This window comes from Callorhinus ursinus, unplaced genomic scaffold (genome assembly GCF_003265705.2).
Source record: "Callorhinus ursinus isolate GAN/ISIS: 27379988/994484 unplaced genomic scaffold, GSC_fseal_2.0 scaffold39, whole genome shotgun sequence".
Classification (NCBI taxonomy): Eukaryota; Metazoa; Chordata; class Mammalia; order Carnivora; family Otariidae; genus Callorhinus; species Callorhinus ursinus.
Window position 1 is genome coordinate 4,845,586 of NW_027397101.1, and position 71,827 is coordinate 4,917,412.

General features: G+C 44.1%; 2 protein-coding genes across 4 annotated transcripts in view; both read right to left on the bottom strand.

Annotated features, from left to right (window-relative positions):
* Positions 1-22,535: 22,535 nt before the first annotated feature.
* Positions 22,536-51,376, bottom strand: FBP2 (fructose-bisphosphatase 2). 3 transcript variants are annotated; one of them, XM_073880700.1, is made up of 8 exons: positions 51,087-51,376; positions 46,804-46,966; positions 44,437-44,529; positions 35,776-35,916; positions 33,496-33,633; positions 27,139-27,258; positions 26,794-26,845; positions 22,536-24,052 (listed from the first exon to the last, which is right to left on the bottom strand). In XM_073880700.1, exons 1-8 carry the CDS (start codon positions 51,254-51,256, stop codon positions 23,907-23,909), a joined length of 1,023 nt encoding a protein of 340 aa, XP_073736801.1. In that variant the 5' UTR covers positions 51,257-51,376; the 3' UTR covers positions 22,536-23,906. The 3 variants fall into 3 exon arrangements, with proteins under 3 accessions (XP_073736801.1, XP_025707442.1, XP_073736802.1); XM_073880701.1 differs by lacking the exon at positions 22,536-24,052 and adding an exon at positions 25,135-25,262; XM_025851657.2 differs by lacking the exon at positions 26,794-26,845 and having other exon boundaries at positions 22,848-24,052.
* Positions 51,377-61,380: 10,004 nt separating this feature from the next.
* The window catches only part of FBP1 (fructose-bisphosphatase 1), a 25,199-nt gene continuing 14,752 nt past the window's right edge, over positions 61,381-71,827 (bottom strand). Inside the window, exons 4-7 of the mRNA XM_025851647.2 lie at positions 68,253-68,393; positions 64,780-64,917; positions 63,645-63,764; positions 61,381-61,806 (exon numbers count right to left, since the gene is read on the bottom strand). Of these exons, the coding sequence (XP_025707432.1) occupies positions 61,615-61,806; positions 63,645-63,764; positions 64,780-64,917; positions 68,253-68,393 (591 nt within the window). The 3' untranslated portion in view covers positions 61,381-61,614. The remainder of the gene's footprint in view (positions 61,807-63,644; positions 63,765-64,779; positions 64,918-68,252; positions 68,394-71,827) is intronic.

Consider the following 71,827-nt stretch of genomic DNA (forward strand, 5'->3'; position numbering starts at 1 on the left):
TTAAAATTTTGTAGATATTTCCTTTTAAAAAATTACTTGTGTTGAGAGAGAGTTAGCACGAGTGGGGGCGGGGGAAGAGGGGTGAGAGAGAGAGAAGCTCAAGCAGACTCCCCACCGAGCACAGGGCCCTACACAGGGCTCGATCCCACAACCCATGATATCACGACCCAAACCAAAATCAAGAGTCGAAAGTTTAACCAGACTGAGCCACCCAGGTGCCCCTGTAGATATTTTCAAATACCCTACAAAAAAGCTAAGTCAATTTATACCCACTCAGTGTATGAGAGTTTCCCCTTCCCATACACCCGTCTTAGCCCCACTGGATGTATTAGTTGAGAACTTACAGATTCAAACTGTTATGGGGAGTTCTCTATGGTAGAAGTCAATTTATTATGACAGTATTTGTTTTGTCTTTAATATTAAGAAATAGTTTAGTATTAGCTATAATCTGTAGTGAGTAATCATAAAAATGGAATCATGTGACATTTCAATTTTTCTATGGGTAACCATGTGCAAACCAGTTTAAGTAAATAGAAGGCAAGGCCTCCCCTTTTTCTCTCCTATCTCTATTTTATTATATATACAGCTTTAAAGAGGACCAATTCTTAAACACTCCCAAGAAAATATTAACTGGCATCGTTCCTCCCGATATCCCAACCACGTGATTTCTTTTTCTGAACACAAACATCTAATTGCTTATTTATTATTAAACCCCTAGTGATATATCCAGGAATCAGACTGTCAGCAAGAACTCCACATCTGTAGGCAGCAATGAGAGTCACGTGAAGACTGTGTCATCACCAGGTGTCTGTCACACAGGCTCCATCCCCTTCCCCGATACTGGAAATGGAGCCTGAAGTGAAGGAGGGTACCTGGGGGGCAGTCAGCTGGGTCATCAAGACATCAAGGAGCTGGAATGGTGGCAGCACAGTTTTGTCCTGCAGGTTTGTAACATCATAAGCATCTGTCTGTTCCTGTTGAGCAAAACATTTGTGAGGTCATGTGGCCCTGACCCTAAATGTGTGCCCTGGGGCAGGAAAGATTCCTGGAATATGAGGCAAGGGAGTAAAAATGGAAAGATGGTGAAGGCTGTACAGGTGAACAAGGTCAGAGCCAAATAACACTGGATCCTGAAGATTCAAGACCAGATTTGTCCTGTGTATCTTATGCCTTATAAATGAATCCTGAACACTGAAAGCCTCTAGGGCAGGGCTTCTTAATCTGATGTGCACTGACCGCTTGGGTTCATGGATAGACCTCAGGCAGCCTTTATTAGTCAGGGTTCTCCCGAGAAGCAGAACCAACAGGATACATATAGAGAATGAGATTTATGATAAGGAATTGGTTCACATGATCTGAAGGCTGAGAAGTCCCAAGATCTGCAGTCAACAAGTCAACAAGTCAACAAGGCGGAGACACAAAAGAACCCAAGGTGTAGGTCAGTCCAGCTGGGAAGACCTAAATACCAGGTGTTGGACCTGGAGAGCCAATGGTCCAAGTTTCAGGCAAGCTCCTGGCCCAAGATGAGTCCAAGTTTCAGTTCCAGTCGAAGGTCAGGAAAAGACCAATATCCCAACTAGAAGTCAGGCAGGCAGCAGGAGTTCCCATTACTCAAGAGAGAGTCAGTGGTTTTGTATTGCTTTGTATTCTTTTGTTTTGTTTTTATCTATTCAGGCCTTCAACTGGCTGGATGAGAGTTGCCCACATTAGGGAGGACAAGCTGCCTTACTTAGTATACCTGTTCAAATGTTAATCTCACTCCAAATCCCTCTCACAGATCCACTGAGAATGTCTGAATGTATGTTCGAGTATTTTCTGACCTGGTCAAATTGACAAATAAATTTAACCATCACAATTCAACTCCTTGTCCACTTGGCATATATACACATCCTCTCAAACCATAATTTCTAATTAAAGACAATAACAAGGTCAGAATTCTGCCTAACATGATCCAACTAAGCTGACACAACCAAAAATGCCCTAAGGCCTTTCCCCGAAGAGGAAATAAGGTTCTTGAGTGATATTTATTCTTCTCCTTGATACCCCATAACTAAAATATTGTAACATAAAAACAATAATAACTAAATATCATGACACAAAGTCAATACATCTTATGTTAGGCAGTAAAAGAATAAGAGAGGGGAAAAGACAAAGATATTTAATGCACACATACACATACGTCTTCATGAGAAAATAGGAAGGAAATGCTCATGAAAATGACAATCCTCATTTCTGGAACTGGTTATGTGGTCCTACATTTATAACTACTTTCTTCCACAAGCTCCGTCCCCTTCCCCGATACTAGAGATGGATCTTTCTATATTCCCTTGGCCCTCAGCAAACACCTCAGCTGGTCGTGATTCTTTACCTGGTGTGGTGACCCAAAACTTCATCTCTGAAGGGTCTTGGGCCATAACCAGCCTGCTGCTGGAGTGGGTTGCTATAATTTTCTGTTGGCTTTAATCATAGGGCAGCCTAAGGTATCTCTTGTATTCCAGACATACTCTCCCTCACTTTCATTGTGGAGTAGCTGTCCATTTCTCCTAGGTAGTGAGGATCATTCACCACAGCCAGCACCAGCACTGTAACTCCCTTCTTTGCCTGTTGACTCAAGGTGTGAAGAACCTAAGTGGCTGGGCAGGAGTCTTAACTTCCAGTTCAATGGAATCATTGTGTATATTCCGGTGGAAGCTTTTCTCCCTCTGGAACTAGGACATCTAGGGCAGAAGAAAATAAGGTGGTAAGAACAGGAAGCATAAATTTTATCAGTGGATTACTAGGGGCAGTAGTGAGCAGTGCCACTCCCATCCCTTAATTCTTGGACCTTTGAATTCTGGTTATTGGAGAAATACCACCATACTAGATGCTGATTCAGTTCACATACAGCCTCCTAGAGAAACTTGCCTCAGTCCTGCGAGATATTGCCACCAAACTGGTGTTGTACCTGAGTCTTCAAAAGTCCATTCCACCATTCTATCAAGCCAGCTGTTCTGCATGTTAGGGAACATGATAAGACCAGTGAATTCCATGAGCATGGGACAATGGTTGCACTTCATTGGCTGTGAAGTGAAAGTCCTTGAACATAGCAATGCTGTATAGGATAGCATAATGGTGGACAAAGCATTCTGTAGTAAACGGATGGTAGTTTTGGCAAAAGCATTGTATGCAGGGAAGGCTAATCTATACCCAGACTGTCTATTTCAGGAAGAACAAAAAGCTTCCCCTTCCAAGATGGAAGTGGTCCAATATAATCAACCTGCCACCACGTAGCTTGCTGATCACTCTGGAGAATGGTGTCAGAGACTCAGTGTCCATCTTTGCTGCTCTCAGATGGGGCTCTCGAGAGTGGCCATTGCCAGTTACCCTTGTAATAGAAGTCCGTGTTGCTGAGTCCATGCATAACCTCCATCTCTACCACCATGGCCACTTTGTCCATGAACCATCAGGAAATGGGAGGGGTGGCTGTGGAAAGAGGCTGACTGTTTATGCACAAAATGGGTCATCCTACCCACTTGATTACTAAAATCTTCCTCTTCTGAGCTCACCCCTTGTTGAGCATTCACACAATACACAAATATCTTCACACTTTCTACCCATTCCAAAAGGTTTTTTCCACATACTTTCCCACCAAATTTCCTTGGAGTCACTCATCCAGTGATGATCCTTCCAAGTCTCTAGTCATACTACTAAACCATGGGACACAACTCATAAATCAAAATATAATAACACGTTTGGCCATAACTCCATCCAAGCAAAGTGAACCACCAGGTGTATAACTAGAAGTTCTGCCCCTGGGGAGAATCTCCCTTTTCCACTGTCTTTTAGAGATGCCCCAGATAGGACTGTAGGGCTGCAGCTGTCCACTTTCAGGTGAACCCTGTCCACTGTGCAGAACCACCTGTAAACCAGGCCTGAGTCTTATCTTTCTCTGTCAATAGGACTGTAGAGAACTCCCAATGAGGCCATAGGAGCAGGCTGGGCGAGAGAAGGGAAGAGTGGGGGCCTTCGGCATTTGGGCTGCTCCCTAAGGTAAATTACTCATGCCTTCAGGGCCTGCATGGACCTAATTGTGCACATACCACTTCCATTTGTTGAAGGAGTGTTGCTGTGCATGTCCACAACTTTATGGCTTGCTGTATCAGATAACATCCACGCATGATGGGCAGCCCAGGTCACACTGTAACCTGATGACCTGGGGTTAAATGTTCAGTGTCTACTAAGGCTCAGGGCAGGCCAAGACCTCTTTCTCAAAAGCGTATAGAGCTTTCCTCCGACATCCTCAGGGTCTGTGCTGTGACTCATCTATGGGGGCCTGCCAAGGGCTCCAATCTGCCACGGCCACATCAAGCACCACTGAATGGGACCCAAGTGTCAGGGCAACCACACAGCTATTGCACCTGTTGCAGAGCTCCTCTTGTTTCTGAAACTCACTCAAAACCAGGCTTATTTTGGGTTACTCAGTAAACAGGCAGGACATGACATCCACAGGAGGAATAGGTTGTTTCCAAAATCCAAAGATGCCAAAACCCAAAGGAAACCTTGCACCCCTTTTTTGGTTTGTGCGGACACCAGACGCAATACCACATCCCTCTCCTTAGGAGAGATCTCTCCTCCAGCCCCACACCATTGGGTCCCTAGAAATTTCACAGAAATAGAAGGTCCTTGAATTTTTGTCGGACTTATTTCTCACCTTCTAGCACAAAAATGTCTTACCAACAAGTGTAGAGTTGTTGCTATTTCTTCCTCACTAGATCCAATCAGTAGAATACCCTCAGTGTAATAAACCACAGTGATATCTTCTGGAAGGGAGAACAATCATGATCCTTGTGAACTAAATTATGACATAGGGCTGGAGAGTTGATATATCCCTGACATAGACCAGGGAAGGTGTGCTGCTGGCCTTGCCCGCTGAAAGCAAGCTGCTTCTGGTTGGTCTTATGGCAGAGATGGAGAAAGAGACATTTGGAGACACCGAAGCTATACACCTGTACCAGGGGGTGTGTTAATTTGCTTAAGCAATGCAACCACATCTGCTTCAACACTGTGATTGAAGGGACCACCTGCTTAAGCTTATGATGATCCACTGTCATTCTCCAGGATCGATCTGTCTTCTGCACAGGCCAAATGGGAGAGGTGAATGGGGATGTGGTGACAATCACCACTCCTGTGTCTTTCAGGGCCTTGATGGTGGCACTGACCTCTGCAACCTCTCCAGGAATGTGGCATTGCTTCTGGATTACTACTTTCCTGGGTAGAGGCAGTGCTAGCAGCTTCTGCTTGGCTTTCCCATCATAATATCCCTCACTTCATGGGTCAGGGAACCAATATGAGGATTCTGCCAAACACAGGGCTCAGTTTATCTATTCCAATTACGCATTCCAGAACTGGGGAAATAACCACAGGATGGGTTTGGGGACCCACTAGGGAGATGGATTTGTGCTCAAACTCCATTGATCACTTGATTTCCATAAGCCTACACTCTGGTGGGCTACAGTGACATATTGGGTCCCTTGGAATTAGTGTTGATTAGGAATGATGTCCAGTAGTCCCTGAAATGTCTGATTATTTCCAATGTAGTTACCCTGGTCAAAGCCAAAGGTACCTTTAGGAAAGGCTGGAGAAAGATTAACAGGAAAAATCTTTGCTAGTGTATCAGGATCCTTCCTCAGAGGGAACTGGACTTCATTCAAGGGTCCTGGGTCTATAAACTAGCTCAGGTCTGGGAATTGATTAAGGGATGCAGTTCTCTTTTATGATTCAGGTTAGACTTTTGTTCAGTCTACCCGGAACTTTTATGCTTAGTTAAAATTTATTTCACATCTAGGAACACGGTGATCAGCTAGCCCACGCCACAGGTCTGCATGAGTCAGACTATTCTGACTGCTGCTTTGAATGCTGTCCATTACAGTGACCACGCCCACCTTGTTGAGTGCTGCCACTTGGCCCCTCACAAATTCATTTCTCACAGAGTGGTACAAAGTATGTCTTCTGCATCCTCCCAGTGTGGGTGAGAATGTCTTCAGTGACAAGTCCAATCTAACATTCCCATCAGCCTCACCTATAAATCCCTTCCTCTACATTAAACCAGGGCAGGGCTGGCATTTCCAGCTCACTCTTTATGGGCCACCTTTTGGTCCATGTTTTGCAACCAACCAAACACACTGTGAGACCCTTTCTGAGTCCCCAGGTTGCAGCATTAAATGCAGAACCTCTTCTTAGGGAGCCCATATCAACCAATTCATCCTAATCCAAGTTCATGTTCTTCTCCCCACTGTCTCACACCGTTGATATCCATCCTCATACATGTTTCCCAGAACTGTTTGTATAAGATAGAAAACTCAAGTAGTTCCTTTAGGAGTGTAGTGCACCTCCGCATGGGTCCCACTTTGAACCTCGCCTCTAGGGGCCTCTGCTGAGAGCTGAGTTTAGCTATAGTAAAGAGGGGAGGTAGAGTTATATCCTGTTTTTGTCTGCCTGGGCTGCCATAACAAAATACCATAGACTGGGTGGCTTAAGGAACAGAAATTTATTTCTCGCAGTTCTGGAGGTTGGAAGTTCAAAATCAACGTGATGGTTGATTAGGTTTCTGGTGAGAGATCCCTTCCTGTCTTGCACATGGCCACCTTCCTGTCGTGTCCTCAGAATGGACTTTCCTTGTGTGCGTACGGAGAGAGAGAGATCAGGTTCTCTGTATCTTCTTATAATGCCACCAATCTTATTAGAATAGATCCCCACCTGATGATCTCATTTAACACTAATTACCTCTTAAATGCTCTATATCCAAACACATTCACACTGAGGGTTAGACCTTGAACACTGAATTGGGGGTGGTACACCATTCATGGCAGAGGCTATGAATCTATAAAAGGGAAAAGAACATCTTTATTTTTTTCTAAACTTTAACCAAAACTTTGCATTCCCTTCAAGCATGTATGTCACTAACAGACCGGGATACTAGCAGTACTCATGACTTTGTCATCATGAGAAATGACATGTTTCGTATCATATTACAGTTGGTCCATATATCTTAGGAAATTGCTTATGCTTGTCATTATTTCAAAATTACAGCACTTAGAGGATCTTCCACTGCAGGTACACATATTATCATGTTACCAACGTATTTGTATTTTGGTAAATGTATTTCAATGTCTGATCACCTTGTAAATTCATTTACTTTATTACAAAGATTTAAAAGCATTATCATGAGACAGGATCTGTGGGCATCTTCAGATTGCCAGAGGAGCCAGGGCTGAACGTCTCCTATACAAGGAAACCTGTATATTTAGGTTTTTTGATGTGGGGTTGTGATCCACTGGTTCCTAGTTATTCAGGATCACCCAGGCTTGTCTCAGAAGTGAAGAGTGGAACACTGAGCTGACATTTAAACCAGGAGGTCCTTTTGACAAGAAAGGAGTTTAGCAACCAGGCTTCTAAATACAGACGTGTAGGGCACTGTGCATGGTGGCCAGTACAGCACAATCATGGCCAAGAACTCTGCAACTACGTTGAGGATTATTGAAGCCTTGAAAATAAGGGTAAGTTTGACCAATCTTTAGCTAGAATTATTAGCAACCACCTTTCCTAATAGAACTCTCCTTCGTGGCATTGTTTTATACTGATCTCACATTAATGGAAATTTGTCTAAAATAAACAAGTGGTTATTTTCTGGACTGTGAATCAAAGGTTACAAAGTTTCCTCTTCTGAACAGATACTTCTCAAAAGTGGCCACTAAACACATGAAAAGGTGCCCAACATCATTAGTCATTAAAGAAATACAGACTAAAACCACACTGAGATCCCTCATTCTACCTACTAAGATAGCTAACATTAAAATTACTGACAAGACCAGATGGTGAAGATACAGAGAAACTGGAAATCTTACATTGCTAGTGGGAGTTAAAAATGATACGTCCACTTTGGAAAACTGGCTGTGTCTTAGAAAATTAAACTACAGGTCTCCATCATAGTTGAGCGATTCACTCCTAGGTAATTCCCCAAGAGAAATGAAAGCAGGTGTGCACGGAACTGCTTGCACTAGATTGTTAACAGCAGCTTTATTTCTGATAGCCAAAAGGAGGAAAGAATCCCAACGGCCATCAACAGGAGAATGCCCGGATGAGTGCGGATATCCGCGCCTTGGAGTACTATCCAGCCATGGGAAGAGAGACCTACTGACGGGAGCAACACCGTGGATGAATCTCACTGACAGTATGTTGAGTGAAAGAGCAAGACACACACAAGAGTGCCTACAGTGTGACCCCACTGATATGAGTGAACAAACATGCACCAGTGACCTGTGGTGAGAGAAATCAGAACACTGCTCGCCTCAGAAGGTGCAGTGAGTGGACATTGCCCGCAAGACTAGCACAGTGGATGGTCCTGGTTGGATTGGATGTTCTACCTTCTGAGCTTGATTTTGTTCATGCAACTGAATATGTTTACCAAGACTCATCCACGTGTAACATAGAAGCACTTTACCTCAATTAAACATATACCACAATTAAAACAAAACAGGATCTGGATTCTCCCACATGGTAAACATAGGAGAACATTTCTCATGCCAAATTTTTTTCTCTCTGTAAAGTAGAATTAATACACATGCATAATAGAAGACGTGTGTATCTGGTCAGTGTGGCCAGAGTGTCAGCCTGGAAAATGTGCCTGATGGACATAAGCAGAAAAGACAAGAGTTGGGTGGAGGGAGGGAGGAATGCAGGTGGAAGGGGCATTCTCCAGGACACCTGCCCCAACTTAGGAGAAAGGATCAAAGAGGATACATTCTGATGTACGAGAGGTTGTTGAGATGTGTCAGAAAAGTCGCTTTATGTCGCTGAAAATGAGAACTGACATTAATTTTCTGTAGGGGAAATAGTGCTAGCCATATTTTTCAGACTTATATTTTGCCCAAGAAATTTCCCTTTGAGGCGAGAGTTATTTTTCCCTACAGAAATATGGTTTATTCATCTTTTCTTCTTAAGTCTTCCCAGCTTTAGAACAACTAAAGCTGATTGATTTCACATGTAAAATATTTTTAAAAGAATAATGGAATCCTATAAAAGGCTCCACATGAAGTGTTTCTGGAATGCAATGAGACATTCACACTTCTGCACCAGGAAACCACAGAGTTGGCTGGGGCCACAGGCAACTCTGATAGTTCAATAAACTACAAAACAAAACAATGACCTGCCATTCCACCATTAGGCCCCTGTTCCTTGGGTATGAATGGGAGATAGCATTCATTCATTCAACAAATACTTATCTAGGACCCATCATAAGCCAGGTGAGTGGTGGACACAATGATTGCCAGGCAAAAGCAGACAATAGTCAAATGAACAAATATGTAGTAATTCAGGCCACTGATTGTGGAATTAAATAATTCTGGGTTCAAATCTTCATCTGCTTCTTAACAGCCATATAACCTTAGGCAAGACCCTTTACCTCCCAGAGACTCCATTTTTTCCGCTGTCACAGGAGATTAAAAATGTCTACTTCTGGGAATGCAAGCCGATGTAGCCACTCTGGAAAACAGTATGGAGGTTCCTTAAAAAGTTGAAAATAGAGCTACCTCATGACCCAGCAATTCCACTACTGGTATTTACCCCAAAGATACAATGTAGTGATCTAAAGGGGCACCTGCCCCCAATGTTTATAGCAGCAATATCCACAATAACCAAACTATGGAAAGAGCCGAGATGTCCATTGATAGATGAATGGATAAGAAGATACAGTGTGTGTGTGTGTGTGTGTGTGTGTGTGTGTGTGTGTGTGTGTGTATGAATACTGTGCCATCATCAAAAAGATGAAATCTTGCATTTGCAACAACATGGATGGAACTAAAGGGTATTATGCTAAGCGAAATAACTCAATCAGAAAAAGACAATTATCAGATGATCTTACCGATATGTGGAATTTAAGAAACAAGGCAGAGGATCATAGGGGAAGAGAGGAAAAAGGGAAACAAGACAAAACCAGAGAGGGAGACAAACCATAAGAAACGCTTAATCAAAGGAAACAAACTGAGGGCTGCTGGGGGGGAGGGGGCTGGGCAGGTGGGATGACTGAGTGACGGACGTTGGGGAGGGTATGTATTGTAATGACACCGGGTAATATTTAAGACTGATGAAAAAAATGCCTACCTCTGAGGGTATCGTGAGGATTATAGAGGATACGTTACATAGTGGTTAGCGTACAGTCCCTAGCGTGTAGCTACTACTGTTATTCTTAGTGATGCTCTGGAATTTGGATCTGGAGGGCCTTTAAACCATCAAAACACCCTTGTTGGGGTCATACTTTTAGATATATCGCTGAAGATTATAGAATTATCAGACAACACAAAAATAACAGAACATGTGACAAGGCCCTGAGGTCTAGGGAGGGCTGAGCACCTGAGGTCATAGCAGAGATGGACAGAGGATTAGGAAAATGAGACCACAACTCTGAGCTGGAGCCGTTCCAACACGCTGCCTCAGGGGTGCTCTGTGCTCCAGGTTGGGTGGAGAGTCAAGGACCAAGGTGACCTTGGAGTCTCTCAGCCAAACCAGCTTCCATCATCATGGCATTCGCCCTGGCTTCCCCCTGCTTGTTGAGCTCCCGAATGCACACGGTACACTGAGATAGGGCATCTGTGGGCAGAATGTTGGCAAAATGCAATGCTGTGTGCAGGCCTGGCTTTGGTGAACTTTGCTAATCCATGATCCATCCGGGAAGCTGGAGTTCTTCCCCTCTCTTGCACGCTCTCAGAAAACCAAGCCAAAAACAACTTTGGAGACTTCCAGTGGGTTCACTCTCCAAATGCTCCTGGCAAATTGGAATTGTCAGAAGATATGACTAAATGATTACCTTAAAACTTCAGTCTCTATGTCCTGGACCTATCCGTAATCTAATGGAAATGCAGGGATTTGTTGTTAAAGTAAAAAGTGTGGATGTTTCACTACCAAGGGGAACAATTAACCAAACCAGTTACCTGGCACATGAACAACAGTGTCACACAGTCCCATGCCGTGCTCCCGGGCATGGGACAATAATGCATCATTGCCCTGGCTTGTCTCCCGTTAGAGCGTTAATGAACCACTTAGTAGTGGCTGTGTTCAAGGATTCTCAGAGGGATGCTGGGCATTATCCTTCCAGCAGCTTCTTCTGTTACTTTTTCTTATTTTTTTAGTTAAAAAACAAAACAAGTAATCATTGTGAAAACTCTAGGGAGTGTACTTTCTAAAAAATGAAATGAAATGAAATGAAAGCAAAATGGAAAAAACATGTAACCAAAATCCCAGTCAACCTCCTATGGGCTCTTGAAGCCCATGGACAACTGGGATACATTCACAGACACTCTGCTTGGATGATGGCCTTTGTGCACCATAACACCCCTTATCCCATGTTCCAGATGAAGGAACTGAAGCTTGGAGAAGTCTGGCAGCTTCCCTGGCTGGTAAGCAGGGAGCCAGCGTTTGATCTCAGGAGCTGTTTACTCCAGACAAGGCAGCACGCAGGGCTGGGCCAGACCAGACCCGAGATTGAAGGTTGGCCATCGGTAAAGATCATTAAAGAGAATTGCAGAGGACAACAGTTAATGCTTCATGCTACCGTCCTGGGCAATAACAACCAAAGGACCACACTCCTCCCTGGGCCCCACGTCATTACCCCAGGCACAGTCCCCAACCCTCTGCCATTGGGTCCACTGAAACATTTCTTGAAAGTGTCTCCTGTGCTCTGTGGTTGTGCACTGACTCCTGGGGAGATCCTCTCCTCTCCCTGCGGGAACCATCACCCTCTACCCCCAGCAGAAGATCCCCCACTCCTGAGTTATTTCCTCTAGAGCAGGTTGGGGTGCAGTTGGCAGGGCTGTGGGCAGACTGTATTTAGATTCTGAGGGGGCCCTGTAGCCACCTGCGGACCTGTGTGAGGCGAAGGGAGTGATACTTTCTGAATATGTCAGTGTTCTTTTCCTGTTTGTGCTCCATTTCCAGGGACATTTCCCCTCCTCCGCCAGGGACATCCTTGTTTCATGGACAATCAGGATTTCAACAGCAGGAATGCCAAGAGGAAAAAGAGAAACTGTTCGGGACTTGACATCCCAATTAGAATTCCTGAGTCCACAAGGACGCTGAAAGCCAAACTTTGAGGAAAAAAGGAGAAAAAAAAGATTTCCTAATCCCAGGGAGAGAGAATTCCTCCTATAAAGTTGCTGTCATCAACGATGAAGTGTCCATTGCCTCGTGGAGTGGGAGGAAGAGGGGAGAAGCATCTCCCCGACCCTGGGAGAGGGTCAGGGGTTTCTCAAAGGGTCAGGGACATAGCCTGCTCTCACTCATGCTGTGCGAGCCTGGTCTAGAGAGGGTGGGCTCCAAGCACAGCCATGGGCAAGGAGGGGCCAGATCACACATCCTGGGATGACTAAGGGCTGCAAAAACGCAAATTGTTATAAAACCCCAGGACCCTCGCTCAGCCACGGGGAGAAAGAGAGGCTCCAAGAATGAAAGGACTAGATTTTGCATTGAGGGGCTCTAAATCACATTTTTTTAAGAAGAACAAAGGAATATGATAGTTCTTGATAGTGTGGAGAGTAATTATGCCCAAAGTCTGGGTTACAGTCATGGCTGACTATGAAAAAGGCTGATTAACTTATAGAAAATAGAAAGAAGTGGCAGAGGGTTGATGCATCTGGGGAACTGAGGTTTATACGTTCTCCTTAGGCTTGTCCTGTGATTCCAATGGAATCACCTTAACCTCCACTTCTACTCAGATACTAACAAGGATTAAGGTTAACAAACATTAAAAGAAAATGCCAGAGTCTCTCTAATAGGTTAGGACATTTCGGTTGCATCGGCCAAGTGCGCTCAGATTGTAGTTTCTCAGTCCTGGCTGGGGAACTCCTTCCCCATGCCCCACTCTCCTCCACCTGAGGTGTGTGCATTCCCGCAGCAAAGGACAACTGTTCTAGGCTGAGGCCCCACGATTTGCTCAGTACAGAGCTCGCTGAACTCAAAACCCAAGTCCCCTGGGCACGAATCCTACCCAGGCCGTGCCAAACGGTGTTACTAGAATGGTCAGGCATGGTGCCAACAATCTCTTGTGCAGGAGGAGAGCCCGGCCCCAGGAGCACGGGGTTTGGGTTAAACGCAGGTGAGATGTGACCCCACGGCCCCCTCCTCCAGGCACCTGAGGGCAGTCTACACAGCACCTGAGCTGCTGCAGGTAAGGTACACAGCCCGCTCCTCCCCTGCTTGCTCGGAGCGCAGGAGGGAAGACGGGGGAGGCAGACAGAGGTCCTGGCTGGCTGGTCACACTCACACACTGAGGACATGGACAACGGGAATATCCAAGGGGAAGGAAGAAAGCGGGAACACTTACTCTTGAATATACTTGTTTCTCTGATTATAAAAGTGGGACACTTGGCAAACAAATGTAAGGAAGAAAACAAAGTGACTCAACTCTCAGTGCCAATGTAGTCCACTTTTCAATTTCTATGCAGACTGTTAGTCCAAGCTTGACAGGCTACGGGGTTTCAGAAAAATGAGTTTGTCCAGTCCCTGAGCCTGAACCCTGTGTCACAAGGGCCTTGGTCAGGAGACTTACCTAGTGCACGGCGGGCTCGTGCTTGCCGAGAGCAGACCAGATTGGTACGTGACAGGTACTCCTGTACCGCACCGAGTTCTCATTGTGAGACTAAGGATTAGAATAGACTTTGTGTACAGCATCATGAAAATAATAATTTCCCGGGGAGACCGTGAAATCATAGCAGGAAATCGTGGATTTTGCTGACTGCCGGCCCCTAGTGGTGACAAGCGGCAGGCCCGGTGGAGGGGCCACCCCTGCCCCTGAGCTCCTCTCTGGGGACAGCAGGCCGCCTCCCCTGCAGCGCTCCCCTGGACACCCGCTCCCCCTCTGCTCCGGGCATGTCCTTCCTGCTGCAGCCCCACAGTGCGCCAGCCACGACCCTCCACTGGCCACAGAGCGCAGATGTGTGTGGCCGCAGGACAAGCAGTGTAGGGGGGACCCCCTCCCCCGGGCCCGGAGCGGCTGCACAGGGAGGCAGCCAGCGTCCACACGGGTCCCCCACTCCTGCGTCCTGCCCGGTGACTCGGCCCTTCCCGTCCTGCATTTTCAGGAGAGGACAGCGCCATGGGCCTGGTGTCTAAGGCACACCCTTGGCCTGCTGTCGGAGAGATGGAAACGTGGCCCCCGGGGGCATCTGTCCCGGGAAAGGAGGCAGGCCCGGCCATTCTCGCGGGGCTCAGGGGGACCAGAGCTGTGGATTAAGAGATAGCACATGACCCCCCAGGCACAGCGGAGCCTCTGGGCGCTGACAGTGCAGCTGTGTTCATAACACCTCCTTCCCTGGAGCCTATAGTCAATCCAAGGAGCCTGTCCGTCCCCTCCTCCACCCCGGTCTCCCCCGGGGTGGCCCTCCTACCCTGCCCATCTCGCTCTCCCTTGGGGTCCCCAGATGTCTCCAGGGGGCAGGGGAGGGCTTCTAGTTTGCTCTGGGGAGAATCAGGGATCTTGTCAGACACCACACCCAACCAGGGATTCATGCCAAACTGCCTGGATCCTTACTGACATAGTAAGAAAAGGCCTCAGGTTAGCCGTTCCCAAACCTCCCCGCACACTGGAACCCCGGGGTCTCTAAGATCTCCCGCAGGCTGCACGCGCCCACTTCCTTCCGGATGCTCTGCTGAGTCTGGGCGTGGCCTGGACACTGCGGTTGTAAGCGCTCCCGGTGATTCCGGCGTGCAGCCAAGTTTGGGGACCACTGTCCTGGTTGGAAGAAATCTGAGCCTTGACTAAAGTGTCTGTCTTTTGGGGTCTTCTGGCCACAGCATTTCTCTCGGAGACCCGGGATCAGCACGCAGAGGACCCTCAGTGACAAAGGTTACTGTCCATCATAGAGCCTTTCAAATGACAGGAAAACCACCATCAACCAAATGTCCTACAGTTATGCAGTGCTTTACAGTTTGCAAAACACTTGACCCTAAGAGACACTACTCAGGCTCCCAAAAGAAAGGCCTGCCAGTGTCATGGAAAGTTTGACCTTTGGAATCAGAAGGACGAGGTTTATGTGCTGAATCTGCCCCTCACCAGCTGTGTGGTCAGACACTGGGCCTCCTGGAACCTGGGCTTCATCTGTAAAGGTGGAAACCGGGACCCTCATCACACAGGAACTTGAAGCAGATTAGGGAACACCAAATGAAAAGAACCAACACTGTACTGGTCATGGAAAAAGGTAGCAGCAATAATTACTAATAAAAGAGCTAGGAATTTCCCCAAACTCCCTGCCTTTCTAGGAGGGAACAGGGTGGGAGCTGGATGTTTGCATTCTGGCCTTGCCCTACACTGTGCCCCTGAGCCAGGTGCTAATGCCCTGGTAGCTTGTCACAAGGAGCAGGCAGGACCTGCAGAGAAGGCCAAGACAATGGATTTATGGGTAATTATAACTCATGTCATCTGGAGGAAACCACCAGAGTAAAATTCATATTATGGGGTGGGTAGGACTTCCTGTCCTTGGAGACATGAGGACCCCAAGCAGCTCATGTCATTGCCTCCCCTCCCCCATTCATTGTGAAATAAAAAAAATCACCTCTACCCATTTCTTGATATGCCCTGTGGGGAGCCACCCTCTGTAAGACCCTCTCATGTGGATCCTAAACACATCCCTGGTGAGAAGTCTGTATATGCAGAGCAGGGGGGTGGCCTCACGCTAACTCTCTCTCTCTCTCAAATAAATAAATTTAAGAAAATAATAATAAATAAATACAAGTAACATAATTAACATATAGTGTATTAGTAGTTTCAGAGGTACAGTTCATTAGCTCATCCATTGTATATAACACCCAGTGCTCATCACATCATGTGCCCTCCTTAATGCCCATCACCCAGTTACCCCATCCCTCCACCTCTCTCCCCTCCAGCAACCCTCAGTCTGTTTCCTATGATTAAGAGTCTCTTATGGTTTGTCTCCTTCCCTGATTTCATCATGTTTCATTTTTTTTCCTTCCTTCCCCTATGGTCCTCTGTTTCGTTTCTTAAATTCCTCATATCAGTGAGATCATATGATAATTGTCTTTCTCTGATTGACTTATTTCACTTGGCATAATACCCTCTAGTTCCATCCACATCCTGGCAAATGGCAAGATTTCATTTTTTTGATGGCTGAGTAAAATTCCATTGTGTGTGTGTGTGTGTGTGTGTGTGTGTGTACGTATATATATATATACACACATATATATATATATCTCACATCTTTTTTTAAATAAAGATTTTATTTATTTATTTATTTATTTATTTATTTGACTGAGAGAGAAGGCACAAGCGGGGGTGGGGGGGTGGCAAAGGGAGAGGGAGAAGCAGCCTCCCCACCCAGCAGGGAACCCAATGCAGAACTCGATCCCAGGACTCTGGGATCATGACCTGAGCCAAAGGCAGATGCTTAACCAACTGAGACACCCAGGTATCCCTATACCACAACTTCTTTATCCATTCATCTGTGGATGAACATCTGGGGTCTTTCCATAGTTTGGTTATTGTGGACATTGCTGCTATAAACATTGGGGTACAGGTACCCCTTCAGTTCACTACATTTGTATCTTTCGGGTAAATACCCAGTAGTGCAATTGCTGGGTTGTAGCGTAGCTCTATTTTCAACTTTTTGAGGAAACTCCATACTGTTTTCCAGAGTGGCTGCACCAGCTTGCATTCCCACCAACAGTGTAGGAGGGTTCCCCTTTCCCTGCATCCTCACCAATATCTGGTGTTTCCTGACTTGTTAATTTTAGCCATTCTGACTGGTATGAGGTAGTATATCATATGGGGGTTTTGATTTGTATTTCCCTGATGCCAAGTGGTGTCTGTTGGCCATTTGGATGTCTTCTTTGGAGAAATGTCTGTTCATGTCTTCTGCCCATTTCTTGATTGGATCATTTGTTCTTTGGGCGTTGAGTTTGATAAGTTCTTTATAGATTTTGGATACGTGCCCTTTATCTGATATGTCATTTGCAAATATCTTCTCCCATTCTGTTGGTTTCCTTTTGGTTTTGTCAACTGTTCCCTTTGCTGTGCAAAAGCTTTTTATCTTGATGACGTCCCAATAGTTCATTTTTGCCTTTGTTTCCTTGCCTTTGGAGATACGTATAGCAAGAAGTTGCTGCCAAGGTCAAAGAGGTTGCTGCCTGTGTTCTCCTCTAGGATTTTAATGGATTTGTCTCACATTTAGGTCTTTCATCCATTTTGAATCTATTTTTGTGTATGGTGTGAGAAAATGGTCCAGTTTCATACCTCTGCATTTGGCTGTCCAATTTTCCCAACACCATTTGTTGAAGAGACTGTTTTTTTTCTATTGGATATTCATTCTTGCTTTTGTCGAAGATTAGTTGACCATTCCATTTCTGGGTTCTCCAACTGTTCCACTGATCTATGTGTTTGTTTTTGTGCCAGTACCATACTGTCTTGATGATTACAGCTTTGTAATAGAGCTTGAAGTCTGCAATTGTGATGTCACCAGTTTTGGTTTTCTTTTTCAACATTCCTTTGGCTATTCAGGATCTTTTCTGATTCCATACAAATTTTAGGATTATTTGTTCCAGCTCTGTGAAAAAAGTTGATGGTGTTTTGATAGGGATTGCATTGAATGTGTAGATTGCTCTAGATAGCATAGACGTTTTCACAATATTTGTTCTTCCAATCCATGAACATGGAGCATTTTTCCACTTCCTTTTGTCTTCCTCAATTTCTTTCATGAGTGTTCTACAGTTTTCTGAGTACAGATCCTTTGCCCCTTTGGTTAGGTTTATTCCTAGGTATCTTATGGTTTTGGGTGCAATTGTAAATGGGATCAACTCCTTAATTTCTCTTTCTTCTGTCTCATTTTTAGTGTATAGGAATGCAACTGATTTCTGTGCATTGATTTTATATCCTCCCACTTTGCTGAATTCCTGTATGAGTTTTAGAAATTTGGGGGTAGAGTTTTTTGGGTTTTCCACATAGAGTATCATGTTATCTGCAAAGAGTGAGAGTTCAACTTACCTTTGCTGATTCGGATGTTGATTTGGATTTTATTTCTTTTTGTTGTCTGATTGCTGAAGCCAGGACTTCTAGTACTATGTTGAACAACAGTGGTGATAGTGGACATCCCTGCCGTGTTCCTGACCTTAGGGGAAAAGCTCTCAGTTTTTCCCCATTGAGAATGATATTCCCTGTGGGCTTTTCATATATGGCTTTTATGATATTGAGGTATGTTCCTTCTATCCCTACACTGTGAAGAGTTTTAATCAAGAAAGAATGCTGGTATTTTGTCAAATGCTTTTTCTGCATCTATTGAGAGTACCATATGGTTCCTGTCCTTTCCCTTATTAATGTATTGTATCACATTGATTGATTTGCAGATGTTGAACCAACCATGCATCCCAGGAATAAATCCCACTTGGTCATGGTGAATAATCCTTTTAATGTACTGTTGGATCCTATTGGCTAATACCTAGCAGCTTTAGAGGATGAAAATGAAAATGGCAGCCTCACAATCTCCAGCCCCTGAGCCAAAAGCTAGGGGCCCCACTCCTCAGTGAGCCCTCAGAGATAAGCAGTCAATCACTCGTGTCTCCCTGGTCTCCAGCCACACTCCTTGTTCACCCAGCTTATGACCAAGCACTTCTATCTCAAGCACACAACCCCATTTTGAGTCTCCAAACACTGCAGATCCCTGCAGTGCACTCCCGTGTCGCTCCTCCTAGGGAAGGAGGGGGGTCTCACCGGTTCTGCCACTTGTTGGGCCCCAGCTCATAGACCAGTGGCCCAGCTATGCCCCGGTTCACAGTTTATGGCAGCCCCGAGCTGAGAGTCCACTCCTGGACTCTCTTTAAAGCCAGCTTCCCCACTCTGATGCCTGGGAACTCTGCTGCACTCAAGCACCCCTGGTCTTCCTGTGACCCCAAGAGTCCTGAGACCACACTGTCCCAGCTAGGGTTCCACCCCTGCTTAGCAGCCTGGGCCATGTCCCTCACCAGAGCAGACTTCTAAGTTCTGATTTTGTGCTCTGCTGCTCTCTCACTTGCCAGTAGCTGCTAATGGAGGCTCCCTCCACCCGCGGTCTATCTTCCCATATATCACTTCTGATTCTCTTCTCCGCACCTCCTACCTTGCAGAAAGTGGTCACTTTTCTATTTGTAGAGCTACAGCTATTCTTTTCTTAGATCTCTGGTTGAGTTCGCAGGTGGTCAGAATGATTTGATAGCTATCTAGCTGAATTCCTGGGACTAGACGAAATTAAGGTCTCCTACTCCTCCACCATCTTGGACTCTCCTCCTCAAATGCTTTTTCTACATCAACTGAGAGGATCATATGGTTCTTGTCCTTTCTTTTATTAATGTAGTGTATCACATTCATTGATTTGCAGATGTTGAACCAAACTTGCAGCCCAGGAATAAATCCCACTTGGTCGTGGTGAATAATCCTTTTAATGTACTGTTGGATCCTATTGGCTAGTGTCTTGGTGAGAATTTTGGCACCCATGTTCATCAGGAATATTGGTCTGTAATTCTCCTTTTTGGTGGGGTCTTTGTCTGGTTTTCGGATCAAGGTAATGCTGGCCTCATAGAACAAGTTTGGAAGTTTTCTTTCCATTTCTAGTTTTTGAAACAGCTTCAGAAGAATAGGTATTAATTCTTCTTTAAATGTTTGGTAGAGTTCCCCTGGGAAGCCATCTGGCCCTGGGTTCTTGTTTGTTGGGAGATTTTTGATGACTGCTTCAATTTCCTTAGTGGTTATGGGTCTGTTCAGGTTTTCTATTTCTTCCTGTTTCAGTTTTTGTATTTTGTATGTTTCTAGTAATGCATCCATTTCTTCCAGATTGCCTAATTTGTTGGCATATAGTTGTTCATAATATGTTCTTATAATTGTTTGTATTTCTTTGGTGTTGGTTGTGATCTCTCCTCTTTCATTCATGTTTTTATTTATTTAGGTCCTTTCTCTTTTCTTTTTGATAAGTCTGGCCAGGAGTTTACCAATCTTATTCAGTCTTTCAAAGAACCAGCTCCTAGTTTCATTGATCCGTTCTACTGTTCTTTTGGTTTCGATTTCATTGATTTCTGCTCTAATCTTTATTATTTCTCTTCTCTTGCTTGGCTTAGGCTTTATTTGCTTCTCCAGCTCCTTCAGGCATAAGGTTAGGTTGTGTATTTGAGACTTTTCTTTTTTCTTGAGAAAGACTTGTATTGCTATGTACTTACTTCTTAGGACTGTCTTTGCTGCATCCCAAAGATTTTGAACAGTTATGTTTTCATTTTCATTGGTTTCCATGAATTTTTTAAATACTTCTTTAGTTTCCTGGTTGACCCATTCTTTCTTTAGTAGGATGTTTTTTAGCCTCCATGTATTTTTCTTTCCAAATTTCCTCTTGTAATTGAGTTCCAGTTTCACAGCATTGTGGTCTGAAAATATGCAGGGAATGATCCCAGTCTTTTGGTACCTGTTGAGAACTAATTTGTGACCCAGCATGTGATCTATTCTGGAGAATGTTCCATGTGCACTCGAGAAGAATGTGTATTCTGTTCCTTTAGGATGGAATACTCTGAATGTATCTGTGAAGTCCATCTGGTCCAGTGTGTCATTCAAAGCCCTTGTTTCCTTGTTGATCTTTGGCTTAGATGGTCTGTCCATTGCAGTGAGGGGGGTGTTACAGTCCCCTACTATCATTGTATTATTATCGATGTGCTTCTTTAATTTTGTTATTAATTGGTTTATATAATTGGCTGCTCCCATGTCAGGGGCATAAATATTTATAACTGTTAGATCTTCTTGATAGCCTCTTTAAGTATGACATAGTGTTCTTCCTCGTGTCTTATTACAGTCTTTGGTTTAAAATCTAATTTGTCTGCTATAAGGATTGCCACCCCAGCTTTCTTTTGGTGTCCATTAGCATGATAAATAGTTTTCCACCCCCTCAGTTTCAATCTGGAGGTGTCTTTGGATCTAAAATGAGTCTCTTGCAGACAGCATATTGATGGTCTTGCTTTTTTATCCAATCTGATAGCCTGTGTCTTTTGATTGGGGCATTTAGCTCATTTACATTCAGAGTAACTGTTGAAAGATATGAATTGAGTGCCACTGTATTACCTGTAAAGTCACTGTTTCTGTATATTGTCTCTATACCTTTCTGGTCTATGTTATTTTGGGGCTCTCTCTTTGCTTACAAGATTCCCTTTAATATTCCTTGCAGGGCTGGTTTAGTGATCACAAATTGCTTTAGTTTCTGTTTGTCCTGGAAGCTCTTTATCTCTCCTTCCATTCTGAATGACAACCTTGCTGGACAAAGTATTCTTGGCTGCATGTTTTTCTCATTTAGTACCCTGAATATACCATGTCAGTCCTTTCTGGCCTGCCATGTCTCTGTGGATAGGTCTTCTGCCAATCTAATGTTTCTACCCTTGTAGGTTAAGGACCTCTCGTCTCGAGCTTCTTTCAGGATTTTATCTTTATCTCTGAAATTTGCAAGCTTCACATTATATGTCAGGGCATTGATCTCTTTTTATTGATTTTGAGGATGGTTCTCTGGGCCTCCTGGACTTGAATGCTTGTTTCCTTCCCCAGATTAGGGAAGTTCTCAGCTATAATTTGTTCAAATAAACCTTCTGTCCCTCTCTCTCTCTCTCTCTCTTTCTTCATCTTCTGGGACCCCTATTATTCGAATATTACTGAACTTTAAGGTATCACTGATTTCTAGAAGCCTCCCCTCATGATTCTGTAGTTTTTTTCCCCTCTTTTTCTCAGTTTCCTTACTTTCCATCATTTTGTCTTCTATATCACTGACTCTATCTTCTGCCTCATTTGCCCTAGCAGTTAGAGCCTCCATTTTTTACTGATCTCAGTAATAACACTTTTTATTTTGACCTGATTAGATTTTAGTTCTGTTATTTCTACACTAAGGGATTCTTTAGTGTCTTTTATGCTTTTTTCAACCCCAGCTAGTATCTTTATAATCGTTATTCTGAGTTCTAGCTCCAACATCTTACTTATATCCATATCAATTAAATCTATGGCAGAGAGTATTACCTCTGCTTCTTTCTTTTGTTGTGAACTTCTCCTTCTAGTAATTTTGTTCAGAAAGGAAAGGAGGAAAGAAAGAGAAAGAAAAAGAAAGGAAAAAAGGAAAAAAAACAGCAAAAACAGCAATAATAATCAACAACAACAACAACATCTTCAGGAAGTGATTCTGGTGTATGCTCTGTACACTCTGCTGTTGTGTTTTGGCTGCTCTTTCCACTGGTACTTCCTCTACAGAGTTCCTCCTTGTTTGTAGTGGGGGGTGTTTGTTCCTTTAAGTACGTATGCTTTGATTTTTTTGTGAAGTTAAGCTGGAAGCTGATGGAGTTTTCTTTAATCAGTGGACTCAGTATATGCTGGGGTTTGTGTTTGTCTTCTGAGGGAAAGGCCTGCTGTGCTGGCTCACAAGCTGACTTGCCCTCAGAAAGATGCTCCTGCCAGGTCAGGGAGTAGGGTTTACTGTAGGGGATTCAAGCCTCAACCCTAGGCTCTGTGTTTCTCTCTGGAGTCTGTGCTGGTGGGCAGGAAGAGGGCGTCATGGTGGAGAAGGTAGAATATGGTGTCACCTCATCCCTTTGTCCCTGGGAGGGCAGAACTCCCAGCAGCCACTGCTCAGGAGGCCCTCCCAGAAAATCGAGCAATCTCCTGTGGCCCAGGCCCTCATCAATCTCCTGCCCTAACTTGTCTGCCTCCAGGTCATTGGCATGCCCAGAGCCACAGATCTCCTGTATTTTATCTCCGGCCAGTGGCTGGGATTCAAAACTCCAAGTTTTAAAGGGCCTGGTAAGGTGTGCATACCCACTGCTTTCCCCAGGCAGGGAGGATCAGGGTGTGCCCAGCACCGATCAGTCCATGAAAAGCCTTTGCACAGTGCATGTGCAGAAGCTAGAGTTTATTGTAACACTGAGTGAAAAGGTGGAGCCAGGCTATCAGTCATCTGCACTTAACTCAGTCCCCTACTCCCTTTGCCCTAGAAAAGCCATCACAGAGACTTGTTTCTGTGATGATTGTGGCTGACAGCAAAAAGCAGCAGCAATGTTATCCAAGATGTTATCCCTGGCTGTCCCTTTGTCTCTGGCGAGGACAAATAATGCTCCTCAAATGCCCTCTGGAAAGAAGAGCAATCTTTCCCTGAGTGACCCAGGAATTCACTTGCCACAGCTAATTATGGGGTCACGAACCGCTGCAACCTTTCTGACTTCCTCCCTCTTCTTGACTTTGCCCTGCCAACCGGGCTTGCTCCTCTTCCCCACCCCATGGCTTCCCAATCCCCCAATTCAGGGCTGTGAACCATGCTTCCGCCAAATTCACTCATTCAAAATGTGGAGATTGTTTCCATACTCCTCTGACCCTGTTCCTAGTTTTTCAAAATAGTTCAAAGTTAGTCTAATTATATTCAAAACAAAGCAAGTTCAGGGTCCCCCTAGTAATCTGCTCTCTTGGGAACAGTCTCCACTAAGTTCAAATTTTAAGCCAACCAAGACAAATTTTTAACTGTTCTCTAAACTTTTTGTTTAGTCCGTAGCTGCGGATTCCCTGGCTGAGAGACTTGGAACTCTAACCCTGTTAGTTGCTGCTCATGAGAGAAGACAGATCAAAGTTGTTCTTTTCCCACGTGAGTTTTTAATTTTGAGCCCTTCGCAGGGAGCACAGAATCGCCTCTGGCTTCTAGAGCTGTGCGGAGCACGTCACTGCTGCTCTTCTGGGGGGGACTCAGAGGGGCTTTGCCTTTTGTTACTCATCACCACTGTTTACAATGATCGTTCCCTTAGGGCCCTTAATAGAAGGGACAAGACAAAGAAAAGGCAGCATTCAGGGTGAAACCCACTACCTGCCTGCCTAGCTTTTCTGTACACAGGTGAGGTATTCCTTCACATCATCCGGGGACCCCAGAATGAGGGGGACTCGTTGGTGAATGGACTCCGGCTTCACATCCAGCACAGGCTGGGTGCCTGTGGTCGCCAGGCCTCCAGCCTGCTCTATGATATAGGCCACAGGATTGCACTCGTACAAGAGCCGGAGCTGTGGGAGAAAGAGAGTCAGGTGGACAAGCTTGGCAAGGGGCCAAAAATCCCGAAGCCACACACCTAAACCTTGCTGGGGAATTCCAGGAGGTGAACGTCTGTGTCTTCTTAGCATGAATACACTGGGTTCATCACCTTGTCTTTGGGGCACTGCTGGTCAGTCTCTACCTGTCTTGTGACCTTTGTGTTTATGAGAGGCCTGCCTCCTCCCTTGGGAGTATGAGATCGAGACACTTGTTTGCTGTTGGTTCAGCAGTGAGGCAAACTGACACTGAGGCCTGGTCAGGAGCCTCTGTATGTGAGGCCTTATGGCTAGCGAGGAGTCCAGCTTAGATGAGACGGAAGGTCACCTGGAGAGTACTAGGTGGCCTCTCAGGATAATCTCAGTGTTCGAGATCATGTGGCAGAACCCCACATCTCAAGTGTCAACGTGACCAGGTAGTTTGCTGGGGTTTAGACGGCCTTTTCTCTTGGCCCCCAAGACTGAGTTAATGTCCACTGCTTGCACTGCTGTAGCATCCTGCACGGCCCTCTTCAGTTTGTCACACTGAGGTTTGCTTCATATCCTTACAAGCTCACCCTTGAGGGCACGGACAGAGTCTATCTGGGTTGGCCACTGTGGCATCTCCCTTCCCAGTAATGTCTGACACAAGGAAAGTGTCCCAACAAGGCTACTGTGTCCCTTGCCCCAGGGCTCCCAGTGGAAGGCAGAAATGGGCAGTCTGGGGAGGGTAAGGTCAGCCTGTGCCCTGCTTTTCAGGTTGTGCCTGTGGACCCAGGGCTGAGCCTCTCCTGAGGAAGGCCTTCTTTTTCTGCCAGGCACTATGGGAACTAGCAGGCGTCTGCCCTGCATCCGGGGAGTGGCTGGGGAATTAAATTGAAATGGGCTGAACCCAATGCCTTTTTAAGGCCTATTTCAGTGATTATGCTGTGATTCCCTCCTGACCACCCCAACCCCCACCAGACACACATGCACATCACATTAGACTCAGGGTGACAGTCAGCTGCATGTTCTAACTCAGTATCATACTATCTTCCCCTTCCTTCCCAATAGGAGTAAAATCTGTATTTAAGAGAAAACAAGTTCCTCTCTAATCAGCTTACAAAGTGGTTGAGCCAGCTTTCTGTAGCCTTTTCTTTCCCATTCTTTTCTTCAAATCCATTCTGAAGATCATTTGAAACTCTTCGAGAAGCAGTCATATCTTGTGCTAATTTTTGAATCATTGTTATTTCATGGTGAGAAACAAAATATCTCTGGTCTAGGTTAGAGAGCCAGGCATTCAGGAGAGAGTAAGTTAAGACTGCAGGGGGCATACTGCCATTTTGGTAAAACAGTATACACTGCCCTCACCCTAGACCTCCAGCTCTTGGAGCAATGGGTACCCTGGCAGGGTGCAAAGAAGCCCCAGTGGGTATGGACACACTTGGATCTGCTAGTTTTGTCCCTGATCATCCACAGGAGGGACACTGGAGGCCAATCAGTCCTGGACAGCTTCTAGAACTCAGCTCTTTCTTCCCCTTTTCCTTGCTCTGGGTGCTTGAAGATGAGGGGTTTGGGATGTCAGACAAAGTCTCAGACTGTAATTAAGTAGCCTTTGTTTGTACTATGTTGATTCAGATACTTAAAAGAAAAAGAAAAAAGCACAACATCCTCACATAAAGTTTGCCTTTGAGCCAAGGCTGCCTTTCACCTAAAGTTGCCCTTGTAGTAAATTCATCTCAAAACACAATGTACAGGTCTTCATGTTGCTTTGACCTGCAGTCCATGTGATCTACTTTTTTTCTGCAGTTAAAATCTAAACAGATATACAGAGACAAGCACACATAGGTGAAAAGGCATACACACCTACCGCACCCCCAAAACACACACCGATGCGCTCACAGAGACCACAAAAGCTAAAACACAGAGTTCAGGAGCCAATGATACTTTCAATAGGGCTGGTGGTGATGGTGTTATGAATATATAGATCTATACATGGAATTACATGTACTTATGGAAATGTCCCTATAGTTACATGGGCATATTTTCTGGCTCATTGTAAATCATTTTAACAATTATTAAGAAATAACCTAACATTTTCTGTGTTGGAACTGAGTAGGCAGCAAGAGTGGTTCTATGTAGGCATTCTCTCATTTTCTAGATCTCATTTACTACCCCGTGCCAGCACCCATCATGAAGACTTGGCTGTGATTCTTACTTCCAAAAGTTATAATATACCTAAGCTCAACACTCACATGAAGAGAAATTCCTGACACAAAAATCTTCCCTCTGGTCTCATGTGCTCTTAGATTTCTTATCATGGCTTTGAATCTGGCATTCCAATAATTCAAACTGCACACGCTGGGAGACAAATATACATGTGGCCAGTTGTTGGTGTGTCTGAGAATACAGTAGATTTTTGTTTTGATTTGTCTACTTACCTACGACTTCTGTGATTGGCTAAAAATCAGACAGGTTTCCATGGGAGGGTCTATTCAAGATAGATGCATTTGGATCATAAGATTCCCATCTGATCATATAAGTATTTTGGGGTTTGTGTCATAAAGTTGCAGTACGATCACCCAGAAGCTACCTTTCCAGAAGTACGAAATAAGTTCTGACCAGAAGCTCTTATTCTGGAGTTTGGGAACTCTCTAGAGGATTCATGGGTAGACTTCAGGTCATCTGTGAACCCCCTAAAAACGTATGTAATATATATGTTTATGTGCATTTTTTTTTCCTGGGAAGTAGATCCATACCTTTCATTAGATTCTCAAAGGGTCTATCATCCAGAATCAGGTGATGCTGAAGCTACAAGTCAGGCACAGGATATAGAAAACAGTAGATGAACACAGCTGACTTATGGTGAATGATGGGCATGAGGCCTGGGAATTCCAAGGCCAGTGTAAATTGCCAATAACTACTTCAGCTTCTACCACAGCCTCAAAATTCATTAATGGGAAATACACCTCTTTTCTCTTCCACCTGCCCACTCACAAACAGATGTGAAAAGGACAGAGCAGTAGCCAAAAAGCAGGCATGAAGGGAAAGGGAACTCCAACCAGCTTACTGAGTGACATAGCCAGGGGACAAATGAGAATTACCTTGCCCTTAGGACTTTTCTGATTCGCCGGGTACAGGAAGATCCCTCCATAGACCAGGGTGCGGTGCACATCGGCTACCATAGAGCCCACATACCTGGCCCCATAGGGAGCACTGCCATCCTAGAAGGCAGAGAGAGAAGAGACAAGATGTTCACCTGGATTACATACTCCCTTACCCAAAATATCCTGCCTTAGGTTTGCAAAGCAAAGAAAAGTAACTATTAAAGGCTTTTAAGGAAAGAAGGAGACATCAGCAGCATGTAGGTTTGGATTAAACAAGCAAGAGATATTCACACACACACACCCCAAAAAAAGGATTGAATTGCAATAAAAGCAGGCAGTGTAGGTGATTCCAAACCCTGAATATTAGGTGGAATGCCAAAGTAGTACTGTTCACAAATCATGTGTAAACTCAGCTCAATAAATAATTTTTTTTAGCATTTTATTTATGCCTGGCACCAGGTTGGGCCCTGAGGATGCCAAAAACAGGAAGACAGTCTCTGCCCCCAAGGAACTCACCAACTGAAGGGGGAGACTAGCATACATAAATGAATAAAAATAAATGAATTTACTCCCCACCACTCAGGGGGTGGGAGGGATGGGGTGGCTGGGTGATAGACATCGGGGAGGGTATGTGCTATGGTGAGCGCTGTGAATTGTGCAAGACTGTTGAATCACAGATCTGTACCTCTGAAACAAATAATGCAACATATGTTAAGAAAAAAGAAAAAGAAGAAGATAGCAGGAGGGGAAGAATGAAGGGGAGTAAGTCGGAGGGGGAGAGGAACCATGAGAGACGATGGACTCTGAGAAACAAACTGAGGGTTCTAGAGGGGAGGGGGGGGGGGGATGGGTTAGCCTGGTGATGGGTATTAAAGAGGGCACATTCTGCATGGAGCACTGGGTGTTATGCACAAACAGTGAATCATGGAACACTACATCAGAAACTAATGATGCAATGTATGGTGATTAACATAACATAATAAAAAAATGAATTTACAATTTTATGATAAAAAGATGAATAACCCAATTTTAAAAATAGACAAAAACCTACCTTACACCACATGACAAATTAATTCAAAGTGGATGGAAGACCTACATATTAAGAGCTAAGACTATAAAAGTCTTAGAAAATATCAACAGACTTTTTGGGGAAGAAACTTGAAAGAATTTTCTAGCAAAGAAAATTTTCTAGCAAAGAAAACAGGAATATTTGTGAAAATGAAGAACAAGGAAAAGAGTATCTCTACCAAATCTAAGAGCATACACTGAACTAACAATATTTGCATATGCAAAGAAGAAATGCAAACACTGACCAGTAGATCAGAATAGAGACCAGTCCTGAGCCTAAAGATAGATAAGAATTTTGTTTATGCTGAACAGGACCTTGCAATCAGTGTGGGAGAGGACGATTAGCGAACAGCGCTGGGCTAGCTGCTTGGAGAAGAGGATCCCAACCTCATTCTTTACAGCCAAATTATTTCAAGATGGAGAGAGTTAAAAGGAGAAAATCAAAAATAATTTAGAATAAGGCTGTCCAGTGAAGTTCTCTGTGGTGAGGAAAACAGTTTTTAGCACCATTGTCCCATATAGCAGCCCCTGACCACGTGTGACTGTTGAGCTCTGGTAACGAGACAGGTGTAGATGAAAACAGAATTTTACATGTTATTTACTGGCAAGTATTTTAAATTTAAATAGCCACATATGGCTAATAACTATTGTATTGGACAGCACAGAAGAAGAAAATATGAGTACATTAATTTATAATTTGGTACACAACACCCATTAGATAGAAAGAAAGATAAATTTGATAACATAAAATTGTAAACACCTCTACGGAATCAAAAGCTGAAAGGCTACACATATTTCTAACATGAATTACAGATAAAAGGCTAGTTTCCTTCATTTACTAAGTGCTTATACAAGGCAACAAGAAAAAGATAAATAATACTAATTAAATATTTGCTAAGAACAGAAATAGGCAATTTACTAAGACAAAAGCAGGTGCTCAATAAATACAAGGAAACAACAAAAACCATAATTAAACATGTGCAAATCAAGCCATAAGATTCACCTTTTTACCATCAGATGGACAAAAATTTAAAAAGATTCACCATATCTGCACTGGCAGGGACACAAGGAAATGGGTACTCTTCCATATGATGCCAGAGAGTATAAACTGATGCAACTTTTCTGGAAGAATATTTGGCAACATGAGCACGTGAAATGCTCATACCCTCTGACCCAGCAACTTCAGCAAGATGTGTGCCCTACAGATATACTTGCAAAGGTAATGAGCATACACTTTTGGGATCTCCATTGCAGCTCTGTGTCTCCTGATGGAAAATCAGAGACAAGCAAAGCTGCTTTCCATAAGCAATTAGCTCGATGTGTCCCGTCAACACAAGGCTGGGCAGCCCTTTCAGTCAATGCCACAAATCTGTATGTACTTGTATAGAACAATCTCCAAGTCATGAAAGAGAAAATCAGATGAAGCTAATATGCTCTACCTGATGTTCTTAAAGGGTGGTGGGGTAGATATGGAAATGAATGTGCATTATCCCTCCCACCGTCCCAACTCAAAGAATAAAATCAACACTTGGCAGTGGTCATCCCTGGAAAGAGCAACCTGGCTGGGGGTAAAGAAGAGAGGAGACTTTCACCTTTAATTTTGTATATTTCTGTATGTTTTACATTTCCTAATCTTAGATTACTTTTTAAAATTGAAGTAAAATTCACATCAGATAAAATTAACCATTTTAAAGTATATAATTCAGTGGCATTTAATACATTTGTCATGTTGTACAACCATGACCTCTATCTAGTTACAGAACATTTCCATTACCTAAAAGAAAACACTAAAACCATTAAATAGGCTTTGTCCTTCCCTCCCTCAGTGCTTGGCAATCATTAATCTGCCTTCTGTCTCTATGCATTGACCTTGTCCTTGCATCTGGCTCCTTTCACTCAGCATAAATGTCTTTGAGATTCGTCATGCTGTGGTATTTCATCAGTACTTCATTCCTTTTCACAGCTGAATAATATTCCATTGTATGGATGTACCACCTTTTTTCATCCGCTCATCAGCTGATGGACATTTGAGTTGTTCCTGCCTTTGGTTATTGTAAATAATGCTGCTATGAACATTTGTGTGCAAGTTTTTTCTGAATATATTGTTTTCAATTATTTCAGGTGTATACAGAGGACTGGAATTGCTGGGTCATACGGCAATTCTATGCTTAATTTTTTGAGATATATTTCTTTTAAAATTTTGTTAACAAGAATAGAAATTGCAGTTTCAATCAGTTGGAAGCATTATGGACTATTTAGTGTTTTCTCCCTTGGGCCTTTCTGTATTAAAAAATAGTAATTGAAAGTATTTAAAAGAGAAAGCAGCAGCTTCATGCCAACACCCGCCAGGCCATCCTCTCCTGCGTTCATCTCTGCCCTTCTCTCTTCTCAGAGAATTGCTGAGGGAAGGGGGCACAGATTATTTTCCCTACTTTCCTTTTAATCTTTCTAAGGGATCACTGCAAACCTCCACCATAGCCAGGAGGATGCCCACCCCTCTGTTGAGGGTATCCCCATTTGTCCAAAGTCAAAATTCCTTTTTGTATCTATAGGTGGAAATCCTAGAAAGTAGCATTGGGTTTCATTGTATCTCTGTTGTCTTATCGGTTAGAATTGGACACTCCCAAGACCATCCAGCACTTCCGTCAAAATGATCATTGTTTTCATATCAAGAAGTAAGTCCCTCCCTGGACTCTCAAGCCTTGCCTGAGGAAATTATCAAGCATTCACACTGGTTTCCTACTGTTACACGTAGACTAAACTTTCTGGGCCAGAACCAACTAATATTTGGTCTTCAATTTATGGAATTGTAAGGGATTTTATGTAAAAAGCAAGCAAGAAAAACCAAAACTTCCTAGAGACAAAACAACTCCTTTTATGCTAGGGACAGATGCATATTAAATCTAGAATTTTACATTAAAAAACAACTGGAGGATTCTGGAGACTTGCCTTGTGTTGGGGAATATATGCCTTTGCTGTTGAGAAGGGTCTCATCTTTGAATCAGTATTGAAATACTGATTAATATGTTGGGCTCAATAGTCTACCATTTCCATGATAAGTGAACACTGACTTTCTATTTTCTAAGAGATACTACTCCCCTGAACAGCTATTGCAGAGTGAGGAGGAGATCAGAATAACCTGCTGTTTAGATCCTACTGCATGAGTCCCACCTGTTCAGCATACTGGGTGCAATAATGGACAGCCAACTACGGGCTATTTGAGTGACGTTAACCTGTTCTGTATGTAATGCATACATTCCCGTTTATTTTATTTTTGTCTCACTGTCTCCATTCTGAATCTGTAGATTAATTTTATAATGTAGTAAAATGTCTAAGAAGCTGCCCAGTGCAGTGCTTTCTCAAGTGTGGATGGAAATCCATCAATGGGTTATAAAATCCATTTAATGGGTCATTACTAAACATGTTTTTTTCAAATGAAATGTAATCTAAACAAATGGAATGGAACAGAACAGAAGAGATCAGATCAGAACAGAATAGAATTGAATAGAAAAGAATGAGAAAATATCTTAGAGCACAGTAGACAGTAAGGCAGTTTACTTTTGTTTCAGTGGGGCATGTGTGAGTGTGTGTGTGCATGCTTGCACACATGTGCTCTGAATTAAACATAAAATGCATTTGTTATTAATGGTCACAGTCAAAAATTCTTCAGAACCACTGGCCTAATGGACCCTTCTTATTCCTGGGACATCTCTTGTGAAACTGTGTAGATCCTCTTAAGGAATTTACTCCATTTTGTAAAATTGCAAAATGTAGCTTTACCTTAGAACCTAGCATTTTTCTTCTAGCTGTAGTCAAACTATCTAAGCTGGCCTGTGAGAAAGGATACAAAAGAAACATCTTTTTTAAAGAGCAGAGAGCATTATTTGGGAGGAAAAATAGTTAAAATGGAATTGAGAAAGATCTTAAATATCTTCTAAGAGTTCCAGTTTTACTGCGAGGGCAAGGGATTTATGTTTCTTCCCTGACTAGCATAATCATGCTCTTTGCATGGTTTTCCATTTGGGAGCCCAGCCTGTGGTAAGATTTACAAGGGGTCCTCATGCGGTCAGCCTGTTCACCAGCTGTCGGTCACTCATGAGCTGATGCCTTTTTTCTCATTTGAAATCTCCCCTTCAGAGAGATTTATGGTATTTTTTTGTGCAGGCCTTTTATTTTTTAGTGGTAACATAAATATCTTCTTTTATGGGCTCAAGGAGAGGTACTTTTTAGCTTAGAATGGGAGCCACTATGAAACATCTCCAAGATCAGAAGCATGTAAATAATATTGACTTTATCAACCTACAATTCACATCCTGTTACTTTTGCCCTCAAGACATTGGATGGGTTTGTGCGTGATGGCAAAATACAAGCCTATGAAGGAGAGTTACAGGAAACTGCATTTTTGAGAACTTCACTTAAAAAACAAATGAAAGAAAGTAGAAAGTTCTCGATAGCTTCAGCTTGGGGCCACAAAGGCAGGTCCTGGGATCCTGTTGACTGACTGCCTCTTGGTCCCATGGAATCATGAGCTCTTTTTCCTTGGAGTTTATGAGGACTTCCAGGGACAGCCAGGCAGATACACCATATCACTGCCTTCCCACCACAGGATAAAGGGCCTCTCTTGTGACATCCCCCAGAATTTGGTGAGAGTTGGTCCCACTTGTAAACAAGCTTGCATTCCTCTTCCAATTTAGAACAGACTTCACACTCTTGATCTGGAAATTCTTTGACTCTGTTTCCACACCTGTCTTAAAAGCTCTCTTAGTATGGTGAACATACTGAATGGATTCTTTGGGCTGCATTAACAGACACATGAAGTCCAGCAACTTGGTAATCCCGTTGAGAGACAAAGACCATCCTAAAGCTTGGGGTAAACACAGAACATACGAATGGGACTTTCAAATATAATTACTACACCTAAAAGCAAATATAAGTGAGTGACCAGAATCTATATAGGTGCTCAGAATCTATATATATATTGCTCAGCAAGCAAATGACCTGGCAGGTTCTGGCCTGAACCCTGAATTTTGAAAATGTGGTCTGTCTTCTTCATAAACAATGTCTCCTGGAAAAACTAAAGTAGGGAGTATTATCTTGAGTAGGTAACTTTTAGCTGTAAAAGACGTTGCTCGTTTATGAAGAAAGGCAGAGTCTGCCATTCTCATACTGACCAGAGTCATAAACAGTGGCATCACCTCTTTCAGCCAGGCTCCCAAAGCCGCCACCCAAACAGGACCCACTGAGGCAGCATTCTCCCTGCTACTGCCTTAGGCTTTCTTCACTCACCTCAGGAAATTTCTTTCTCTGCACATATTTTGAGGTGGCAGCATCAAAATACTTGGCATAGCCCTCATTGAGACTGTAGATCTTTCCTTTCTGTTTTATCTTGACATCTTTTTCCACGAGGACAAATTCACCGAGAGCCTAGAAAGATGAGAAGAAACACCTGGAAGAAGAGAGATACCAGGAAACAGAAGCCAACCGCACAGTCCCCAACAATCAGAGAGCATCGGAAGGTGTGGCCCTGTTCGAGGAGCCCGGCTGTGCCATGTCCTTCGTCAGCTCCAGCGGTGCTCTAGCAAGAGATGAAATAATTCAAACGACAGAGGGAAGGTTTCCTTGCTAATTTTCACTGCCTGACAGGTTACTCATTTATAGGGAAGCTCAAAGTATTAGTGCTCCAAGTTCTCATTCCTGGTTAATTCCTAATGTTTCCCGGAAGATTTGGGCCATCGACAATGAGAGGAAGAAGTTTCATGGACAGGATTCATCATAAAGGTGGGGGATGCAGTTGCCCTACAAATGTGTGGTCTGTTTATTCTAATGACTCAGTCCTAGAAACCATGAACGATTCCCAGTATCCCAGTGACTCTTAGACAGGGTAATGAGGAAATCCCTTCAATCAGAAACTGTATTCACTTGGCATAAGAAATAAAAAGGAGAAAAATGAAAGAAATCATCAGAATTACTAGTAAAATTGTGCCCACTGCCCCCACCGTGGTTACTCTGCAGGACATCCCTCAGGTACCCATTTATCTGAGTGCTTATGGATGTGATTAGGGGGCTGCAGGTATCACCTTGAAAGGCTGGATGTCTCTTTAAGTCACAAGGAGGAAAACCGGGCTTGGAAATGTAATCAGTTTCAATGAACTTTGAAGACTAAGAAAGTGAAATCCCCCAGGATGATAGCTCACAGCTGGCAGCTAGACTAGAAGGTTCCTAATAAACATAGGAATTTATATTCCCAGAATATAAAGAGGCAAGACCATGCTGACCATGTCTGAAATAAGACAGTGGTGAGAATACTCAGCAACCACAGAAGTAACTAAGCATCCTTCCCCTCTGCTGTGAGTGATGACTTCTTCTTTACCAATGAATCTCTACCTTCACTTTAATCTTCCCACCTCCCAGATAAAAATTATTGATACACAATCATTAATTGAATCCACTCCCAAGCCAGAATTGACCCTCTCTTTCTTGAATCCTCCTGAGATCATCAAGCAAAAGCCCACTTGCTATAGTGTAAGTCCATCCCAACTCCCTCCTAGCATGACACTCTACTGTTCTTCTAGAGCACCTCCATCCTTGTTCAGTAAACTCAACTTCTTTTTATTATAGGAAAGTTCCTGATAGTCTCTGGCTCATGAGCTTTAATAACTTGCTGTGGACATTTGTTGCTTTGGAGAAGCCCAGTGTGGAGTAACACTTTCTAAAAGCAGCCTCACTCCCTTTGAAGAATTAACTCTTCTCATTGGATGCCAGTCTAGGAAGACTGAGCCTCCTCCAGCCCAAGGTCAGGCATTTGACTTAGCTTGGCAAATTAGATATTCCTCCCTGGCACTTGAAACCTGAGTGAGAGACACAGAATCAGGGGTAGTGTCCAGACCAGACTGGCCATGCTGCAAGCCTGTTCCTGGGACTCCTGCATCCCAGTCCTCAAGACCTGCCCATCTCCACCCTGGGTCCTGAGCTTTACCACGAATATGGTAACATCCTTTACTTAATTGGGAAGAACATCTACTTTACCGGCAGTCCCACAAACCCATGCTGTCCAATAGGGTAACCACTAGTCACGTGTGGCAATTTAAGTTAATTAAAAAGACATAAAGTTTCAAAACTGAGTTTCTTAGTCACACTAACCACATTGCAAGTGTTCAATAGCCACATGAGGACAGCACAGATTACAGAACATATGCATGGTCACAGAAAGCTCTATTGGATGGTGCTGCTCTAAAAAATCCATGTTTCTGTCTAGACATTGGCAACATTGGGGTTTTTTAAATTATTGTATTTCTATAAGCCAAAGAGATTGGATGCACTTTTGTATTAGAAACTTCTTAAGGGCAGAGCCTGGTTGATACGACAGACCCCATAGAACACTTCAAACACCCTCCATTGGACACAGGTCATTAATGTTTTTTGATGTTGGTGTTGATTCCCCAACTAGCCTCTCTTGTCCCAAAAGCAAGAATTAAGAATGACCAGAAAATTACCCCAGCCGACTGGGATTAACGCACAGAGACGCACGGAGTCCTACGTACTGCTACTGCTACATTAGGTACCTACCGGGTCGAGCATGAAAAGGTCCACTCCTTGCCCAGTGGAAAGAGCCACCAGGGTTGCACTACCATAGAGGGCATAGCCTGCAGCTACGATATTTCGGCCTGGCTGCAGAGCATCCTTTTCAGAAGGCTCGTCCTCTGAGGTCTGAGGAAGAGAAAAGAAAAACAGGGGGTGTTACTGTCTCTGGACCGAACCCTTTGCCAGAGGCCTGGGCTTCAGATCTCCTTGAACCGCTGGAGGAAGTGCCGTCCTCAGAATTTTGAGCTGAAGCGCATGCAGCTGGAGGGAACGCATTGCCATGGTAACAAATGGTTCTAGCTGAGCCATTGCAGAGGCCATCTTTGGACTTCTCCCTGGTTTCCGAACACATTTGTCTGCATCCTACCAAAAACCACCCCAAGATGCTAAAACCACAGCCCCTCTTAAAAATTACAAGCCATGCTCCTTAACTGTTACAACAACCAAGGTCATTAAGCTTGATCTTGTGCCATATCTCGTTGTACGTACTCAATGGCCCTCTGAGGGAAATATGTTTATCATCTCCATTGTGTGGATGCAACACTCAGAGCCTGAACGTTTGGATAACTCACCTGACACCAAGAAGCCTCAGAGCTGGAGTCAAGCCCAGGCAGCCTGGCCCGGGGCTCTTCCCCGTTGCACGCGATGCACCTGGAAGGTCTTGCCCTTGCCTGCCCCCCACCTCCACCCCCACACCTCCACCCTGAGCCCACGTCTAGAGTTCTGAACGTTTTCTTGAGGAAGCTTTTCCCTTTGCCATGGCAGAAATGCCGGTGTGAGTGGGACTTCAGAGACAGGACAGGTGGGGATGCTGAGGAATGTTCTCAATGGAGAGGCAGAGCTGCAGCTGAGATCCCACTTTGAACCCACTTTCCCCAATACCTCTCGAAGGTTCCTTCCTTCCCCACCTCCTTGTGCTCTAAAAGGCAAGTGAATCAAATCTGATTAGTTTGGAAAAACGAGTAGCAAACTTCTGGGCTCGGCTGTGAGGAGCTGAGTTGGGGAGGGGGGAGGAGAAGAGGCACACTCCGTTCTTTCCCCACCCTCATCTGGGGTTCTGACTTCACAGCAAAGCCTTCAGGGATGGGGGAGAATTCTGGACAAGCACTGGGGCTGGCTCTGGACCCTAACATCACTATGGACGGCAGATGTGACAGGAGCTTGGAAGGAGAGGCGAGTGGGCAGACTTCAATCAACTCTTTTCAAATCAGAAGAACCAGATGGATGCAGCTCCACAGACCATGGCAAATAGCTATGATGAATGTGACAGGCTGAGGCTCCAAACTCACTTTCCCATAGCTGTTATACCCAAGGAGTGTGGTGCTCGGTGTGCAAGGGTTAAATGCGAACTATTGGCCTCACTGCTTCTGAGCCATTCGATTTCCCACTCTCTGTTTTCTAGCACAGCTACCTTGGCTGTTTAATTAGATGCTTTGTTCTCTCTAGATGCCAGTGGATTTTGGCTAAAAGTCCGGTCCAGAAATATCGCATAGAGATTCCCTGCTGAGCAGAAAATTCCAGAGAATTGCAAAATGGTGGAGGTGAAGGAAATATCTTTAAAATTATGAAGACACACTGGTGATTATGTAAATAGGAATCAGAACAACAATATTGAGCCAGAATATTATACACACTTTAAAAATATGTCAATTATGCTAATTAATTCCCCTGTAGAATAACTTCTTCGGGGTAAAATAGTAATTTTTATTTATATAGGGCTTTATCTTTTTCAAAGTACTTTCATATCATCATGCTTTTGTGAAAGAATGGAGAGTCTCCCTAACCCTCCTTTAAAAGTGAAGGGATGGAGGTCAGGAGAGGTACCCACACATTTTGAAACGAATGAGTGATAAAGCTGGGATGGACCCACATCTCCCAGTGCTAAGCCAGCATCCTTCTCAACACTGTCATGGAATATGGGGCCAGTCGGACCTTTGTGTGTAATATCCTAACAACTTCGCTGTAAAACCAATCTTCTTTAAAAGTGTCACGTTCCCTCTAATAATTTTTCCTTATTTTCACAATTTTGCATTTTTTTGCAACTAATTGCATTTTTATTTGACTTGGACATGTTCAATAAATTGTTCTTATTTCTAATTCCCAGCCACATAAGGATTTTGAGAACCAGGCCCTGTAGCAGACTCTCAAAGTGGACCACAGTATCAGCATCCCCCGGGAAGTTGTTAGAAGTACAAATACTTGTCTCCGCCACCGCTCGCCCAATCAGGCCTACAGAATCAGAAACTCTGGGCCTCAAGAAAGCTTCCAGGTCATTCTGAGGCATGCAGTTTGGGAAACACAGCTCTAAAGCATGAGTTCTTAAGAATCTTCAGAAAAGTGGAAGGTTTTTTACTAAAATCTTTAGTCTTCACCATCGAAGCTTCTGAAACACCTTCATTTGGCCACCAGAAGGACCACATTTTCTGTGTTTTAAACCAGAGGTCTGTCCTGCTGATTTCTCCCTGACCAGAGGCTGTCCTTCCTCTGAGCTGTGGTCCTGCAGCCCCCACACAGCTAGCACCCTCTCTGGGACCCTCTGGGCTCTACGCTGGGACTTGAAAGTGAACCACTCCTTCCTTACTGGCTTCACTGGCTTCTAATAACAGGTGGAAGTCTCTGGCCTAAAGAAAGAAGAAAAAATACTTTCTAGATCATAAGACTTCCCTCTAGCCACTGCCTATCTCCATCTTCATCTAGGTCCCGGAGTCTAGAATGCCTGTCTATACTAGCTATCTTTCTTCTTCTGCCCCCACTGCAGGCTGCCAGGTATGACCCCCATCTACCATCTCAGGAGCACACTGTCCCATCCTCCTTACCCTACCTTTGGGCAATGTTGGGTCACTTGGCTGCTGTCTCCATCTTGATATGGGTCTCTCCTGAGCATCTGTCCACCTCCCTCTTTTCTGACCTCCGATATTGTGATTTATAAGAAATACCTATTTGCGCATTCAGCTGACCAAAATGCACTTCTCATATATACTTAGTTTGTGCCCACAGTTCCTGGCTCACAGCTTCCAAAACCCTCAGACTTCCCTTAGTGTTGAGAGTAATAAAGTGTCTTTGTCATGCTGATGGTGACTTTTGGACAGCAGAAAAGGAGGGTGGCTTGTTGCCAGGAGAACCAACCCCTGTGATTAGAAGGTTAGAACTTTCAGCCCCACCCCCTGACCTCCTGGGGGCATAGAAGGGATGGAGATGGACTCTCTCGCCAATGGCCAATGATTTCATCAAGTAAGCCTATGTAATGAAGCCTCCTTTAAACCTGAAAAGGACAGAGCTTGAAGAGGTTCTGGACTGGTAAACACCCAGAAGTTCAGGGAACGTGGTATGCCTAGAGAGGGCAGGGACGCTCTGCACCCTTTCCCCATACCCTGCCCTAGGCATCTTTTCCATCTGGCTCTTCCTGAGTTATATCCTTTAATAATAAACTGGTGATCTAGCAACATGTTTCTCTGAGTTCTGTGAGCTGCTCTAGCAAATTAATCAAATTTGAGGAGGGGATCTTGGGAACCTCTGATTTCTAGTCAGTCAGTCAGAAGTACAGATAACAACCTGGGCTTGGGACTGGCATCTGAATTGAGTTGCCAAGGAGGCCGGGGCGGGGGGGGGTCATTGGAACTTCCAATCTATAGCAGGTTGGTCAGAAATACAGATAACAGCCTGGGGTTGCCTTGTAGGACTGAGCCCTTCACCCCTGGATTCTGATGCTATCTCTGGGTAGTTAGTGTCAGAAATGAGGTGCCCCAAAGCATTTGCTTTAATTCAACCTGATGAATATAAGAGAGCACTATCTTTTCAACTTGGCCAATTTGATGGCTAAAAAAAAATTACATTTCTTTTGTTTTAATTTCCATTTTTTTATAGTTAACAATGTAAACTTCATTGCCTTCTTGGCCAATTTTATTTCTTATTTTGTAAGTTGACCGTTTCATGTCTTTGTGTATTTCTCTCTCAGGGTATTTATCTTCTTGTTGTTTATTTTAATACCTTTTTACATATGAGAGCTAGTAATACCTTATATGTATTACATCTATTTTCCTTGAGTGCCATCTGCCTTTTAATTTTATTTACAGTGTCCTTTTCTTTTGCAGTGCAATTTTTTGGTAATTAAAATTATTCGGGCACCTGGGTGGCTCAGTCGGTTAAGCGTCTGCCTTTGGCTCAGGTCACGATCCCAGAGTCCTGGGATTGAGTCCCACATAGGGCTCCCTGCTCAGCAGGGAGCTTGCTTCTCCATCTCCATCTGTCCCTCCATCCTGCTTATGCAATCTCTCTCTCTCTCTCATTCAAATAAAATCTTTAAAAATAAATAAATAAATAAAATTATTCATTACAGCCCATATTATTTTCTTCTCTGTCTTTATGGTTAGATAGAATTTCTCCTATAACAAGACAAGGCCAGACAAATAGTCTTCTATGTTTTATTTCTTCTGTGTTTTATTTCTCCATGAAATTCATTAACCCATCTATAATTTATTTCAGTGCATGGAAAAAAGAAAGGCTCATTTTTTTTTCTGGTTTTGAGATTTTAAAGATCTACTTCACATTAGTCATCTCTCTGCTATGACAATCTTCTCAGAAAATCTCAGAGTAGTTTGCAAATGATTTAGTGTTATCTTTCTCCGGTCTTTTTATTTCTTCCTACCCCAATGAAACATCTAAATCTGTCATAGGTAAAGGAAGGGATGCATCCTATAGCCACTTACCAATAAAGTTAATGGCAATTGCAAAGGCTCACTCTGTTTGGCGGTAGAGGGTATGGAAAAGTAGACCATTTTTCTTTGTATTGAGGTATAACTCACACATAGCAAAGCACACAAATCCGAATTGTACAGTTCAATGAGTTTTTACATACGTGTAATATATGCTTATGTAACTACCAAGATCAATTTACAGAACATTTCTTTAAAAAAAAAAGATTTTATTTATCCATTTGACAAAGAGCAAGAGAGACAGCGAGAGAGCACACAAGCAGGGGGAGCGGCAGGCAGAGGGAGAGGGAGAAGCAGGCTCCCCACCGAGCAGGGAGCCTGACGCGGGCCCAATTCCAGGGTCCTGGAATCATGACACTCAACCGACTGAGCCACCCAGGCGCCCCATTACAGAACATCTCTAACAACCTAGCAGACTCTTGTGCCCCTCCTCAGTCACTGTCACCTCCTCCAAAGGTAACCTCTACCCTGCCTTTTATCACGTGGACATCAAAGGGATAATTACCTTTGTCTGTTTTGGAACTTCATATAAATGAAATCACAAAGCATGTGTTCTTTTGTATCTAACTTGTTTCCCAACATTATGTCTTTGCAATTTTATCTGTTATTGCACATAGAAGTTTCCTGTTCTTTTTCATTGCTATGTAGTTTTCTGTTGCATAAATACACCACAATTTATTTATCTATTCTAATGTTGATACACACTTGGGCTTTGTTTTCCAATCAGGAGCTATTATGAATCATTTGTCACATGTCTTTGGACAGACACGAGCACTCACTTATCTTGGGTGCGTACCAGGAGTGGATTTGTTGGACCATAATGTATGACTCTATGTTTATCATCAGCAGGTGCGATCCCAACTTTCCAAAGTGTTTGTGTTATTTTTTACTCCCACTAACAACGTAGAATTCCCAGTTTCTTCATCAACACTTGGTATGCACTTTTCATTTTAGCCATTCTCTTGGGGTGAATGATGTCTCGTTGTTTTAATGTTCATTTCTCTGATGACCAATGATGTTGAGCATCTCTCTTGTGCTTATTATTAACCAGTTGTGGAAAAAAAAATCTCTTTAGTGAAGTGCCTGTTCGAGTCTTTGCCCATCCCTTTGATTAGATTGATGGTATTTTTTTTATTCATTTGTAGAAGTTCTTATTCTGCATAGGAGTCCCTCGTTGAAAATATGTATTGAAAATCTTTTCTTCCAGTATGTAGTTACCTTTTCACTCTCTTAATTTGTCTTCTGATAAGCAAAAGTTCTTAATTTTAATGAACGACAGTTCATTAGCCCTTTCTTTTATGGTTATTGCTTTCAATCTCTTGTTTAAGAAATATTTACCTTCCCCAAAGGCATGATGATATTCTCCTGTGGTTTTTTTTCTAGGAACATATTGGTAGTTGCCAGGGGCAGGGGTGGAAGGGTGAGGGGCAAATGGGTGAAGGTGGCCAAAAGGTACAAACTTCCAGTTATTAGATGACTAAGTTGTAAGGATGTAATGTACAGCATGGTGACTATAAGTTAAGAGTACGGATCATACATTTGAAAGTGGCTATGAGAATAGATTGTAAAAGGTCTCATGACCAGAAAAAATATATATATTTGTTTAACTATGTGAGGTGATAGATGTTAACTTACTATGGTGATCGTCTCACAGTGTATATATATACATACACATATACATATGTACATACATATCTTAAATCATTATGTTGTTCACCTATTCTCATCCAATGCCATATGTCAACTATATCTCAATAAAACTAGAGGCAGGTGAGAAGCTATTAAGAGCTGTAATTGGTGGAGCTGGAGAGTCCGTTTGAGCCTCCGACCTGCCATGTCCTAACTGGTGATTTTAGTCGAGTCACTTCTCTGTGCTTCAATGTGTTCACCAGTAAGAAAGCGACAGCAGAATGTGCACCTGGCTCCCGGACTGAGGCGAGGACTGACCCAGGAGCACGGTGCTTGCAGGTGGGCAGAACGTGCCCGACTCACGCTCAGCAGTCCGTAGTATTACCCATAATGTAAAAGCCAATGTTTAAAACCACCTCAAAGGTACAACGGGTGTCTTTTTCCAGAATCTCATAAAGATCACACCATCTGTCCCTTTATTTTTATCTCTATGCTATACCTCAAAGGGAGAAGCAAAGCTCCTTTATTCACCTAGCTCATTTTTGCTTGACCTCAAAACATCATCTTAATCTTTCACTCTCTCAAGTACCAGAGAAAGTGTCTGGTCATTCTCACCTGCTCCCTCTGCAAAAGTCTCCTTTTCTCTCTTTGCAAGGAAAAAAAGAGAAGCACCAACTGGTAAAGCAAAATTCTCAGAGGTTCCCTCCTGTCCAGGGTGGCTTGGCTTCCAGTTGGTTCTCCAAAACAGGAGTAACAGAGCCCGCTCCTGCTCCTTGATGTTCTCCTCAGAAAGAAGCTTCGACTAATTCACATATCCTGCTAAGGTTAGTTTTCTGCTAAGCTGTTGCCCCTGAAAATCAAATTCTGGCCTCTTTCTTTGGACAACTGTCAGCTAGGCAGAAATATCTTGCAATATCAACATCTATGGACAGCACATTAGGTGAATGGGACACAGCCAATCCTCCCCCCACGTTTATCATCTAAGAGCACTAAGGAAAACACTCAGAGAAAGTCAATTACATGCACATTACAGAATTAGTGCCAAATCATAGTGTAGAAAGTCAGTGATGCCTGCAACTTGTTTGATCACTAGTTTAGTGGACAGAATGTGTGCTGTGAAGCCAGAGGCATGGGTATGGGCCTCTGCAACCAGTCTAGAGGGCAGATTACCCAACTGAACAATCCTTAAACCCATCCAGCACCCTTGGTCTCCCTTCTGCCTGAAAGCCCCCAGGGCAGAGGCCCAGCCATCCTGACTGGAGTGAGGACTGATCCTCAAATGAGATCTAATGTGGATTATGTGGCTTGACGTGAAGTCTCTGGTGATACTGGATGGTCACAAACCAACCCACAAAATCCTCTGTTGTTGGGTATGTGGGGTAGGTGAAATGCCCCGAAGAGATACTAATCCCCAGAATCTGTGACTGTGCTGCATTATGTGTCACAAGGGACTTTGCAGATGTAATTAGGGTTACCAATTTAAAATAGAGAGATCATCACGGATTATCCAGATGGGCCCAATCTAATCAAATGAGCCCTTAAAATCAGAGAACTTTCTGAGGCTGAGGGCAGGAGAGATGAAGCAAAGTGGGGATATCAGAGAGATTAGAAGTCTGAGCAACACTTGGCCTGCTTTTGCTGTCTTTAAGGACATAAGAGGCACAAGCCACAGAATGTAGGAAGCTTCTAGAAGCTGAAAATGGCCCCAGCATCAGCCAGCCAAAAAAAAAAAAAAAAAAAAAACAAGGGTCTCCAACCCACAAGAGAATGGAACTGAACTCTGCCAACCACCTAAATGAGCCTGGGAGCTAATTTCCCCACCCCCAGCCTCTCAGGAGGAGGCCAGCCTGGCTGACACCCAGATTTTGGCTTTGTGAGACCCAAGCAGAGAACCCAGCCATGCCTGTCAGACTTCCAACCTACACAATGGTAGAACATAAGTGGGCATTGCTTTAAGCCTCTAAACATGTGGCCAATTGTTACAGCAGCAATAGAAAATTCGTACAGTAAGATCTGAGAAACAGCGGAGTCCTCAAATGCCACCAGGAACCTAATACCACGTCTGATATTTGTGTCACATCCAGATTTCCAAAACCAGGCTCCATCAGTCCTCTGACATTACCTTCCCACCCAGGTGATAAAGGAGGCAGTTGGAAAAGTACCACATCAGTTCTTCCAGGGAGGATCCAGAGACCGAGCAAGTTATGGTTTGCCTACAGTGCTGTGTCTGGTTAGTAGGAGGACAGAGACTAGAACTCCAAGCCTGAACCTTCCAGAAAGCACCAGGTCCAGACTGTCTACTCACCTTTCTATAGATAGCAAAGATGGTTCCAATGGAGGCCAGGCAGTCGATGTTGGAAGATCCATCCAGCGGGTCAAAGCAGACTATATACTTCCCCTAAACGCACAGAGAGAAGAACCACCTGATTGGCCCCCTTTCAAACAACACACTCTGTGTAAATGGCTGTACATGGCAGGTAACACGACATCAAAAAGTGATTTAGAGCAAAGGGCTATCCTTATCAAAAAATGCAATTACCAAGGAGAGCAAAGTATATCAGCATCTCTGAATCCTGAGCTCAGAGCCAACCTGCCCATAGACTGATGAGTTGATGCCCACATGGGGCGATCCAGGTCCCATCCACCTCCGCACCTCCTCTGGCTCTGCCCTCCCCTCCTGTATGGGCCCACTGGGGCCTCAGAGCTGCCAAGGGTGTGAGAGGAAACCAGGTCCGAAATTGGCACCCGGCCCAGAAGGGGTGGAGAAGCTGAAGATGAACCCAGGCTAGCTCTATCCATATCCATGGTAAGGTCAGTTATAGATTTATTCATGATTCTTTCTGAACCTCTCTGCAGACAGGCTTTCCTCCAAGAGCATTTTTGCCAAAAAGACTTTGGAAAATCTCAGAACAATGTCCCAGAGCCTCTGGATCTATCTTATTAAGAGAGCTAGTATGCATAAGTAGTCTGGGGAATAAAAATACTGTCCTAGGTTTTGCTGCATCCAACCCACCTGTCCTATGCGAAGACCAGAAGACAGAGTGGGGGGGGGTGGATATTTCTAGCCCACCCACACTGCTGTCACAGGCTGCTCCAGCTGCCATTGCATAGAAAGAAATCACCAGATACTTTTTACAGGCCTCCTATGTGCAAGGTTCCAGGAGAGCTTTAGTGATAGGGAAAGGAGTCTCCGGGCTAATTAAACGCAGATAATATAACATCAAGTAAGATGGGAGTCATTTCTCCCACCACAAAAATTATTTTTCCCTGACTTTCTGGTGAGTAATGCCCTAGCTTAAGCTGACCTTTATTTCTTTTGTATTCCTTGCTCAATGGGGGTGAGGATGGGCTAAAAAGTGGGATAATCCATAAATTTGGAAATTCCCCATTCTCCCTATAGATAATTCAACTGAGCCCATCTATTCATGCATGCATGCATTCAACAGATATCTGTTGAGCATCTAGCATATGCTGGAAAATGTTCAAGGAGCTGGCATGGAAGTAGGCATGGAATATTCAAGAACTAGCACCAAGACGTGTATAACTCAGGCCAACTGGGAAAGAAAATGATGGATTAGATTGGAGAGATGATTGGGGGCATATCAGTGGGAACTAAATGTTGAAAATAATCAGTGTAATGTAGTTTAAATTGTGTGAGACAATGAGAGTAAAGTGCTTTGCACAGTCCCTGGTATATAGCAGGTACTTAATAAATTTAGCTTTACCTCTTCCATCCTCTCAGCTAATTATGAAGAAATTGTCTCCAACACCCAGTGTATAAAACAAGGGCAAGTCCCAGGGTTTATTTTGCATCATAGCTGAACATGGGTTGAATTTTTGGCCACCAGCAAACCCCTGTCTTTAAAGAACTGTTTGTGAGGGCGCCTGGGTGGCTCAGATGGTGACGCGTCTGCCTTCGGCTCAGGTCACGATCCCAGGGTCCTCGGATCGAGTCCCGCATCGGGCTCCTTGCTCAGCAGGGAGTCTGCTTCTCCCTCTCCCTCTGCCTCTCCCCCTGCTTGTGCTCTCTCTGTCTCTCTCGCAAATGAATAAATAAAATCTTTAAAAAATAAATAAATAAAAAATAAAAAGAACTGTTTGTGAAACCAGAATGACTACAGACCCTCCCCGGTCATGCCCTGACCATGTTTGCCATTGTATTAAGGCAAGAGAACATGGTTATTATGGTTTCGAAATTCCTGTATGAGTCTAACAGTTTGTCAGGCGCGAAGAAATCTCTGCTGAAACCAGAGCCCCCTTGGAGAAGTGTGTGTTGGGGAGATGGGGCATAGAAGCGGGGATGGGAAGAGTATTGTCCTGCTCTTCCCAGGAACTCTACCTTTTATTGGACTTGATTTTGAATCCACAAAAAAAATGCAGCCCTTGTTCCGGGCACCTGAAGTGAAAACCCATGAACCCCACCCACTGAGGCATTTTCAGTAAGTTACTGATTTATTTCCTGAATGAATCACCCCCCGTTAGGGAATTTTTTTCACGAGACACATAAGACTTCTCGCTAAAAAAGTATGCAATCCGTTTTTTTCAGAAAACAGAACTTAAGGAATCGAAGAAAATCCCGGAAACTAAAGAAAAAACAAGGCAAAGATTCTTCCCAACTCAGTAGTACCATCTACTGGTGAAGAGGGGAATTGCGTTCCGGCCCTGCCCTCACCCTCTTCTCCTTGGTAGTGATAATCGCGTCTTTATTCTCCTCCGAAACCAGGACGCAGGTGCTGTAGGAGGACTGGAGCATGTTGATCACCAGGGAATTGGATAACACGTCCAGTTTCTTCACCTCATCCCCGGTCACGTTCACGCTTCCCGCAATTCCGTACCTAAGAAGAGGAAAGTCAATGAAATCACTAAGGGAATCCAATCTCCAGCAAAGGAGCCGAGACGCTAAGACACCACCGTGTATCCCGCCAATCCTCTCATGGCTGCAGAGTCTCCAAATTATACAGACCACGTACAACATGTCTCACAGCGGGGATTCTCAACCTTGCTTCCTTTACACCTCGGGGATATTTTCCTATCCCCTTATTCACCCAGAATTCAATCTTAATAAAACACAAACCTGCAGTCGGCAGTGGGAGGCAAAGGGAAAGACACATCGCCATCATTACTGACTCCAGCAAGTAAAGGCCCATGGCTTTCCAGCACTGAAGTCTCAGGTATCTCTTGATTACCCTCAAATAGTGGCCCGGTGGGCCGAATGAAAAATCGCTCTGTGGTAGCTTTGCATTCCTTAAGAAGGAAACTCGGGGTCATAATTAACTGATTTAATTTTGTTCTTCAGTACCATTTCAAGCAATGTAAGAAAAATTCTATCTAGCTTTATGTTTTGGAACGCAAAGGTCTCCCAGCTTCCACCCTCATGGGCAGGATTCTTCTAAAATGCCAACCAGATCACTCTGGTCTCACCCAGAGTTCCCAGGTTCCCCACAGTGGGCTTAAGGCCTAACCAAGGAAACCCTGTCCCACTCACCTCGCTCAGCCAGTCTAGCCTCTGGAATCCACCAGGCACACCCTTGCCTTACAGGTACCCCCGAGTTTGCCACCTTACCCCCACACTTTCCCCCAAGAGTGGCATGGCTATTACCCCACTCAAGCCTTTTTCATCTCAACAGCTACAAAGGTCCTGTGGCCACCAGTACCCAGCAAGCTGCTCCTCTCCTTTTCACCTTCACTCACTGTGTTTCCCCCACAGGAATGCTGTCTGCCAACCATCAGCTTCTCCCTACTCTCCCTTCTGATCCCTTCCGGAAGCTTCCGTGGTCCCACGACAGACCAGGCACATCCCCTGTCGTCCCTCCCACAGCATTTCACAATCTGTTCATTCGAATACCTTTCCTGCTGGATTGTCTGCTCAGGGAAGGCTAGAATGCTGGCCTACTACTGTACTGGTTTCCATAGTGCTCAGGGAAGTAGTAGATGCTCAATACATGTTCACTGAATTATGAAAAAGGCAAGGCAGGGAAGTAATTTCCTTACTTCTCCCTTATTTAATGCCATTTATTTGTTGAAGGAATCCTCCGGTGGTTCTAACAGGTAGCCAGGGCTGAGAACCACTGACCTACCCTAAGCAGGGGACAACTCATTTCCCACCCTCTTCCTTGACTGACAGCCTTCCTCCAGGGGCCCTCTACCCTTAACCCCCACCAACACCCCTCCTTCCAGAAAGAATGGAAGCTCATTCATAATGAGATCTAATTGTCTGACAACTGCTTCAAGTTAGGTCATGGATGCCAGAGAGCTTTATAACCCACAGGAAAACATCTTTAACCATTTTAACTAATCTGAAAGCTTTACTGACAATTTTTAAATGGGATATTCTACCACTGACAGTAGAAAACCATGAAGATGTTTCCAGAAGAAGCACTCTAGCTTTCCCTTCTTCCTACAACAATGAGCGGACAAAAAAGAATAAAAAACATGAAAATTTCCGATCCCTTTTGCATTCATTAAGTTTGTGCCTAAAAATGTCTTCCCAGAAAAAGGAAGTAAAAGAATGAGGGGCTTGAGGTCCCGTGGATGGGAAGGGATAGGAGTATGTGGAAGTCCCATTTTCATAAGCAGAATTGCTCCAGGACCGAGAGCGACCTTCTAGTAATATGAGAAGCAATTCCAGGGTCCTGTTTATTAATCTCAGCATTTTGTTAGAAAGAAGGAATTTCCAGACAATGGGCCATTTTGGTGTTTCTTACTGAGGAGCCAGGGGAAGGATGTCATCTTAATTGGCAGGATGTGGGGCTCCTGCCAGCCTGAGGACCTCAGCCTCTGAGAAGAAGGTGGATTCTGACATCTTGATTCGGTGGGCTGCACCTGCCACCTAGTGGACAATCGGCAGCATGGACCAGCCTGCCAGCAAATTTCCCCAGATCTGGGCTTGGAACCACTGTAATAATGAGCATTTGCTGAGCATTTCTTATGGATCCGGCACTGTTGAAATCTTCATCCTATGGATTCACTAAGCCTTACAACAACCCTATAAGTTAGGGGCTGTTAGCATCCCCTCCAGTTTACAAATGGGAAACTGAGGTCCTGACAAGAGTAGACAATCACATGGAAGGAAGAGCCAAGTTCAATAAACACCCTATTATCCAATTCCTGAGTCTGCTTCATCTAGACACTCAACAGCCACAAAGTTAGAGTTCTGAAGCTGATTAGTACAACCCTACCACGGCAGCCGCTGCCTACCTAAGCAGCCTGCACAGAGGAGGAACCCATTAAAGTGGGCAGATCATACTGAAATGGCAGCAAGTGGCGGAGATGCCCAGAAAATGACTCAAGCATAGCAGGACCCATATACAGGGACAGGTAAAGTCACTATTTAGTGTCACTCAGCATGGCCCATTACCTCATAGGAGCAGGACAGACGCAAATGGCTGCACCTCGTATTCGTGAAAGTTCTTAATCATAGAGCTTGGTCATTATTGCTGAATGAGGTAATAATAAGCAGGGAACGGAGATCACAATGCATCTTTTTTTTTTTTAAAGTAGGCTCCACTCCCAATGTGGAGCCCGACGCAGGGCTTGAACTCATGACCTTGAGATTGAGACCTGAGCTGAGATCAAGAGTCAGATGCTTAACTAACTGAGCCACCCAGGTACCCCATAACACTATCAAATTTTTTGTATTAAAAGTACTAAATTGTTAAGAATTAATATTTTAAGTTATTAGATTTTGTTATTTCTTTTTGTTATTTCATTTTTGGAGGAATAATAATAATGGGTCCCTTCAACTTTTGAGAAGACCGCCACCGGAATTGCTACTAAGAAAATGGAATCCCAGAGAAAGCCAGCTTCTTTTTACCGCAGACTTAAACTGGACACTTGGCTGTGTGAAAATTAATAAAGGGAAACCTCACTAAAATTGAGTCAGGAGGCCAGAAGGGGGAGCCCTCACACAGTGCTGCTGGAGGTCATTCCGGAAGTGTTGTCAATTCCAAACCCCAACCGAAGAATCCTCCGGGAAATCATCGATTACAGGCCCCCACAGGGAAAGATGCACATCGCATCTCCTACAAGAAATGGACTACCCCGGCAACTCAGCCAGTCAGAAATCATTATGGCCCTGAACTCTTGCTTTTGTTCAAAACAACAATTTCCAATTTCCTCCTCCATAAAATAACCTTCTCCTTTGTTAGACCAGCCTATGGTTTTTGACATAGCTTGCTTGTCCTAGATTGCAATTCTCTGCTATTCCCCAATAAACTCATTTTTGCTGGTAAGATAAGTGACTTATTTTTTAAGGTCAGCAGCTGTGACAGCAGCTGTAGCATGAACTTGGCTTCGTTCTGTGCTTGGACAGAGTACAGAAGAAAACAAAGTGGAAGAACGCTCTGCATTCCCTCCTCCTAAATCCAGAACCTCCCAGCTTCCTGCACACCAAGTAGAGAAGAAGATAAAGAGTCACAGAGAAGAAACAAAAAATTGTTTTTAAAGCAAAAACTCCTTTCCAAAGTAAGACTGGAGTTTCAGGGCAGAAAGTTATTTTGTAAATGATTCCTAGCTCCTAGCAGGTTGACAAAGTTCATGGCAAGAAAATGCTCCTATCTGCTAAAGAGCATAAAGCGAAATAAGTCTTCCTCGCTCTTTCTTTGTGCCACAAGAAACAAGTCACCATAATTCAACCTATATTTTTAATGCAACAAGCCCCTGAGCTTATATTACATGGCCACTGGAAAAATTATATATTAAGAAAAGGAAAAAGAAAAATTTTATCTTTTTTTCTCCATACCATGTCTCCACGTATTTTGTTCCTTTCTTGAAACAAGTCAAAAGCCCTTTACCAAAGACAGAAACTTTAAAAAGCGCCTTCCCTCCAGGGCACAGAGGCAAATAGCCCTTGACACGGCAGGCAGCTGGCCCAAGCACCTGCAGCTTTGCCCATGCCCCACCTGGGCCTGAATCCCTGCGTGTCTGAGCACCCGCACCTGCTCCCCCCGGACTCACAGGTGGGCCAGGCCAGCCTTGCGCACAGCCGAGGATATGGCTTTTATGGCCGTCAGCATGGAGTTCAGTAGCTGTGTGAGCTCCCCGGTTCCTTTGGCCTGACGCCCCTTTTCCATAACGAAGCGAGTGAGGGTGAGCATGTCCGTTTCGAAGGGGCTTCTGTCTGACATCGTGGCGGGTAACTTTTCAAATCCTTCTTTTCTCCCAGGAAGCTCTGTTTATCTCTAAAGGCTGTAGCTCCTCGGTATCAGAGCTGGTTCCTGCGGGCCCTGCTAGGACCTTTAAGGAAAAAGTGCCCCAACCCACGTGGTTAAGATAACTGGGCAAGTTGCCCTCAAGGAAATCTCTCTGGCAGGCTGATTGGTAGGCTGCCAAAGCACCACAAACAAGCTGTAAATAGAAATCAGGCAGCCCAGAAACACAAAAGATCCTTCCTAGGATCTTTTAAAGATCCTAAAGATACTAAAAGGTATCCTTTAGTAACTAGTGGGAGATGAGAAATCCAGCCACTAAAGAATGATCCATAAAACCCTCTCATTCAAGGACTCAGGATTCTTCGAATAGATCTACTGCAGAACCCAATTCACCAGTGCCTATGGGAGGCAGACTGGCAGGTAGCTTATCTGGGGTGTAGGTCACGTAGTAAGATAATGTCAATCCTGGGACCACTTAGCCAGGGGGTCTTTCATAAACGTTTGAAAGGGCGCTTCTTATTTCCAAAAAGCATGTATGACTGAGTGGGTATCCATAATAGATAACCAAATCTAGAAGAAGAAAATTATATTCCTAGCGCAGTGCCTCACATCAAGGTTGTTTTATCAGTTCCTAATTCAAAAATACTACTTGCTTACTGACAGGAAACACTAAGGAAATATATAAAGAAAAGTGAGGGGCGCCTGGGTGGCTCAGTTGGTTAAGCATCTGCCTTCGGCTCAGGTCATGATCCTAGGGTTCTTGGGATGGAGTCCTGGGATCAAGTCCCCCATGGGACTCCCTGCTCAGCCGGAAGTCTGCTTCTCCCTCTCCCTCTGCCCCTCCCCCTGCTTGTGCTCTCTCTCTCTCTCTCTCTCTCTCAAATAAATAAAATCTTTAAAAAAAAAATTAGAAAGAAAAGTGAGAGTCCTCACCACCAGCCCAGTCCCCAACCCACTCTCTAGGACTAACTGAGCTGGTGGGGGCCTGCACAGGGTGGACCAAGAACCTTCTGCAGGAGCACACAGACCCGGCACTGAGTCCCAAGCTAATTATCTGCTAGTTATCCTGGGAAAGTTTCAGAAGCCTCAGTTTCCTCTCTTATAAATGGGAAGAGCAGTAAAACATCTACCTTATAGAGTGGTTGTCAGGATTAAAAGTGATAAGATGAGCCGGTCACATAGTAGGTGTTCAGTATCTCAACTATTATAGACATATATAACTATTTTTGATGTATATATTTTAGATGTATAATTATTATGTGTACTTATAGTTTAGATGTATAACTATTGTTATAGTTTTTAGATGTATATGTAACTATTTTAGATGTATATATAACTATTTTTTAAAGATGTTGTTTATTTTCACAGAGAGAGAGAGCATAACAGGTTAAGCGGCAGAGGGAGAGGGAGAAGCAGGCTTCCCGCTGAATAGGGAGCCCGATATGGGGCTCAATCCCAGGACCCTGGAATCATGACCTGAGCTGAAGGCAGATGCTTAATGACTGAGCCACCCAGCCACCCCAGATGTATATATATTATGTGTACATATATAATTCCATTTTGCAAAATAGAGGAATATACACATGAATCTGCAATAGGATTTTTTCTTCTGACAGTTATTTCAATCAAAATGTGTTTAGCTGCAAGTAAGAGAAAACTCAGATGATTTAGATATGCGAGGGTTTGTTTTTCTCGTATTTTCTCATGAGTTCACTAGGAGGTGGCTGCTGGCATTTATTTAGCTATTCAAAGGTTCCATTAGGGGCCCCTCTGTCTCTTCTGTTATCCTTGGTCAGCTGGCTTCTGCCTCCCAGCTAAGACCTCTCAAGAGCACAAAAAAGGCAACCACCATTCTGAATGTCTAGCCCACATTGAAGACCCAAAGGGGGAGAAGGGAGCTCCAATCACATTAGTTCCCTTTTATTAGAAGAGAAATATTTCCCCAGAACACACACACACACACACACACACACACACACACACACACACACACACACACACCAGTGGACTTCCTACATAGCTTTGGCCAGATTTGTGTGATATGGGGACCCCTTGCTACAGAGGTTGGGCACTGGTATCCATGGGTCAACCAATCTCATGTGGCTGCCATAGCAAAACATCTTGGAAATATACATCCATGTCAGTACACAGAGATACACTGCATTCCAATGTGCGGACTGTTCGATGATTTTGGAAATGTTTGCTCTTGAAACCGTGCTTCAACAAGCTTCCGTATCTTTGTGCACGTGTTTGTGTGAGCCTTCAGTAAGATACATCTGTGGAAGGGCACCTGCTCTGTCAGAACACTTAATTTTGACACCACCAGGATCTAGACCAGAAGCCCTCTTTCTCTTCTGAGAGCTTTGGTAAGAACTATAGAGGGAGGCTTCTACGTGACCTTGTCGTGTCATGTTGCTATTAACAAATAACTAAGTTTTGTCTTTCCAGTGGGACATCAACCATGATTCTTCTGACATAATTATCGGAAGAGCCGTGGCTGGATGTTGGGAGTTCTGGGCGCAAGGGAATACAAGAGAAAAGAGTGTTCTGGTTCTTGGTTTCCAGGTTTGCTGTGAAGTACAACATTGTCATCAAAGGATTTCCCACATGATGGTGCAAAACAATGCCAGTTCAGTGGGCCTTCACGTCTCCCCTAGAGAAATGATTATGTCCATTCACAAACACCCTTTCATGAATATTTATAGCAGCTCTATTTATCATGTCAGAGACTGCAAACCCAAATGCTCTCCAGTGAATGTTTAAACAAACTGGGGTAGATCCATAAAACGGACTAGTATTCAGCAATAAAAAGGAACAAACTTGTTGCATGCAGCCCTGGGACGAATCTCAAAGACACTGTACTAAGTGAAAGAAGCCAGTCTCAAAGATTATATATGGTATGATCCCATTTATATTTTGAAAAAACAAAATTAAAAAATATAAAGAGAACAATTCCATGGTTGGTTGCCAGGGCCTAGGGGGGTGGGGAGGGCCAGGACACGGGAGGGGTTTTTTGCCTGATGGGACTGTTCTGTATCCTAATTATGGTGACGGCAATTTGAATCTATATGTGTGTTAAACTCAAATAACTACATTTTTTTAAAAATTCATTTTACTGTACAACAAAAGACAGAATGGATCATGGACAGTCTGCAAACTGTACCAGTCCATGACAAAGTTAGTAGAAAAATTGAAAGTATTTAGAAATTTCTGTTGCAGTTGTCCTATGTTATGTTTGCTCTGTCTATATTAAAATGTGATTTAAATCTAGCAATAAGGGGCGCCTGGGTGACTCCGTCAATTAATCACCTGCCTTCGGCTCAGGTCATGATCTCGGGGTCCTGGGATCAAGCCCCACATCGGGCTCCCTGCTCCGTGGGAAGCCTGCTTCTCCCTCTCCCTCTGTTCCTCTCCCCTGCTCTCTCTCTCCATCTCTCTCTCAAATAAAATATAAAATCTTTTTTTAAAAAAATCAATAAATCTAGCAATAAAATGTAATTTAAAGTTAAATGAAATTGAAATCTAATAATAATCAGGGACTGCATTTTGTATGTAATTGTTTTTTATTTCATTTTTCCAGGGTTTTGTTTTTGTTTTTGTTTTTGTTTTTACCATTTTAACCATTTTTAAGCACACTGTGCAGTGGCAGCAAATACATTCACAGTGTGGTGTATCCCTCACCACCATCTGTCTCCAGAACTGTTTCATCTCCCCCCAACTCTGCTTAAATGATAACTCTCTTCACTGGTCTTTCCTGTAATTCTTCATATTATGTTTTATAAAGTATCTGTTAACAAGAGATTGGAAGTGAAACCAACCAACCAGTGCTTCAGGGCAAACTACCCGGAGAAGCTCTGCACCTGGCACGCGGGATGGAGGAATAGGCAGAAGCCTGGAGAACTTGGAGACAAGGACGGAGCAGTACTGGCTAGTGCCATTTATAAGAGGTCAATGACTCATCCATAAAGGGAACAGGGGAGGGTCCGGTATTTCTGCCACCATCTGGCCCGGGCTGACAGCTGGGTGCAGCAATCATACCACTTTGCAGCTACACTTAAATGTTAGAAGTTCAAGTTACCCAATGGTCTAAAATTGCAACGGACGACCTTTCAGCAAATGCCAAAGTTCTTTCAGGGCACACAACAGGGTAGAAACAGAATGGCCATGGTGGAAGCCGGGCGAAAGGGAGAGCAGTACCCGGCTTACGTTCACTTCAATGCCACTGATACACTGGAGACCCCAAAGCCCCCTGTGGCCTCACTCTGCTTGGTGGAGGATGCTCACAGACCTGAGCCTAAGTGAGTAAGGACAAGCAGACCCTCCTGACAGTTGAGGCGACCTTGCTCTTGCATCAGGATCTGAAGACAAAGACAAGGATCTAGAAGGTGACTCTAGAGTATCAACTGAAGGACACTTCTTTGTTAGCAAAACCCCACTAAGAGGATTTACATATACTCTCCCATGTAATCCCAACGTATGGGGTTGTTTTTTAAGTTGTCAATCAGAAAAGATTTTATTATAAGAAACAATTCCATCAGGCAAAAAAGCAAAAAAAAAAAAATGCAATTGTGGCAAAATGTTTAAAAATATCCACACATTTGCCCCCATAGGACTGCAGGGTTTACTATGTACCTGAGCATGGGACACGGAGGCCATTGTAAGCTACTCCACGTGGGGAATCTGATTCCTTGGGGATCACCTTACTTTTCCTCACACACCAATGAAATCAGCTTAAGCTTCAACTTTGTAGGATAACAGAAAACAAAGATGGGAAACCAAGAATCCAATTTCTACTTTCCTATAATATACCAAGTCTGGTTTTCAGTGCATAAAAATATATATGTAGGAAAGTACTTCAAGTGGAAAACAAAATTAAAGTGGAACCAGCCCATGTTAGATCTATGTTTTAATTCTGTGGTAACTGCTATGCTTTTTACTTTTACTCTCATCATGCTGTATGATTTAAAAAAAACAACTTCTTGGGCGCCTGGGTGGCTCAGTTGGTTAGGCGACTGCGTTCGGCTCAGGTCATGATCCTGGAGTCCCGGGATCGAGTCCCGCATCGGGCTCCCTGCTCGGCAGGGAGTCTGCTTCTCTCTCTGACCGTCCCCCCTCTCATGTGCTCTCTCTCTCATTCTCTCTCTCTCAAATAAATAAATAAAATCTTAAAAAAAATAAAAATAAAAAAATTAAGATTTTTTTTGAGCAGTTTAGGTTTACAATAAAATCAAGAGGAGGTACAGAGATTTCCCATTTCTCCCTGCACCCACACATGCACAGCGCCCGTCCCCCACCCCCGTTACCAACATCACTCACCAGAGTGATATATTTTTTACAAAGAATGGACCTACATTGGCACATCATAATCACCCAAAGTCCGTAGTTTGCCTTAGGGCTCACTCTTGGTGTTGTATATTTTATGGGTTTAGACAAACGTATAATGACATACATCTATCATCATAATATCATACAGAGTGTGCTCACTGCCCCAGAAATCTTCTTTGCTCTGCCCGTTCATCTCTCTTCCCCCGCTGACCTCTGCCAACCACTGATCTTTTTACTGTCTCCATTGTTTTGCTTTTTCCAGAATGTCATGTAGTTAGAATCACACACCACGTAATCTTTTCATTTCTGCTTCTTTCTCTTAGAAATATACATCTAAGTTTCTTCCATGTCCTTTCATGGCTTAATAGTTCATTCCTTTTAAGTACTGAATAATATTCCATTGTCTGGATGGACCACAGTGTATTTCTCCATTCACCCACTGAAGGGTATCTTGGTTGCTTCCAAGTTTTGGCAGTGATGAACTGCTATTAATGACTTTCTGCAGATTTTTGTATGATGTAAGTTTTCAGCTCCTTTGGGTAAGTATCAAGTCCTATGATGGCTGGATCATATAGTGAGTGTGGTTAGTTTTATAAGAAAACCGCCAAGCTGTCTTTCAGAGTGGCTGCACCACTTGGCATTCCCACCAGCAATGAATGAGAGTTTCCGTTTCTTCACATCCTCATCAGCCTTTGGTGTTGTCCGTGTTCCGGATTTTGGCTATTCTAAAAAGTGTGTAGGGGTGTTGCTTTAATTTGCATTTCCCTGATGACATATGATGTGGAGCATCTTTTCATATGCTTATTTTCTATCTGAGTATCTTCTTTGGTGAGGTGTCTGTTAAGGTCTTTGGCCCCTTTCTTAAGCAGTTGTTTTGTTTTGTTTTTTTTTTAAAGATTTTATTTATTTACTTATTAGAGAGAGTGAGAATGAGAGAGAGAGAGAGAGAGAGAGCATACGAGAGGGGGAAGGGTCAGAGGGAGAAGCAGACTCCCTGCCGAGCAGGGAGCCCGATGCGGGACCCAATCCTGGGACTCCAGGATCATGACCTGAGCCGAAGGCAGTCGCTTAACCAACTGAGCCACCCAGGCGCCCAAGAAGTTGTTTTTTTATTGTTGAATTTTTAAGAGTTCTTTGTATATTTTGGATAACAGTCCTTTATCAGATGTGTCTTTTGCAAATATTTTCTCCCAGACTGTGGCCTGTCTTCTCATCCTCTTGATGCTGTCTTCCCAGAGCAGTTTTTCATCTTCATGAAGCCCCAGCTTATCAATTATTTCTTTCATGGATCGTGTCTTTGGTGTTGTATCTAAAAAGTCAGTACCATACTCAAGCTTATCTAGGTTTTCTCCTATATTATCTTCTAGGAGTTTTATGGTTTATATTTAGGCTTATGATTCATTTTGAGTTAATTTTTGTGCGAGGTATAAGGTCTATGTCTAGATCCATTTTGTGCTCGTGGAGGTCTGGTTGGTCCAGCACCATTTGTTCAAGAGACTATCTTTGCTGCATTGTATTCCCTTTGCTCCTTTGTCAAAGACCAATTGACTACATTTATGGGAGTCTGTTTCTGGGCTTTCTATCCTGTTCCATTGATCTATTTGTCTGTTCTTTCCCCAATACCACACTGTCTTAATTACTCTAGATTTTTTAAAATATCTTATTTGTTTATTTATTTGAGAGAGAGAGCAAACATGAGCAGGGAGAGGAGCAAAGGGAGAGGGAGAAGCAGACTCCACACTGAGCGTGGAGCCCAATGCAGGGTTCGATCTTACAACCCCAAGACCATGACCTGAGCTGAAATCAAGTTGGCCACCCAATTGACTGAGGCACCCAGGCACCCTTAATTACTGTAGATTTATAGTGAGTCTTATCATTGGGTAGCATCAGTCCTCCAGTTATGTTCTTCTCCTTCAATATTGGCTATTCTGGGTCTTTTGCCTGTCCATATAAACTTTAGAATTAGTTTGTCAATATCCATAAAATAACTTACTGGAATTTTGGTTGGGATCACACTGAATCTATAAATCAAGTTGGGAAGAACTGACATCTTGACAATATTGAGTCTTCCTATCCATGAACATGGAATAACTCTCTATTGATTTAGTTCTTCTTTGATTTCATGCATCAGAGTTTTGTAGATCTTACACATATTTTGTTAGATTTTTTTTAAAGATTTTACTTATTTGTCAGAGAGAAAGAGAGAGCACAAGTAGGAAGAGTGGCAGGCAAAGGGAGAAGCAGGCTCCCTGCTGAGCTGGGAGCCTGATGCAGGACTCGATCCCAGGACCCTGGGATCATGACCTGAGCCGAAGGCAGCTGCTTAACCAAATGAGCCACCCAGACGTCCCTGTTAGATTTATATGTAAGTATTTCATTTTGTTGGATGCTCCCTCAGGAGCTGTAGGGATGAATCCTTCCTTGGCTCCTCCAGCTTCTGGTGGCTGTTGGCCTTCCTTGGCTTCTTTGACTTGTGGACACATCAGTCTAGTCTTGGCTTCCATCTTCATATTGCATTCTCTGTGTGTCTCTTATAAAAATGCATATCATTAGATTTTGGACCCACCCAGGTAATTCAGGATAATCTCATCTCAAATTCCTTAATTTAATTAAATCTGCAAAGATCCTCTTTCTACATAAGGTCATGTTCACAGGCTCCAGGGATTTGGATGTGGACATATCATTGGCTGGGGCGGGGGGAAAGGGGGCACTAGAGTCATCCTGAAATTATTTCCAGTTCTAAAGCTGGAGACCAGGGACCACAGTCACTCTGAGAACTTTGAGAACAATGATGCTCATCTGGAGTTTCTACCCCCTTCCTGGTCACAGGGTGTCCCATCACAGGCCCAGTGACATAGTTTGGTGGCAAAGCCAGGACAGACAGGTGCTTCAAGTCAAACTGGACTTAGCTTTTGGTGAAAGACACAAAACAGCAAGCATGCCATTGTGGAGAAACCCCTCTACTGATATACTTTAAAATATTTAGAATCTAGGCTTACATCCAGGCATGATTTTAACTTGGAACATGAGGAATATGGCTATGGAAACTCTAGGAACCAAAACCAGACCTGTAGGTGGCAGCAGGGAGGCATGGGGACCTCTACAAATCCTGCGAATGCTATTACTGAGGAACCGATTAGAAAATCCCTAGCAGCCAAATATTTGAGTGGCTAACGGGGGTGTTTTCCTTTGCAAAGAGAACATTATGTGTTTTGATCAGGAGTAGGAGGGAGCTTCCATTTTAGGGACAGCATGACACGTGGAGCCTGAGAACCAACAGACCTGAGTTCCTGCCAGGCCTCCACACAATGCTCAGCAAGCACCATCCCCTCGTCCTCACCAGTGAAGGGCAGCTCAGGATTTCCAAGGTCAAATCCAACTTTGAGATTCCACAAATCATCAGAAGAGAATCACTGTTCGTGCTGCTGATTCTCTAAGTCTATGACTGTCTTCCTTTCTCAGCATAAAATAGAAAGACTGGATGCTTCCATAGCAGAGCACAAGTACCAGTTGAAAACTCTTAGTTAAATAAACCAATGGCCTCATCAAAAGACACCACACAGAACATACAAACAAAAGCAGAGCAAAGTTATCTTTTTGTGATTTTGTTTAGTTTCATCATGGCACTGGGTAAGGGAATATCATTTCCCATCCAGCTCTCTTAAGAGTAAGAAATGGCTCCCAGACCACCCCATCTCCTTCAGTGCTTTGAGAGCCAGGCGTTACGAAAACTAAGCTACAAAAAGGTTAAAAATCAAGAGGTGCTTTGTGAGTTTGGGAGACTTTCCTGAGAGGTCTAGCCACAGCTGGAGTGGGAAAAATATTGGCTTTGGGTCCAGTCAGTGGACAATGGCAGATCCAATGCTTAAGAAAGTTTCCTATTAGAAAACACAAAATTAGCAGAGATTGTTTGGAGGGAAAGAGCAGAATTTACACAAACACATATTTAAGCTCTCAAGTAAATATATAATCTATATTTTAACATATTAATACATTAAAATACTTGAATATTTAAAATATTAAATATTGTTAAACATCTGATTAAATTAATATATTAATTTATATTATATATCTATATAGCAAATAATGTATTTATTATATATGATCATATTTGCCTAAATCTAGAGCTCAAGAAAGTCCACAGATGTTTAACAGGTAACTTGCTATGATCTTGGAATACTAGTCCACGGTCAGCTAAGGGAGAAACTGCTTATACAGAGAGCCTAGTGAGAAATATACTTGCTGGCAACAAATTGTATTTCCTTAAATCTTGTGTTTATGATGAATCTTTTTCCTTATGGTAATTAGACCTTAGGAATGACTAGGCTTTGTTGTTCAATAGAGTGTTACAGTTTTTATAGAAAAGTCATCACTGAGTAGTAAGCCTTCATTTGTGACTCAGAGGGTTACACCCACATGTGAGGCCAACAGGTCATAGATGGGTAGTCCAGTACCCAGGAAGGTGTAACGAGCTCTGCCCAGGTTAGTTCTGTGTGCTCAGACCTCAACGGACAACACGCAGGAGAAGCGATACATTAACTGTTTCCTGGCCAGACTACCTGGGTTCATATCCCTGCGCAGCCGCTCACTGGCTGGAAACTTGGGAAAATGACATCCCCTCTCCGTTCTCCAGTCTGTCATCTGTGAAAGGGGGTATTTGTATAGACTACCTAATTCATAAGGTTGTGAAAATTAAATGAGTTATCTATTGAGATATGCATTCACTGCTATTATTACTACTACTACTATTATTTGACACAAACCAAGGAAGACTCTTTTTTAGAAGGGATATGTTTATTTCTCCCCCACCCACTCAAAATATGCCCTCAGTGGCATTACTGAGATAGAACGTCAGCACCAGGTACTATACGGCAGCATCTGATGGTGAAAATAGTCATGCTTTTTATTTCTGCTGTCTAGAAATATGTGGAGCCAGAAAGGGGCAGCACCGTGGGAGACAAAAGGTCCAGAAAATGGCAATTCTTTTTGGTGTGGGCAAGCCCAGTTCTTCATTTGGCAGCGTGCTTCTTGTAGATCTCCAAGAACTCCTTCACGTCATCAGGCGACCCCAAGATGACTGGCGCCCTCTGGTGGATGTCAGTGGGAACAACGTCCAGTACAGCTTCCTTCCCAGTGGTAGCCAATCCTCCCGCCTTCTCCATGATGTAGGCCATTGGGTTACATTCGTATAACAGTCTCAACTGGAAAAAAGAGCCACAAGCAGCATGCTCACACCAGCAAATATTACAAAGAAAAGGGATGCGTTCTATAGCAAACTAGTACAGAGCTGGTGGGACTTTCCAAGGTAACCGATACTCTCCCTTTCCTTCTGTGAGGTTGTAATAGTCCTCACCCCCAAGGCTGCCTCTTAAGACCTACTGGTTAATTTAACCATTTGGTTAAATTAAGCCATTCATCAAGCCACAGTCAGCAATAGAGTGCCTGATGCGAATGTGAGACAGACCACCTGGACTCAGGACTGAATGACATTTTGGCAGAACCGATGGTTCCCTTCTCTTTATAGCACGGAAACTGGACCTAATGAGTGACTCTGTGTGTTTTGGATGGAGCTTTGCCTATTCTAAAAGCATTAAACATCCATGGTAGTGTCTGGCTGCAGACATCTGGAAAGCAGACCGGCTCCTCCAAACAGTATAATATTGTTTGCAACCCTGTACACATTCCTTTTATAATTCTCCGAAGGCTTCGGGGGTTGGGATTGAGTGTGTTATACATCCTGGCATTTACTTTTAAATATTAACTTTTTTGTTGTCTGCATTTTCATGCAGTCTGCCTATTGAGCAGACAGCTTCTTGCAGGTGTTTCCTGGCTGTATTTGCATACAGGTGTCATGGCCAGATTTGCAAAACAGAAAATAAACAAGGAGGAACCTCAATATTCGTGTTAAACAACAATTTTTTGAGGCATTAAAGAAAAGTGCTACAGAGTAGGCTAATCACATAGGTTGGGATGCCTGATGTGGCGATGGCAAAGTGGTGTTTTAAGTAAATAAGAATGCCTTCAATGAACAGGACACCACTGGCTGTAAACAGACATCCGAATATATCTGGAACATACACATTTTTAACTATCTTAAGGGGATTCTTGTTGCCATTCCTTCTCTCACATTTGAAAAAAAAAAAAGAATCTGTCTATTGGGGAAAGCAAAGGGACAATATTTGGGAAGGAAAGACATTGTCACGGTGTAGAAGAGAAGTGGGCTGTCCCTTAGCCGGCGTAAGAAATCACAGCACCCCCACCCCCAAACCCCACGGGCTCGGGACACTGTGGGCATCAGACCAGTGCATTCGGTGGTGACAGCTCACCTGAAAGCTCTAGGTTTCCCCAGAGATTCTTTCCTTCCCTAGGAAGGTATCATTTTCCAAGCAGCCAGAGTCAGCTCATTAGTTATTTCTACTTTATGCCTTTTGAAAGCAATCAAAGGAAACCTCTATTTGGATACATATTTGATTTTCTGCCTTGGTAATGAAGCTGAACTGTTTCATTTCACATTGTGAATGGCATTCATTTTGCCCAGGCCACCCACTGGAAGCGCCCATCCTGACCGTAACACTGTTACTTATCTTTAGCAATGGAAAGGCTCTCACGAGACCATTTCGAGCCACTATCACCCGGCTTTAACTAAGACAGCCTCCAATCTAGAAAAGAATATCCCACAGATATCCTCAGCATCGTACTACAGAGCGTAACAGCAATATAACAACTACTGTAATCTCTTTCTTCCTAAATCAAATCCCCTGGGCTGCAAATGGAATCCACTGCTTCTCAACCACGTTTTTTTGTTTTGTTTCGTTTTGTTTTTTAAAGATTTTATTTATTTGACAGAGAGAGAGAGACAGTGAGAGAGGGAACACAAGCAGGGGGAGTGGGAGAGGGAGAAGCAGGCTTCCCGTGGAGCAGGGAGCCCGACACGGGGCTCGATGCCAGGACCCTGGGACCATGACCTGAGCCGAAGGCAGACGCTTAAAGACTGAGCCACCCAGGCGCCCCTCAACAACTTTTCAGGGGATTTGATTACCTTTCCACTGGGGCTCTTCTTGTTCGCAGGGTACAGAAAGATCCCGCCATAGACCAGGGTGCGGTGCACATCAGCCACCATGGAGCCCACGTACCTGGCACCATAAGGGGCTGTGTTATCCTGCAAGGTTAAGACCAACAATTAAGGTCATGGAAAAGAGAGTTCTGTGTCCTTTCTGCCCATCTGGTTCAATGATCATTTATGTAATGAGCACCTACAAGGTGCATGTTTGGAGCTGCACTAGGAAACGTGATGAAAATCCTGAGCCCCAGGAGCAGAAACAGACTGCCTCTTACACCTCTCATAATAGGGTCAAATTACCTGCAGAAGCCCCCAGGAGGGTGTCGTTGATTCTGACTACAGGGTTGGAACAGACATCACAAAATCGTACCTTTCAGCAGGACCTTGCAGGCTGAGAAGGACTTTGCCAAGCCAAGGAGCCAGGCAAGGGGGGTGGCACCTGCCCGATAAAAAGCACAGCAACCCAGAGGCAGATGCCATCTACCTGGGGCCTGGGGAGGAAGCCAGTGCACTCGTGTGTGCAGGGAACAGTGGGTGGGAACGGCCTGGAGGCCCTGAACGTCATCCTAAGAAGGTCTGGGCTTCCTCCTAATCACATAGCAGCTTTCAAAGGCATTGAAGAGGATGACAAAATTGGATATTCCTACATAAAACTAGCTCTGTAAACAGCCATTTCTTCTCTTTGTATTCAGTGACTTGATACCTCTTCAGAAAGGTACCAAGATGGACACTCGTAATCTTGAGATGGCGAACAAAAATCCACTGGCCACCCCAGGGCAGGCACCTGGGTACGAGAACTGTGTTCTGTACCATCCGAGATCGGGGACCACAGAAGCGAAATGTTTTACTGCCATGGACTCACTCATCTGGCCAACTTTATTGTCCTGATTTTCTCCTCCCAGCAGAAAGTGGCAGAGGCTGAAATTGACCCTCGGACTTTGACATCCGAGGGCAGCAGTTCCAGTCCCCAATACGAGGCGGGAACCTCGCCATGGGGTCGGTGCACACGGGAGTCCAAGCCCCTGCCATCCCTGCCACCTTTAGCCTCCAGGGTAAATCATGAACCAACAGATCTGTGCGTAACTCGGGGACCTCCCACAGAGCCCTCACTTACCGGGGGGAACTTCTTCCTCTGGACATACTCGGTGACAGCAGGGTCGAACTCCCTGGCATAGCCCTCGTTGAGGCTATAGATTTTTCCTTTCTTTTTGATTTTCACATCTTTATCCACCAAAATGAACTCTCCAATGGCCTGGAAAAGGAGAAGGAGAGGGACAGGTGATGAGCTGCTTCCTCCCGGGCCGGGCTGTGCTGCACCGGGGGTCCTGAGGCTGGGGGCACAAGGTGCCTCTCCCAGCCCTGGGACACCCTGTCCCCGACCTGCCACTCCAGGAATTGTGAACAGGGCCGGGGAAGAGTCAGTGGGTGAAAAGCAAACAGGAGGAGAGAAGAGGCTGCTGCAGATGTTGTCAGCGGATCGAAACTCTTCACTGGACTTTCAAATGGTTTCAGTAAAACAAGAAAGAAAACAGACAAAAGTAGGGAGGGCAGAAATGCCTAACACAGCAGCAAAACCTGAGGGAGAATAAGAACTGTGTATCCACTCATGTGGGATTTAAGAAACCAATGAGCAAGGAAAAAAAAAAGAGAGAGACAAACCAAGAAACAGACTCTTTATAGAGAACGAACTGCTGGTTACCAGACGGGAAGGGGCGCAGGGGGGTGGGAAAGCGGGGGATGGGGATTAAAGAGTACATTTATCAGGAAGAGAAAATAATAATAAAATAAGATAACAAAAAATAAACAGCTGTCCCCCCCGGGGGGCAGGGGAAATGTACGTCCAAAGCAATATACAATTTTGAAAAAAAAAAAAAATTCTGCTGGTGCAGCCAGGAGGTGGGGTATGAGGAGAGGTGGGCACTGAGTCACACCAGTGTGCTCAGGAGCACTCTCGGCTTTCCATTTCTGCCGTGATGACGTGTCCCTTCTCTGTGCTGCCGCAGAAAAGAAGAGAATCCTGAGTCTGGACTCCCAGCCTCTGTAACTCTGGGTGCTTTTGCTCACTGATCTGCAAAACATTTCTCAGAACTCGGTCCTGCCACCAAGTTCCGGTGCTGAGTTGATGCCTCTGGGCCTGAGGTGCTTTAGAGGAGACTGCTATCTGGAAAATGTCACCTAGCTCCTGTTGCTCGGGACTGAGGACTGTTTGGAGCTCCCACGTGTCCTGAGAAGAGGCTGACTGAAGCTCTGCCCTGGTCGGGAGGGGGCTGCTCCCCGGAGGCAAGAGCTAAGAAGAAAGGAGGTGCCCCAGCCATTCACCCCCATCGCAGAGATTCTTTCCTGCAGGTAGGGAGTGTGACCTAAAAGGAAGGAAGGGAGGGAGGGATGGACCTAGGAGAGCAGGAAGGAGGATGGAGGAGGGGAAGGAGAAAGACTAGAATTAACAGTGGTCACTGCAAGGTTTAACCTGAGTGATTCTTTTTTTCTTTTATGGTTTTGTTTGTTTTTTGTTTTTTTGTATTTCCAAAAATTCTGGCCACAATTCTGTAGAAACGTTCTTTTATAATCAGAAAAGTAACTCACTAGCTAGGTATCTTTACAAAAGAAGACCTGAAAGCAAGCCATCGCACAGTGGGTGCTGCAGAGCTCCTGCAGCCATGCTTCGCCGACGCCCTGCCCTGGCACCTGGCCAGAGCATCCAAGATGTGAAGGAGGAAAGTCTCCTGCACGCGCACACAAGAGCCTGAAAGCCTTCTGAGGGTTCAAGCCTGCTGGAAACGCACATATAGCTGTCTCCGTCTTTTGAGCAGAAACTGCCAGCCAAAATGAATAGAAAGTGCTGAGGGGGTCCTGAGGTTCGCCCTGCAGGCGCGGGGGGTGGGGGGGGGACGTGGGAGGGAGGAGCAGTGGCCCCAGCAGGGGACTATGACAGCGGACCTGCGCTGTTCTTCCAAACACTGAGGGGCCATTAGGACTCGGGGTGGCAAAAGCCTATCACATACACAGAAACTGACTCCCAGAGACACCAGTCTATGACCTGGAGACAAGGAAAGATTCCGTTTTTTTCTACACATCCATCAGCTCAAAGGTAACAGAGAAGTCACTAGAAGAATGTCTGGGGAAGCAGTAAATCTCTGGCAAAGCCATACATCTGCAGACTTCAGTGATTCCAGAAACTGTGCACTGGGCTTGGGTGAACTTTGCTCCAGTTCTGCCACTATGTTCCCCTGAGGTCGCCCCATTTGGAGGCTTAATCTAGTGTTGTTCTCCTATTTTTGTTTATTCATTAAGTGCTGGTACTTCCAAGGAGCCAAAGTCCAGTTGTGCAAGAGTACAGGGGGCCAAGGCCTATGTTCTCATTGCCACGACCTGCCACGCACACAAAGCCCAGGGCCTCACCAGGAGCTATACCTGTCTCCCGCCCGATTCCAGCCAGCCGTGTGTCCCCTGTGTTCTGTGTGTCCACAAAAAGCACCGAATTAATAAAGTTTCATTACCGTCATAGGAGGACATGTCTAAAACTAAAAGGTATTTATAAACCCAATTCTTTTCCCTTTGGGGCACTGGATCAAGTGTATGATGAACGTGCCCACCTACTGAATTCCATATTCAACGGTAGGTTGAGTTGGGCCAAAGAGCGAAAGAGACTTCTTTCCACAATTCATAGCCTCCGCTGAAACTGTCATCTACCTGAATAAATAACTCCAAGTAATAGACATGTGGAAGAAAGCATTCACAAATTCAAGCTGTTAATGACTATTTTTCATGGCATCTTGGGCTCCTCTCCACTAAGGAGCTTTTCTCTCTAAGGTGGAATGAGGACTTATCTTCATTTTAGTCTTTATATTCTCTTCCTTGAGTTTATCAAAGCCTTATCAAAACTGCAAGCATTCACAGAGCATTCATCTGCGTATGCACAATGTCAAATGGATTTGGTAGCTATGTCTGAAGAAACAAGGGAATCCACTACATCAGCTGGGACACCCGTTCACCTCTGCAAAACAAGCTAGTCATGGACATAGTGGGTGGCAAAGAGACCATCTACAGGCCCCATCTGGTCCATAAATGTGTTTTAGTTGGCTAGCACATATGTTTTACAAATCTAGAAATATTACATTTTTTTTAATCCACCGTTTCTTGAGACACTGGAAGCCTTGGCAAGACTGCTCCCCTATTCCCAAATAGTAACAACTGCTAGACCTCTCCAGCTTACCCCTGCCCCCACCATTGCCCTTGGCCTTCCTTCCCCAGCACACCTCACTCATTTATATGGCCTGCCTGGACTCAGTGGGCATGAGTCAGTTGAATAATGTCTGTTCTACAGAATTAATCTTGGAACAAAGACCCCCCCTTATGCTCTGGAGTATTATTATTCCATATTATTATATTATTTCTCACCTCAGTAATCTTCTTGTGATGTACACATGGTTCCTCCATCTCCCCCACCCCTTCGCCCACTCCCTCATCTCCGGCTCTCTGTGGGCCTCATTTCCCACCTCAATATACCCCCTCTCACCCCCCACACAAATAATAGACCTTTGCAAACAGTCACCAGCCAAGCACCCAACCTCCCACAGGGTCTCTCACCGGGTCCAGCATGAAGCAGTTGACGCCATTCACCATGGCCAGGACCAACATGGTGGCACTGCCGTACAGGGCATAGCCAGCAGCTACCAGGTTCCTGCCTGGCTGCAAAGCATCCTTCTCAGAAGGCTCATCAGTTGAACTCTAGGACAAGAGAGAAAACAAAACAACATGTTTTTTTGTTTTGTTTTCTGTTGTGTTTCTTTTTTCCAGTTCAGTCATTAGCAAGATGCATTATCAAGGTGCGCTCTCCTAATGCAACTGGATATCTTCCCAGCGGGGCCTTCCTCCGCACATCAGTAATATCCTGATTATATTACCACGGCAGCCTCCCCGCCCCCATACCACAGATTTCCTGCATCTGGATCCTTCTTTCCAATCAGGGTCCTCCCCCAATTTTACTAATTTGATATTCCCTCATTTCTCCATTATCACTTTCAAAAAAGAGCATGCCTTCTTGCCAGCTCCCACTAATTTAATCGTATTACAGGCATCAATGTCTTCCACCTGCCTACTCCATCTTTGTTTAAACATATTAAGACTGGGCTGCAGGACTGCTAGTCTGGCGAGGAAATCAATTTTATGAGTTCTTGCCAGTTGCGGCACGTGCCTCAGTGGACACTCTTGCATCCAAGCAATTCTCAGAAATGCAGGGACTTGGAATATCTCTCCAGTATCAGTACAGAGTAGGGCAGTTGCTTTCCATTTTTTTGACCACACCCACAGTAAAAAATACATTTACGCCACAAACCAGTACCAACACACACACACACACAACTACACAAACAAAGCAACGCTTACACTTAGAACATGCACTCTAATCTTTCCTATTTTGTTTCATTAAAAACACAGTCCAGTGGGTCATGTGACCACAGTTTGATACTAAGGAAGGGGACACCTTAAGGGCATATCTCCTAGTCAAGGTTGATAATGATAAGGAGATAATGATCTTCTTTAGTAACACTTGATTGGCTTCTTTGGTCCTCAAAACAACCCCAAACAAATCTTTCAGCTTGAATCCTCTCTACTTGAATTTAAACAGAAATGAAAATGGGCAATTTCTGCCAATTTCATTTATTCCTTCCCCAACCAGAGATTCCTGTAGCTAAAAACAAGTATGAGCATCCATATCACAATGCTGGAAATGGAGGTCATCCCAGCAAAAACATTCCTGGTAATTTTTTTTCTGGAACTTTTTGAAAGTGTGGTCCAGAGACCACGTGCATCATAATCACCTGGGACACTTATTAAAAATGCATATCCTGGGGGTGCAGCCTAGGCTTACTAAGCCAGACTTTCTAAAGGGGGGGGTTCCTCAGAATCTGCATTTTATTGTGCACCATACGTGACTCTGACACCGAAGTTTATGTAAAAGGCAGCGTCATAAGGACATGTCTCTGCTTTTCCCCCTCATCCCCACTCCTTGTGTTTAATAAATGGTTTTCACATAGGTGGCTCGTTGGTTGGTCAGTTGGTTGGGTTAGGTCAAGTTATTTGATTCAGTTTGCTTTGTGTTCACAGAATAGTGCATTGCATCTAAACACAACACTAAACATACTATCAAAAATTTGAGTTGTTTACCCAAACTCCAAATAAAAAAAGAACCAGCTTCCTTCAAAGCCAGTGACATAGGGGAGGATCCGGGCCTCCAACTACCCTCTGTCACAACTACTTAACCCTGCTAGGGCCGTGAGAAGTCAGACCGGCAATACGTAGACAAAAGAGTTGGCTGGGAGCCCCTAAAGGTTTGGAATCATCACTTCTCCCCTAAGAAAAATCCCTCAGAGATCCACCTCACCCAGAACCATCCACACCTGCCCGTGCCAAAGGTGCAAGAGCAAACAGCCTTTCCTGAAATGTTGTCACCTAATAATCTTACTGACTGCCACAGAATAAGAAATGGTAACACTGTCTATGATCCACACTCTCGAAGAAAAAATAATGCCATGGAATCATGCATGAGGAGAAATCCTTTCCTATCCTGATCTTTCTAATGCATGAATTCCTTCCTTCAAACCCCCGCAGGGAAGGCCTTTGGTCCAGGGATCCATCACATTCTCACGCAGGTGCTCATGGACCCACCAAGTCACATAAAGCCCTTGGCAAAATTAGAAAGCTCCTAGACCCTACCTTTCTCTGCCTATCCCGGGCCACAACCTCTAGGAGGTATTGGTTTGTGGGAGGACACCATGGATTCTGGAGACTTGGGGTGGTAGAGGAGAAAAACTGGTCGATGTGGGTATCCCCCTTGTCTTGTCACAGGGGCTCACAGAGCATTCTGAGAGTCCCCCATAACTCAGCCAATATTATTCACCTACTATCGTGCTAGGCTACTAACCTGCAAAACATACGTTAAGACGATGTCCTGCCCTCAAGGAGTTTATAATCGGCCGTGAAGATGGGCTGGTTTTGCCTGGCCGCAGCCACCACCCTTCCGCTGGTAACTGCACGTTCATCTCCTTAAGATACCGCCTCCCTTGCCCTCAGCTCTCGGGGGGGGGGGGGGGGGCACATGACCCGGCCGGGCCAACTAAATCATCGCATGCCTCAGGCCATAGTGATTGGCTACGGCACGGCCACGTGACCTGAGCCAAGCCAATCAGATCCAATGAGATGACATTCCTGTTGGAATTGTTGGAAGAGAGGCTTGCGTCTTTCGCTTGACTTATTGAGAGGGCTGGGTGTGAGCCTGGACTTGCTGGCCACCGTTCGCCCACCAGAGTGGAGGAACGTAGTAGAGAGAGAGAGAGAGAGGAAGTGTCTCCTGATGGCATGGTCTGAGGCCCTCAATGCAGCAGCACCTGAAGCAAATCTATCCATTGGGCTTTCTAGTTATGAAAACCAGTAATTTTCTTCTCCCTTCCTTCTTTTCCTTCCTCCCTTCCTCCTTTTTTTCATTCCTTCCTTAAGTTAGAGTTCTGATACTGTCCACTGAATATTAATACACAAAACAAGTAATATTAATAGCTAATACTTATCAAGCACTTTTTATGTGCCAGGTACTATTTTCAGGGCATTATTCCTAATTTTCAGTACCTCCCCTTTACAGATAAGGAAACAAGAGGCTCACAGCTACCTTGCCCGAGATTCCATAGAACTGCAAGTGTCAATATCCGGAAGCTGCATTCCATATGGTTATTAATTAATAAGTCTTTAAGTCTCGCTGTGCTCAGAGGACTTGAACTGGATTCTGAAACTGCTAGAGCACTTTTGAAACTCTGTGTTTAGTTGTGGGGACTGGATATTTTTTTAAAGGATGTTGCAAATTAGATTATGTCCAGTATAGGGTGACCACACTAGAGAGAGGTCTAAAATCTTCTCATACGAAAGATGTTTAGCTTAAAAAAATATATTTTTTAAAAAGAAGGGAGGACAGGGCAGGAAAGCCATTTCCAAACACGCTAAAACAAAAACAAAACAAAACAAAAAAAACCTTATTTTCAGATGCTCTAAAAGGCCAAATGAGCAATAGGGAAATATGTTGATTCAATATGTGGGCAAACGTTCTAACGATGATAGTCACTCAACCTCAGGAGAATTCTACCCCTTCTGAGTGTCTCCTCGGCAGGAACTCTCTG

Excerpts from the sequence above, each read along its gene's own strand:
- FBP2 (XM_073880700.1), bottom strand. The coding sequence starts at position 51,256 with ATGTCAGACAGAAGCCCCTTCGAAACGGACATGCTCACCCTCACTCGC. Across the intron at positions 44,530-46,803 it reads TCACTACCAAGGAGAAGAGG|GGGAAGTATATAGTCTGCTT; the intron begins GTGAGGGCAGGG and ends CTGTGCGTTTAG. Across the intron at positions 35,917-44,436 it reads TCTTTGCTATCTATAGAAAG|ACCTCAGAGGACGAGCCTTC; the intron begins GTGAGTAGACAG and ends TCTCTTCCTCAG.